The sequence below is a fragment of the Hermetia illucens genome, chromosome 4, assembly GCF_905115235.1.
Source record: "Hermetia illucens chromosome 4, iHerIll2.2.curated.20191125, whole genome shotgun sequence".
Classification (NCBI taxonomy): Eukaryota; Metazoa; Arthropoda; class Insecta; order Diptera; family Stratiomyidae; genus Hermetia; species Hermetia illucens.
In genome coordinates this window covers 122,407,848-122,479,936 of record NC_051852.1, presented here as the reverse complement: position 1 = coordinate 122,479,936, position 72,089 = coordinate 122,407,848, and the positions used below count along the sequence as shown (strand labels likewise).

The 72,089-nt window shown below is 43.4% G+C and overlaps 1 protein-coding gene and 1 long non-coding RNA gene across 2 annotated transcripts; one reads left to right on the top strand and one right to left on the bottom strand.

Annotated features, from left to right (window-relative positions):
- The first annotated feature begins 54,539 nt into the window (after positions 1 to 54,539).
- On the top strand, positions 54,540 to 59,740 carry LOC119654053 (sentrin-specific protease 1-like). Its single transcript, XM_038059219.1, has 2 exons — positions 54,540 to 54,714; positions 59,295 to 59,740. The coding sequence occupies exons 1-2, from the start codon at positions 54,540 to 54,542 to the stop codon at positions 59,738 to 59,740; spliced, it is 621 nt and encodes a 206-aa protein (XP_037915147.1).
- Positions 59,741 to 61,162: 1,422 nt separating this feature from the next.
- Positions 61,163 to 61,548, bottom strand: LOC119654981. Its single transcript, XR_005249868.1, has 3 exons — positions 61,390 to 61,548; positions 61,269 to 61,294; positions 61,163 to 61,190 (listed from the first exon to the last, which is right to left on the bottom strand). It is a non-coding gene; the product is annotated as an uncharacterized LOC119654981 (long non-coding RNA).
- Positions 61,549 to 72,089: the final 10,541 nt, after the last annotated feature.

Here is a 72,089-nt window from a genome sequence, read left to right as displayed (position 1 = left end):
AACACCAAGCAAGTATTGAAGTATTGATGGGTGACCGCAAAATGAAAGTGCGCGAGATAGCTAAGATGGTGAACATATCAACTGGTAGTGCATTTACTATTTTGCACCAAAAATTGGCTATGAAAAAGGTTTTTTCCAAATGAGTGCCGCATTTGCTCACAATGGAACAAAAGGAACAACGTATCAATGATTCGGAGAGCTGTTTGGCACTGTTTACTCGCAATAAACAGGATTTTTTGCGTCGATATGTGACAGTGGACGAAACATGGATTCACCATTTCACTCCGGAGTCAAGTCGGCAGTCTGCTGAATGGCGTACGACCGGTGAAAGCTGCCCGAAGCGTCCAAAAACACAACAGTCGGCCGGCAAAGTGATGGCATCCGTATTCTGGGATGTGAATGGTATAATTTTCATTGACTACCTCGAAAAAGGAAAAACCATCAATAGCGAATACTACATGGTGTTATTGGATCGTTTGAAGGCCGAAATAGCGCAAAAACGCCCACACATGAAGACAACCCACCGTGCTACAAGTCAATCAAAACGATGACCAAATTCAACGAATTAGGCTTCCACCTGCTTCCTCATCCTCCGTACTCGCCGGATCTGGCCCCCAGCGACTACTGGCTCTTTGCGAATCTCAAAAAGATGCTCCAGGGAAAAAGATTTGCCTCAAATGAGGAGGTGATCGCTGCTACTGAGGCTCATTTTGAGTCAAAAGACAAATCGTTCTACAAACATGGCATTGAAAAGTTAGAGAAGCGTTGGAATGATTGTATTACACTTGAAGGAGATTATGTTGGTAATTAATAAAGAATTTTGCCGATAAAATGTTGTTTTCATAGTTAGTCCCTGGACTTATTGAACGATGTGTTATATTTAGATTTTAATAGCTTGTGAAAACATTCCGAGCCTTGTCTATCTCGATACTGCTATCATACTCTGCGTAAACAACGCATGTGACGTTTTTCTTTAGAGCGTCTTTGAATCGCCCCTCGATCCTAATCGTGCCCTGGTTGAGTAGACTTCCACATTTTGAATTGTAGGTATTGTCCGGAGTGAGGAAAAGTCAAACTCTAGAGGTTGGTTCGGTACTTGTACTCCATTGACTGATAAATTGAACCTTGTCAGATTATTGTGTTTAAAGTTGTATGAATTTTTCGACCGTTTTCCTGTAGATGGATTGACAGTTACATGATTCACGTACATTGTCGTCTCTATAATTTTGATTAGTGATGGCTGAACGCCGTCTTTACAATGCAAGTACAATTCGGGTTTTTCTAGCGAAAAAATGACACGCAAATCTACCCCGTTGATTAACAACTTATCTTGATTTAAGATATCCCCAGAAACTTTTCCCATAAACTCCACCACATTGCTGTGTGCAAGCAATTTGGATCTTTTACTATATCCTTGGTTTGAATCAGATGGCTTTCCACTTTGAACTATGTCCATCTCATTCTCATCGAGATACCATCTGACAGACTTCAAGTGGGTTTCGGCGGTATTCTTGCCATAATTTAGCAAATTTGCAATATACGCTCTGTGTTAGTAATTGTGGTCAGTTTGCGCTATTGGCCTACCATTTAACTGTATTGTACATTGTCTGAACAGTGAATGCAGAACATTATTGACAACGCCAATTGGTGGATCAGCCTTATCGTACAATTCCTCTTTCCCATCTTTTGCTTTAATAAGTTGTACTTTTAGTCGAAGATATATGCTAGACAGATCGCGGTATGTATCGCCATGACCTAACGACACAAATTCTAAAACGGTAGAGTTATCTAATGAAGCTATGGGCTTGTATGCTACTTCCTCTGTTTTTAAAATACTACTTTGAATTGGCGAACTTGAGAAAAGATCTAGTTCAGATTTCATGCACTCTTTGTACGTCATTTCTACTTATCAAAAATGTCTATCACACGTTTACGTATCGGCTTTCTGCGTGGTTTGCCTTGCTTTGTAGACGGAGATTTTTTAACAGCTTTTCTTCCTTTAGAATATCTCCTGCGTTTAAACTTCGAAATCGAACTTGATTTTTTCGTCTCAAAGGGATTGGCTCTTTTTCGAGATGAATGATTATTGATAACAACATTATGTAAACCTCTGAAGAGTTTGTTTATACCTTTCTGGGTTAGCTCCCGGGCAGCGGTTTTAGCCTGCCTCTTTAGAATGGTCTTGATCGGCTTACTACCTACTTCTGATAGTATTGCCTTACCAGTTTTTACTGCTTGTTGTTTTAAGGTTGTAGCTCCTGCCGAGACCAGGGGGCTTGCGTGTCGCACTAAACCTCTAAAGAAACTCCTTAAGTCTTCCAATCAGAGTATAGCTGGTTGACATTCAGACGGCGTTTGAAATGCAGCATGAGGTATAATGGAGCCTCGCTTGCACGGAATTCAATAAATTCGCCTCGCTGTTTAGTTACTTCCACAGAAATACTTTCAATAAAAGTTTTTTCGATCGGATGAGATTCTCTATATTCAAATCTTAACAATTTCCCACACTCTTCCAGTGGTATTGCACGTAGGCATCGTATGAATCTATCACCCACCATTGTCGATCTTACAATATCACTGGAGATAAAAGCCATTCCTCCATTGCCGTATTTGCTAGATACAGTAGGCGACCTTTCTGAAGTACTCTCGGTATTTCCCCAACTTTTTTATCCAAATATCGAATTGCATCTAGTATCATTGAAAGTTCTTTGCTAAAGCCTCTACCAGAATCAGAGGTTTTCTTGTCAAGCTTTCCACTAACTTCACCAATTAATTCATTAAGACTGCTAATTTTATTCATTATTGAGGTGTATTCTTCATGAATCTTTTCAGATGATGCGGTTTTTTCATCCGGGAGCCTTTCCATTATACGATGAATATCGCTTTCCATTGTTTTAACCTTCTCTAATAATATTGCACTGTCAGTAGTTGGAATCTTGCTAAGAGATTCAGTGGATGGTGGCGGCAAAGTTGCACCTAAAACAATAATGGATTCTAAACTGTCATACATTCTTCGTTTCCTCGGGATTTGACTTACAATCACATTAATGATGTGTTCAATAGAGGGATATGTATAACTTTTCAAAATAACTTTCTCTGCAGCAGTCTCGGATTGTTTTATGTTCAGTGTAAATTCAGTCGGAAGAGCCTCGTTAGAAACTTTATCTGCTAAATCAGCCTCTACACGTTTCCACATTTTCTCTTTTACTGTGGTGATCCCCCGATTACTTGGATCAGGAGGATCTATTCTGGTTAGAAAAGAATAAAGCAATGCTGTAAAATCGATTGACCCAAGCTTATCTATTTGAGCTGCTTTTGCGTCCAGTTAAGTGAACATGAAAGTCATCAAAGTCCAGCACAATTCTCAAAGCTATGGGATCAGCTTTAGTTATTTCTGGTAAATCACGTTTTGTTCTCTTCTCATCACTTTCCTCATTTGACTCGCCGGGAAATCGTTTTGTGCTCACCTTTTGCACTGGCAATGCTACTTCTGTGATTCCCACACACCAGGTATCGTTTAGTTTACACAATCTTGCTAATATATTTCGAAAACGTGCGCGTGTGTTATCAGACTGAAAGAGCAACGAACTATTACTTAGGAGGGAAATATAAAAGTCATTGCTTTCTATATCGACGGACATCTTTATTACTTTATATCCTTTCCCAATCAAAATCCGGTACACTAGCGGCTCGCTCCTTTCTACCTTTCAAACGTTCACTTTGCCTTGCAGTTTTTTTCACTGGAAAAGATATTTCATATTGACCAGGATCTAGGCGTGAAGGTTTTAATGTAGTCTTTTTGACAGCACCTGTTTGCTTCCTTTTATACCCTTCCTCTTCTCTCTCTCTAACTTCTCCATAGCTCTGGCAACTTCACCGGGACTCATGTCTATAGGAACTGTGTATTGAGATAAACCATCATCAGCTGTTATTATCCTATAATCATCCGTGCCTGATCTACTTGTACTAGTTTTCTGCATTTTCGGTTGCTGAAGATTTTTGGCAATACTACTTGCTGATAAACGTCGTTTAGCTGCAGGTGAAAGAGATTTTCTGGGTGGCGTTATTTCTTCAGCCTCTGCCTCAAAGTATTTCTCTCCCGTCAAGAACGGTTCCCTTTCTGGTGATGTCTAGGTTGATAAATCTTCTTTAAAAATCAATCTTGTCTGCGTCTGATTATCTCTCCTTTTTGCTCAAACCTCTACTAGCTACTGGAAAATCGCCTTTTAGCTCTAGAACATGTCTACCTCGTCGTTTGGTGTTTAAAAATTTTATTAGCTCATTTCTATAGCTATACCACTTATTCATATCAGGAAGGTTTTTATTCTTCAGTATTTTACTCATCGCCTTATCAAACAAAGTCTGGTTGTTCGATTCTTCAATAACGTCTTTGAGGTTTCCGTATACCTCGGGTGATAATAGTAGCATTTTGTTAAGAACATTGTTTCTCTGCATATTTGCTTTTGAATAACTGCTCCTACAGGACTTGAAAGTAGACTATCTAATAATATGAGAACAAAGCCACCCCGCTGTATAAGCACTTTCCGTTGTTTTCGAACAGAGCGTTTTGCTTCAGCCAACTTTCGCATATTCTTTTTATACTTGCAAAGTTGGTTAAATACTTTTCTGCTTGGAAGGTGGTTACCATTGAGGGTGTTTAGTGTTATTTCACATATCGCTTTTATCACTTCTGGATCAGCCGTCTTGATTATTGCATTTCTTAAACAGGATTTAGCATTCTTGAGAACGCACAATATATGCTTGTTGTCCTTTGATCGTCTCACTTTCGACACCATGATTATTCCTTATACCGTCTGGTGAACAATAGCATGTAAGGAAACTTTTTTTGAAAATGTCGGTCCGAAATCTAAGGATTTCGTTTATACCTTGGGTTAAATCCACCAGTAAATAACTATACGGCCTCTGTGTGATATTTTTATATATTTTCACTAGCTCTCAACTATTCTCTGGATAAATCTGTTTAGCAAGATGGAGAAACTGACTTTTTTCCAACATCATGTCGTCTAGTACAATTAGTGTCGGCTCATTTTGGATGTTGGTAAATTCATCTGGAATAGAATCCACGTATTCAATGTTTGCAAATGATAAGTTTGAAGGTAGGGCATGTTTCTCCGCATTACACCAAATAATTTTCTTAATTTGAGGTTGTATTAGAGATGTGTTGTTTAGAAGATTTTCTATAAATGTTGTCTTCCCACATCCTGAAGGACCGGCAAGCATCATTGTAAATGGATGAATAAACTTTAACATAGTTCTTATCTCGTGTACAAAGCCACTGGTACGTACAATCAATATAAAAATAAAATCCGAGCCGATATTTATACGCATTTATTATGAAAATGAGTAGGAGACAGGTTATCAACGAGTTACATAAACCGGCTCGCAGAAATTTTAGACGTCGAGGTGTCGTTATCAAAGGTATAGATGACTTATGGCAGGCAGATTTGGTTGATATGAGTGCATTTTTGAGTGACAACCAAGGATTCAAATTTCTCCTTATAGTCATCGACACATTTTCGAAATTTGCCTGGGCAGCGCCAACCAAAAATAAAAGCGGGGGCGAAGTGGCAAGAGCGATGGAGACAATTCTAAACCAAAAACGTGTACCAAGAAATTTGCAGACAGATGATGGCAAATCAATTGTTACATGGGTCACTACATTCAGACAAACTGCAAGTGCGACAAAAGGAAGAACTGGAGTCCCTCGGCCCGTTAGATCACCTGAGAACGTTGAAGCAGTGAGAGCGTCAATGTTGCCATCGCCACGGCGTTCTGCGCGCAAACACGCATCTGCCCTTGGACTATCCGATCGTTCTGTGAGAAGAATTCTTCGTGATGATCTTCATTTTCATCCCTATAAGATTGCGATAGTGCAGGAACTTTCAGAACGTGACTTCAATTCTCGGATGAACGCATGTGAGCTTCTTCTTGATGTCGTTCCCGAGGGTGCTATTGTTTTTCTTAGCGATGAAGCCCATTTTCATTTGTGTGGGTCGGTTAACAAACAAAACGTGCTCTACTAGGCTGACACCAACCCTCGAGAATTGCATCAAAAGCCTTTGCATTCATCCAAAGTCACAGTGTGGTGTGCAATTTCGTCAGCTGGAATTATTGGTCCCCTGGTTTTTTGAGGAGGTTACAGTGACAGTGAATTCGGACCGGTATGTAAACATGCCACAGAATTTTTTTTTCCCACGGCTAGAAAATTTGGATTTGGGGGACACTTGGTTCCAAGAAGACGGTGCAACAGCACACACTTCAAGAGCATCGATGGCTGTTTTGACGGAACACTTTCCAGAGCGCCTTATCTCAATTAGAGGCGATTTAGAATGGCCGGCACGCTCTCCCGATCTGTCCCCTTGTGACTTTTTTCTATGGGGTTTTTTGAAATCCCGTGTTTATGTGAACCGTCCAAGAACCCTACAAGATTTCAAGACCAACATCCAAGAAGAAATTGCCAACATAACACCTGCTATGCTAACAAGAGTCATGACAAACACCAGAAATCGGTTTACGCAATGTATGGAGAATGGGGGACGTCACCTAACAGATTTGATCTTCAAAAGAATGTAAATAAAAACTTTAGACGTGTACCTACTTTATAAAAAAAAAAATATTTTACGATGCATACAATAGTTTTTATTGAGTTTTGAAAAAAGGAAGTTATGCTGCCGTACCCTGTATTTCTAAATTTGCCTCGCAAGCGCAGAGAGCATAGCCAAGCGCTTATGTTTTCAAAGCCGATAACAGCAGATTTCATTTTTTCGCTGACTAAGAATCCTACTCCGAGCACATGGTTTACTGGATGACCACTATAATAAATGGTGTAGCGACTCTTCTCCAGGAAACCGGTCCCTGTCCAACGCATCTCCTGTAACGCTCTTACATCAGCCCTATATTGGGACAGGGTATCGGCTAGCTGCTTTTCAGCTTCATCTCTGTACAGGGAACGCACGTTCCAAGAGAAAATGCGCAAATCGTTATTCCTTTGTCGTTGCCGGGTTCGTCGTTGTGTTATCCATCCAGTCCGAGGCTCCTGTTGTGGTTTCGTAACTTCGGTTTTCCGTGTAGGGTGGTCAGCCCTACCCAACCCCCAACCCGGAGGACCAGTTGTACAATTTTTCCCGTTTTTAGGCGCGGGAGACTCGCCTTCATCCTTCCCCGTCTGCAGCTTTTCGTTAAAAAAGAGCTCCCAGAGGTCACCACGTGGAGGTGAAAATAGGGTTTGGTAGTAGATTTATTTGTGTTGGTTCAGCAGACATTTCCCAGATTTTATGGTCCATCGTGGGTACCAATCGCCCATTTCGCCCTGGGACCTATACTACCCTTTCACCAATTCCGTAAACCCCTCGTATGATCGAAATGCCATCCCAACCTCAGCACTTGTGTTATACATATGTGCACAGAAGCCTCCGTGCACAGTCCACATTAAGGAAGAAACAACAATCGAGTTGCTCCCCGTTGCAGAAAACTAGATAATAAAATAAGCAAAAGGGATCACGAGAATTCAATCTTCTTCGTTTGCAATCAGAGAGCAAAGTAAGGATGAATCATTGTGGACGGAGCAGCACAGCTTGACGCCGACTACCTGCGTAATCCAACAAAGATTTATCTCACCCATCACTTCATCCCTACGAAGAAGGAAGAATATTTAGTTTATCAAATTCTGAAACGAAGATATAGCCGTTTCACATAAAGGTAGGGAAGAACACTGCTTAGAAGCTCAGACGACAATACCCTTCAGCATATAGCCGGAAAAGTCCGTGGATCCAGATACTACCGAAAGGCAATCACCTGCGAGACGTTAAGTCTCAAAGCCAAACAAAACAAACTACTAGATCTTGTGGTATTCTACCAAGGATAGGGCAGGAAAGTCTACGTTACAAGGTGGGAAAGGAAATTGAGGCTTAGGAACACTAGCTTCCGGGGGAAAAGGCGTGAAACCTAAAACTAGAAATGTGAAGTATACGTGGAGCCTAGCCGGGAAAATGTCCTCCATCCGACATCACCAAACGAAGTTGTGAGCCGGAATAGGCTATCTTCCACTGATTCAGAAAACCTGCAAATAAGAAATATTGGGTCTGAATCTAGGAAATATCGTGCCCCACATTGGGCGCCATTTATAATGAAACTAAGAGACGAAATATCATGATCAAATGACGATCCTGAGTGGCCGAAGACGACCTAGAAATCCCCGAACCTAAAAGACATTGGCTAAGTGACCGTGGAAGCCAGCCCGCAAATACTGAAGCTCCATCAAAGTGCTCGATTGACACGTTCTTGCACGCCTCTATGTTAGTCAGGCTCGGGAATGTGGGGTGGGAGGTCCTTTGAGCGCTTTAATCCCTTCACGTGTCATTTGTACAAAATCAACGTGTCTATACCGATGCGAGGGTCCGCGGCGGATCTAAAAATGGCAAAATGGACAAGGGAATTCACGACGGCCTAACGAAATATGCCAGAATGCGAGCTAAACCTGAAAAATAAAACAAAGGCTCGACCGCGCGCGTAGAGCCGTATGGGAGGAAGCCTTCGAGTAACAGCTGGGGCGATTTTTCATGTGCTGCTCTCATATTATAGCGCTTTCTGTGCGTTGTAATATGACTCCTTGGCAAGCCAGGGAAGGTGTATTTAGTGCTTTTTAAGGTTTTGTGTGAAACAAAACCTTATTAGAATGGTGACGGTGTCTGTCTGTCCGTCTGTCCGTCTGTCTGTCTGTCTGTCTGTCTGTCTGTCTGTCGGTCTGTCACACCCGATTTATTCGGAAACGGCTAGACCGATTGTCACGAAAATTGGTGAGAGTATGTAATCTGGTGATCCCTTTACATGCAGTAAGTGGCGCCATCTTGCGTTAAGTTTAAGGGGGGGCTCTCCGTACATGTGAATGGAGGGTGCAAATTTTTTTTTCACAGAATGTAGCCATGTGGGGCATCAAATGAAAGGTCTCAATTAGTACTTTCCGAATCAATATTTGATATTAGATGAAACATAGGGGAGTAAGGGTTGAAAATATGACCCACAAAAAGTGTAACAGGTCTCGTTCTCAGAACCTATCCAACCGAAAAATCTGGAAAAAATCACAGTGGTGCATCTCTACGAAATCTAGGCCTCAAAATATATCCGGTTCCGATATCTGCACAAATAAAGTTAATAATAGTATATTTCCACATTTTAGAAATTTACCCGGCACCCCCCTTTATATTCATCCCAGAAATACAAAATTTAGCATGAGTGTAACGAAGAATATAATGCACAGTTTGGTCAAGTTTGAAGAAAATCCAACTATTATTAACAAAGTTATTGGGGCTGAAACTTTACAATTTTTTGTGAATTTCGTGCACTCTACAACCCGCATGACGTCATCATCACATATCAATTCGTCAATACCACAACGAAATGAATTCTTATGAATTGGGTCGCAGACAATTATTTTGTTTTAGTTTTTTAGTTATTTGTCAACCAGACATGTGTGTATGTAGGTATATAATATATGCGTGCTAATGAACTTTGCGGGTAGTGCCTAATTCAGATAGATATAAGACGTAAATCGGAATTATGGGTACGATAAATTTAGATACGTGCATGTATGTGTACAGCAGGTAATAGGCAGTTTGTTTGTTTAGGGTGAGCGTGATATCTATGGCTCTAATATGTACGTATGTCTCGTAGTTTGGAAAAATATGAAGGATTATGTTGGATTTGTAGCTATATACGGACAGAGAAATGTGCGTCTCTTACATAAGATGAACACAAAACCTTTATACCCGAAGCGCGAGCTTCCGGTATTCCGACTTGTTATGGATTGTGATATCGAGTTCGGTGCCAAGGTAGACGAATTGGTCGAAGGATTTGATCTTCTGTCCATTAATGTAAATAGAATGTGATAATCTGGCAAACTGAGAACCCTCATTTCGGTGTTTATCTTCAGTTAGACTCTGCTTACCTCCTTTTCGAAATAAAGAGCCATTATCGAATCCCATCATGTCGTTTAACTAAGGGCGACACTAAGCTAATATCACCGGAATTCTCGGTCATGTTGGAGAAAGCGAACATTATAGGAGCCCTCGATGCGCACATTCCAGAAATGAATGCCGCGATAGCTAAAGGTCAGGTGAATCCCTATCCGAAGCGCTGTTGGCGTTTCGTTAGAAAGGTACTTTCGTAACTTGTAGGTTTCTAACCCACAAACTCCATCACAGCCGGTTCAGAGACAGTGCGGTACGCAGACGCCACCCGTAAAGCTCCCCGTCTCTGTACTTGCGCGAGGCGTTTACGATATACCTCCTTGTTAAGAGCGCCAGCCCATACCTCTGCGCCGTAGAGCAGAACAGACTGCGTTAAGCTCATCAGGAGACGTCGCCTACTAGACGTAGGACCCCCAATGTTTGCCATTAGCCTACTTAACGCCGAAACTCCAGCCGCAGCCTTGTTCGCTGCTGCTTGGATTTGCTCAGAAAAGCTCATCTTTGAGTCAAGAGTCAACCCGAGGTACTTTACCGCTGATTTTGACTCGATTATCCACTCGCCGAACGATATGGGACGCAGGGTTTTTCCAGAGCAAGGTTGGAACCGTGAGTAGTCATCCATCCGCTTATCCGTCGCATCAATATGCCGAGTCTGCTGTGCGCCTGTTCGACATTGCGTCCAGCAACAAGCGCTGCGACATCATCTGCGTAGCCGACCAGGCGCGACTCTTCTGGCATGTCGAGTTTAAGCAGACTGTCATAGGTAGCGTTCCAGAGGTCAGGCCCTAGGATGGATCCCTGTGCTACCCCCGACGTGACCTCCATACACCTTTGACCCTCTAGTGTTTCATAGAGCATGGAGCGGTTCCTCAGATAGTCCCTCAAAATCCGTAAAAGATAGTTTGGCACGTTGAAGGTATTATCTAGTGTGCCTAGAATGTCTTTCCATCTTACGGAATTGAAGGCGTTTCTGACGTCAAGTGTTACGAGGAGCACCACCCGTCGAGTTCGGCGGCTATGTGCCTCTGCTCGTCGAACGGCGTCCACGACCTGCATGACAGCATCAACTGTCGATCTCCCTGCCCTAAAACCAAACTACCGGGGAGATAAATCTCCGGCAGCGCGTATCACTTCAGCGAGTCTACTTCTGATGAGCTTTTCGAGCACTTTCCCAGCAGTATGAAGCATACATAGAGGGCGGTATGAAGACGGCAATTCGGGATCACATTTCCCTTTAGGGATCAGCGCAAGCCTCGCAACTTTCCAACGAGCAGAGAAAATGCCCTCTTTCAGGCAAGCGTTGAATGCGCCGAGCAGTAGGTCTGGCCGGTGTTGGAATACAGAGGTAAACAAACTGACCTCTACTACATCGGGTCCTGGCGCCTTCTTGTTTTTCATAGAGAGGACTGCCTGTTCCAACTCTTTTATAGAGCAGTCCTCTGCGCTCTCCGCGCCGACGTCATCATTCCATACGGGGTGTGCAGGGAAGAGTGCCCTCACAATGCGGCCCATCTGCTCCGCCTTAAGTGAACAGGGTTTCCGCAGAGCCCCCATTTTTCGGGTTACAAGTTTGAAACAGAGTCCCCACCGATCCCCATTCACCCATTCACCTCGTCGATCAGATCTTGCCAGCAGCGAGCTTTGCTCTTGTTTATTGCGCTGCGGAGTCTCCTTTTGGCTGATTTGTACTCCATCATTATGGTACATGATTCCCCCCGGTCGCCTAGACGTTGTGTTAAGCGGCGGAGCCTGTGACACTCTTTCCGGAGCTCTGCGATTCCCACTGTCCACCAATACATGGAAGGTTTGCCGCGCCTCGATGTCTTCCTGGGCATGGAGGCTCCGCAGGCCGTCGTTATCAGGTTCATAACTGAATTTACGACAGTGTCAGCCGCGGCGCCACCGCCCCCAGGAGTACCCTTCAGCGTGGCCCCAGCTGTTCCCAGAGTTTCGACAAATTTCCCGGTGTTCACTTTCGCGACGTTCCATACACAGAAAGATCGCTGGGGTGGCGCACACCGAGAGTTTGTGTCCACCACTTCGAGAGCAATGTATTGGTGGTCACTTGCCGAAAAGTCTTCCAGACCTCGCCACCCGTCCACCAGCGACACCAGTGATTCCGACGCGAAGGTTACGTCTGGAATGCTTCCTTCGCAGCCCGGGCGCCGGAACGTTGGGGTGGATCCGGTGTTTAGAACTACCAGTCCTGTTCTCGCCGCCATTTCCAGAATTCGTTTCCCTCTGCAATCTGTGTGAGGCATGTCCCATACAAGTGCCCTAGCATTTAAGTCACCCCGACCAGGATCCGCCCATCCGTGCTTAAGATAGCGTCCTCCAAAGGATCAAGCCTCCGACGAAAGTCCGGCATCGTCTCATTCAGCGTAAGATAAACACTAAAAAAAGACCAGGCATTCGCGTTTGATGGCCTCTTCTACCTCGTTCTTTTCCGTGAGACAGTCAAGGTCTCAGATTTCTAAAGCACACGTGGGTTCCAGGCTAAAAACCAAAGTTTTTTCTCCTAGAAGCCCCTTGACTGCTTCACAAAACGTGACTTTATTTATAGTCTTCGGGCCTAGTTCGACTAAGACTCCACCACCTTTCGTTTTACGTATGGAAGAAACTTCCGCTCCGTTGTCTTCGGGTTTGATTTTCTAACAGATTTCGCTGAGGACTTCCGCAAAAGTCTTGCCTTCCGTCGGCTTAATAAGCAAAGCTGGCGGTCTAGTCCTCCTTCGTCTCCCCACCTTTTCTTTTGGCACTCCGTCCTTCGTGCCCGCCTTAGTTTTAGGCAGAGGTTTTTCTGATGGCGCGACGTGTTGTTATCTTTTGATCCACTTCGCCTTCTTCTTTTCAGCCCTGGAGAGTACCTGAGTGAAGTCTCCTTCAGATGTCCCTTCCTCCTTTCGTTTTTTACCAAGTTCGCTCTGCAATGGGCTGTCAGCGATCCATTTGGTACTCGTGGTGTTCTCCTCGGGAAGCGCGGTTGTTTCTGCTTCCTGCGGATTTTGTCTTACTTTCCATGTTTGCCTATAGTATGAAAGCCTGTCCAGGAGCTCTTCCAGTTCCATTAGCCCGTTTTTCACCCCCTTACCGACGTTTTTCTGGAGGAACGTCGAAGATCGCATGTGCTTCACAACTGTCGTGCATTTTTTAATAAGTCTTTCCTCTTCAGCTTGCGCCAGAGTAATCGACATTCATCCCACTCGGCTTATATTCGAAACCATTTTATTAGTTTCGGCAGTTTCCACTGTGCCTCTTTCCCCAATTACAGCACTGTGCGGTATGGTCTGGGTTCCTATCTGTGTTGCAGGTGCTGCATCACTTTCCAAGTCTTTCTCTCCGTCTGCGCATCCCGATGTCTCGTCGGGTATTTCAGCCCTTGTTGCGTCCTTCGCTGGGCGTTGGGGCGAACGGCGCATTTTCGTGCTGCGAATAAACGCAGCCAGCTCACTCTCCATTTCCACTATCTCCTTGTTTCGTTCGTTTTTATTCTCCATTTGAGTTGTTTACCAGCGCATCGTACAGTATGTTTGTTATAAATCATCCACTGTTAGTATGATGCCGAACGTGGGAGGGCGACGGTATACCTCTAGGTTGCTTATAGCCAGGGTGGTGACCTCAATCATGCTCTATGCGAACCCAGTTTGGAGCGTCAGTTAACACTAGCAAACTGAATGCAGTCTACAGGACAGCCCTGAGGATATGCTCTGCCTTCAGGACTGTCTCAGATGATGCAGCGTTCGTCATCTCTGGAATGATGCCGATTGACATCTTGGCAGATGAGATGGCGAATACCATCGAAGCCAATCTCTCCCTTATTGCAGACGAAGAACGCTGTGAGGGAGTATGCTAGCACATCAAGAGAATTGGAATGCGGTCAACTCCATGATCGCATCTATTCAAGATAAATTGCGAAAAGTAAAGGAAAGGAGAAAAGCGCAGTCACGTACGCCGCGTATAGAAGAAATGGGATTAAGCTAGAGTGAGCTGTCCCCGCCCCGTGATGTAATACCTTATGGTGGTTCTGCGGGGCAGGGAGGGAGTCGGGGGTGGTTTTAGCGGGTAAAAATCCCACACGCTGGTGTGTCCAGACCAGTGTCTTTTGAAGATTTGCACCTCCTCAAACAAAAAAAAAAACAAGACTGACAGAGACAGACAGACATTGAACCGATTTTAATAAGGTTTTTTTTGCAAACAAAACCTTAAAAAAGGCTCGATCGCGCGTGAACAGCCGTAAGTCTCCGGACCCGAGTGCCGGATCGAGAAGGAAGATCCACGACGGATCACAGTCTCGATCTTTGCTTCTCCTGCCTCAGATCTCAATAACCATCCCTAACAGTAGGGACGTCCTCCAAATAATGGCCTGAAGCTGTCAAGGATGGGAGGAAGCCTTCGAGAAACGTTGCCAAGGTAGACGAATTGGTCGAAGGATTTGATATTCTGTCCATTAATGTAAAAAGAATGTGATAATCTATCAGACTGAGAACCCTCATTTCGGTGTTTATCTTCAGTTACATTGTGCTTACCTCCTTTTTCGAAATAAAGAGTCATTATCGAATCCCATCACTTCGTTTAAATAAGGGTGACACCAAGCTAACATCACAGGAATTCTTGGCCATGTTGGAGAAAGCGAACATTATAGGAGCCCTCGATGCCGTTGCCGAAAAGCGTGCGCACATTCCAGAAATGAATGTCGCGATAGCTAAAGGTCAGGTGAATCCCCATCTGAAACGCTGTTCACGTTTCGTTAGCAAGGTACTTCCGAAACTTGTAGGTTTCTAACCCACAAACTTCTAATCCTATCTTGATTCCCACTGAGACGGTAAAGGCGTCTTTATCTTGAAGCTAACCTGAAAATAGTGTTTTGAAGTGCGTTTCCCAATAGCTCAGATGCTGGGCTTATTAAGTAGGTATTGGACGAGAAACGTTGGGCTTGACGTGGATCTGGTTTCGCCCATTCAAATTTGGCGTTCTGAGAATATGACAATGTTTATGATTTATATGGAATTTGCCAATCCGAAAGTGACTCTTACGATGAAGTTTTACTTATCTGGTGTCATAGGAACATAGATAGTGTTCTGAAAGTTTATTGTCTGAGGGATTTGCTTTCAGACCTGTTATTTGCAGGTTCGGAAACCACCACCAATTGGCGCTGTTGGTGTCGGATAATGAAGTACAAATACTCCAACATTTAATTAAGGAGTCATTTCAGTTTTGACCATCGTTGCGATAACAGTGAATAAAAAGGAAACAAGTCGGGAAACTGGAAGCTGGACGCTTCAGGTACGAAAGGTTGTGTGTATTTCTTAGTACTTAGCAATGTATCCATATATTATGTGAGAGTATCCACTACTATCGGGTGATATTGACATTGATAGTCTTCAATTTTCAAAGAAGCAACAACTTTGACGTATTATAAATTTGTTAGTAATAGTGCGATTTCCATTAAACTTGGTATGATCATGCTCTACATCATAGCCTACATCAGTACAGAATCTCGTGCCGCTAGGATAAATTTAAGGGGGGTTTCCAGCTAATTACAAAAATTTATAGTAATATACTATTATTAACTTTCTTTGAACAGATATCGGTATGAAAGGTATTTCGGAGCCAAGGCACCATACAGTGGCAGCCTCCTGATTTTTTTCAGATTTTTCGGTTTGGTAGGTTCTGAGAATAGCCCCCTCAAAGAAATGATCACTTTCAACTCCCTTCCGCACTCCCCACGTTTCCAAGAAATGTCAAAACTAAGACCGGCTTCGAAAAGCACTAATCGAGACCTTTAATTTGATACCCCACATGACTATATTTGATGAAAAAAAATTGCACGCCCCCCCTTTTGCATATATGGGGACCCCCGCTTAAATTCAACGTAAAAGGATGTAACTCACTGTATGTGTGAGCGTTAATAGTTCCCACCTTTCTAACAAATTTGGTGTCAATCGCTATAACCGTCCCCGAGAAAAATGCGTGTGACCGACAGACAGATAGACAGACAAACGGTAAACCGATTTTAATTTTACACAAAACCTTAAAAAGGTTGGAAAAGAGCCAATAACATATACTTTTTCCTGTATAAGTTCGAACTCGGTCATAAAGCAGCGGAGGTGACCAGGAACATTAACAGCTCATTTGTAGGTGATACGGTACCGAACGAAACACACGGCGGTGGTTCGAAAAATTCCGTTAAGACGACGTAAACCTTCGCAGTGAACCACGTGGACATCCAGGACCATCGGTTGATAACGACGAGCTGCGTTTGCTAGTCGAATCCGACACACGTCAGTCTGTGAAAGTCATTGCAGAGAAAGGGCGCGTATACTCTTCTACAGTTTCCCGGTACTTGCGACAACTTGGAAAGGTGAAAAAGCTCGACAAATGGGTTCCGAATGCCCTTACGGAGCAAAACATGCCGCTTCGAATGGAAATTTGCAATTCATTACTCTCCCGCAACAGAAGCGATCCCTTTTTGCACAGAATAGTGACGCCGATCAGCACAATAGCTAGATGCTTATGAGCCACCGAAGCATATGCCGAAACCGAGTCCCCATCCGAATTAGGTAATGGTGACTGTTTGGTAGTCTACAGCTGGAGTTATCCACTATTCTTTCTTAGCACCTGAAGAAACGATAAATCCACAGAAATACTGTGCAAAACTCGAGGAAATGCACCAAAAATTGAGTATTCAACGCCCGCCTCATCCACCATATTCACCGGACCTTTCACCAACCGACTACCACTTTTTTAAGCATTTGGATCATTTTTGGGCGGAATAACAATTGAGAATGAAGAGGTCATCAAAATTGCCTTCCACGAGTTTATCAACACCTGAAACATGGACTTTTACGAAACTGGCATACATACTCTTGTATCTCGCTAGGAGAAGTGTTTTGAATCGATTGACATTTTGATTAATTAAATAAATTCTTGTAAGCTCTACAGTCGTTTCAAATTTTAGTACCAAATCGGCCATTTTATGTGCAACAACCTAATACTAATGGTTTATGATCTTATGCTCTACGTATTACAGCGAACCAATCCCTGATGACTCTTAAAAAAGGCAGGTACCAACCATGAGATATTCTATAGACCGCACTTGCTTGACCGAATAGTCCCTTGCCAAAGCGGCTTCACTCCAGGAAATCAGCACCTGATCATATTGATGGTCCGATGATCCGGAAAGTGATGGAAAAACTGTTGGAATATGACCATGCCAGTTGCACCATTTTTTCATTGACTTTAAAGCCGCCTATAATAATAAAGTCAGGGTAAATCTGAACACGGCCATGAGAGAATTCGGTATCCCAACGAAATTAATAAGGCCAATAGGTTGGCCCTGACCAGTGGGTGAGGCCAGATAAAAGCCGCAGGATTACCCTCGAGACCACTGAACATCAACAACGTTTTTCAAGGTAACGGGATGCCCTATCATGCGTCAGTAGTAAGGGATGTACCCTCAGCATAGGCTCTGTGTGTTAGAGGGAGATAGCATGATAGAGCTTTTAAGCTTTCATGCTTTCTCGCTCGCTCCGTCTCTTTCGCACTATGAGCTTTTTGGGTGCGCGCCTTGGGTAAGGGGTGTGCTTTTAGTGGGGGCTCTGGGTGTGTGCCTGTGCTGTGGGCTTTGAGCTGTGTGCTTTTAGTGGGGGCTCTGGGTGTGTCCCTGTGCTGTGGGCTTTGGGCTGTGTACTTTTAGTGGGGGGCTCTGGGTGTGTGCCTGTGCTGTGGGCTTTGGGCTGTGTGCTTTTAGTGGGGGGCTCTGGGTGTGTGCCTTGAATGAGTGTGCCTTTGGAACCTTTGGGTTTGCGACTTGGGAACGAGATAGCGATGTTTTCCGAGTGCTTTCTGAGGAGTGTCAAGTTGTTTGTGTGTCTCTTTGTAGGGGGTATCGATCTTTTTGGTGTGCTTTTTGATTTATTAAGCTGTTTTGATGCATTTGTCTGGGTATCGGTCTTTGCCGTGAGTGGCTTGGTTGAAGTGGGGTCTGTGGGGTTCACGGCGGGCGGCTATGGTGTGGGCTTTAGGTGGTAGGCTTCGCCGCGGGCTTGAGGCGGTTGGCTGGCCGATGCAGATTTTGCGGTTATCATTGCTGACTTGGGACTTGGGATTAAGTTTAAATGAAAAAGTTCGTTAAAGTTTAAATATTTATTTTATTATACTTATTTACACATACATCATTCAATATTCTTTAGAATTAACAATATGTGTACACTTATTTATATATATTTTCTACTGTGCATCTAAAATGTGTGCAATTCGCAATGTTTGATGAAGCCATTACAATTTTGGTGTATATAATAGGCAATACCTAGGCTATAACTACTGCCGCTATAGGCTTCATTAGGTTGAAAATATGGTTGTGACTCTTCGAAGACGATGATTTAACACCCGGTCGATTAAATGGTCCGCACACATCTTCTCCGTTAACATAAACACATGTTGGTGAAAGACGCAGATGTTCAGCTTCAATGTCTGAGGGAGTGTTGAATGCGTTGACTTCTAACGCACAGAAATAGCACTTAACATAGTCTTTTAAATTTGTGTAAAAAAAATCCACTTTTTGCAAATTTTTGCGCCTTTCTATCCTCAATGTTCAAATTGCTGAAAGTTTTCAGACGATCGTATTCACGTTTTAAGTTTAACATTTTGACTGTGAATTTCCACTTTAAACGACGTCTTTTATCATATATTAATCCAGGAGTTGTGATCGGATGTGAAACCAAGCCACTTGACAAGAACACGATCCCCCCTCCTTTTTAAGATCTTTTCCACGAGATATACATCTGGTTGCTTTGTTTGTAGTAATTCCAGTTCATAGAACCCTCCTTTTATTAAAAAGATCCAAATTGCTTGCACACAGCAATGTGGTGGAGTTTATGGGAAAAGTTCATGGAGATATCTTAAATCAAGATAAGTTGCTAATCAACGGGGTAGATTTGCGTGTCATTTTTTCGCTAGAAAAACCCGAATTTTACTTGCATTGTAAAGACGACGTTCAGCAATCACTAATCAAAATTATAGAGGCGACAATGTACATGAACCATGCAACTGTCAATCCGAACATCTTACTTGCGCATGAAAGTGTTCTCCAAAGATCTAATGCAATATATCCATATAAACGTGTAGAAGTGAAGACATATACTCTACCTGCAAACACATTTTCACTTTCACTCGATAATGTGGTCATTGGACAATTACCTAACTTGCTAGTGTTTGGTATGGTAGACAATGAGGCATATACAGGAAAACGGTCGAAAAATTCATACAACTTTAAACACAATAATCTGACAAGGTTCAATTTATCAGTCAATGGAGTACAAGTACCGAACCAACCTCTAGAGTTTGACTTTTCAAATGAAACTCCCATTAGTACGCGAGGATATCTGAGCTTGTTCAAGGGTACTGGAATACATTATTCCGACAAGGATCATCAAATATCAAAAAAATTCTTCGATAATGGAGCGTTCTTGAGGGCGTTTGATCTCACTCTGGACAATTCCTACAATTCAACATGTGGAAGTCTACTCAACCAGGGCACGATTAAGATCGAGGGGCGATTCAAAGACGCTCTAAAGAAAAGCGTCACCTGCGTTGTTTACGCAGAGTATGATAGCAGTATCGAGATAGACAAGGCTCGGAATGTTTTCACAAGCTATTAAAATCTATATATAGTGCCGACATTCCGACATTCTTCCACATTTATTAAAAAGTCGAAATGAGCTGTTTAGTGAATGTTGACTATCTCCCTGGAGGTGATTTAGCTTTCTTTAAAAAGGTGTCGTTCGCTGGTATTACTGCGGCTAATAAATTGTTCACCAGAGAGATCACATGTAGATATCCTACTACAACAAGCAATCTAGCAGGTGTGGAACAATTGGGAAGATGCGGCAACTTGGAGCTGAGACGGTTGGATGAAGACGTTATAAAAACATTGGCGAAATTTACTACGGTATTTGTTCAAGATGATGGTGCAAAGGAATTTATAAAGCACTATGTAACATCGCACTCGAAAATTATTAATATTGAAGCTTGTAACTTTTCTGAACAGGAATGAACACGATTGAACTAAACAGAACACTCAGAACGAACAAAATTCAAAGGCGTTTTTCCATGTAATTATTTACCGAAGCTGTTGAAATATTATCATTTACATTTCAACAAAAACTAATTCTTTTCTACTTTTATTACTGTACCCTAATAAACCTTTTCTTAGAAAAGAGATAAAGTCCGGAACTCATTCTTTTACTGTTTATACAAGTGTGCATGTAAAATGAGTTAGATAAATGCTTGTGATACATATAGTTACATATCTGCTAGTTTTGTTCAATAAGTTCAGTCTTCGATAGACCTTTCTGAAGTAAGTAAGTCACTCCTTGCTTAGTAGTGAAGATTAATAAAATTAATAATAGACAGAAAGAACAATTGTGATTTCATTAAATAGATTCTGTGCCAATATTTCAATAGGTTATGGGCCCAGTACACGTTGTGAATTAGTTTCGGTTTTGAAAAGTAATTTTGAACAATACAAAGACAGTGAAGAATAGTGGATTCTGCGAAAATTGAAAAACAATAAAATATAGGTAGTTATGGACCGTGTTAGTGCGAAAAGAAACATTAAACCCTTTGACGGTGAAAAATATAGTGTCTGGAAATTTCGAATTCGCGCCTTATTAACCGAATTAAATGTTGTGCAAGTCGTAGACAGTGAAGTTCCAGATGAAATAACCGAAGAGTGGAAAATAGCAGAAAGGACTGCAAAAAGTGTAATAGTAGAATATTTAAGTGATTCCTTTTTGAGTTTTGCAAAGGAAGAAAATACGGCAAAAGAAATAATAAGTGACTTGGATGCAATATACGAACGAAAAAGTGTCGCAACCCAATTGGCTTTAAGAAAGAAGTTACTCTCTTTAAAGTTGCAAGGTGATACAAAACTGATAAAACATTTCACTAATTTCGACGACATAATTCGCGACATGTTGGCGGCTGGCGCAAAATTAGATGAAACTGATAAAGTTGCAATAGAGCTTAATATCCCCAAGACACGACCCCAGACAAAGCACAGGCCCCCACACACAGCAACACCCCGTTCCCAAGTCGCAAACCCAAAGGTTCCAAAGGCACCCTCATCGAAGGCACACACCCAGAGCCCCCACTAAAAGCACACAGCCCAAAGCCCACAGCACAGGCACACACCCAGAGCCCCCACTAAAAGCACACAGCCCAAAGCCCACAGCACAGGCACACACCCAGAGCCCCACTAAAAGCACACAGCTCAAAGCCCACAGCACAGGCACACACCCAGGGCCCCACTAAAAGCACACCCCTTACCCAAGGCGCACACCCAAAAACTCATAGTGCGAAAGAGACGGAGCGAGCGAGATAGCATGAAAGCTTAAAAGCTCTATCATGCTATCTCCCTCTAACACACAGAGCCTATGCTGAGGGTACATCCCTTACTACTTCCGTCCTCTTTAACTTGGTCCTAGAGAGAATGTTTCGCGATGCAGCTGTTAATGTGAGAGGCAGCATCCTCTTCAAGTCCACCCAACTACTGGCCTACGCTGCCAATATTGATATTATCGGAAGAACAACCCGAGATGTTCAGTCTACCTTCATTCAGATCTTCGGCTGAACATTAATGATGGCAAGACGAAGTATATGGTGGCAACATCAGCACCAAAGAACGAACAACAGGGAATTGCACTGATCAAATGAAAACAATAAAGATAGGAGACTATAACTTTGAGAACGTTGAAAATTTCACCTGTGTAGGGTCGAAAATCACAACCGATAACTGCTATGAAGATGAAATCCGCGCATGGTTGTTTGCTGCCACAGGACCTTTTTCAACTTAGAAACACTGTTTCGCTCGAAACGTCTCATCAAAGTGCCAAAGCTCTTACTGTATAAAACTATGATCTTGCAAATCCTAATGTATTCTCCGGAGAGGTTCTTAGCAAAGAAAAACTGCGAACTCTCGGCCGCGTTCGGCAGCACAATCCTTCACATAATTTTTTGCCCCCTACATTAGGATGGACGATTCCGTAGCCTGCATAACGACGAAATCTATAACCGATACCATGACCATCTGGTTGTGGATAAACCCCGGCTCAACGGGTTGCGGTGGGCGGGTTATCTAATCCGTATGGATGAGGATGATCCAGCCCGAAAAGTTGATAAGGGCAATATATATGGTAGAAAAAGAAGGCAGGTCTAGACGGATACCGGTTGTTGGGCCGTTGATGATAATGATCTAAAGAAAATTAACGGCCAACATCTGAACCACGCTTTTTCTCTTGTGAATGAAATGGCCAGTCACTGTAACATGCAGATGGGCGCTGTTTCTCTAAATAGAAGAGAAATAATTTCGGTCATCAAGGCACTCAAAGATAATTGGATTGTATCTGTGCGCTATCTGCCATCACATAGATAATACCTGGGATAACTCTGAAGTGCATCAAAGAACATATCGACAGCCTAATCGACAAAGAGCGGGCTGGTCTCCGCTCCTGATCCTCCTGCGTTGACCACACCAACGCTCAATGGATATTCTTGATCGATTTCGAGAAAGCTTTCGGTAGTGTGAAAAAGGAATACATCTGGAGTGCTCTACAGAGGAGGGGCACGGCGTTGAAACTAGCTAGCTATCATCAGAGTGATGTGTGATGGCGGCAAATCTCACGTGCTGTACCGAGGTCCGCATGGAGTTGCATGTTGTCATCGATATTATTTCTTCCTGGTATCGATAACATTCTTCATACTGCCTTGTCCGGAGGAGGAGGAGGAGTCCAGTTCAGTTCTCAAACGCCTCAACCACGCTGATGAAATCTGTTTGCTCCCTCGTGGGTCATGAACCTAGGCCTCAACCACGCTGATGATATCGATTTGCTCCCTCCCGGTTAATGAACCTAGGCCTAATGGCCCTGGATTGGAAAACCATTTTTTTCAGTCTGACGGCTCATGGTACCCTCCCTATCTGTATTAATGAGAGAGCATCTTCATCGATCAATTTATATGTCCAGAAGGCGTTGTTTTCTGCTGACGGTGCGCGTTGTTTTCTTTTGACGGTGCCACCGAACTGGATATTGCCCGAGGCATTAACAGCGTTAGATCTACTTTCGCTGCCCTGTCTAAAATCTGGAAATGCAGTTATATCAACACCAGAATCAAGTTGAGACTGCTATGCTAATGTTCTTTCTGCGTTGCTGTATGAACATGCACATGTATGTATGCACATGGAAAGTGAACCCACAGCTCCAAACCTTCGTCAACACCTGTTTGCGTTATTCAATCGGGGTACGCTGGGCTCATGCTTTTACAAACGAGGAACTCAGATGCACATGCTCGGCACCCGTACACGTTGTAATCGGAAAGCAGACGTGGCAGGAGGGAGGTCACAAGTTATAGAGGGGTGACTATTGTATTGTGGGCTAGCCGTGTAATGTAACCCGCTCTTCCAAGGTGACTGATGAGACTGTTCCCCCAAGAACTTTTAATGCAGAGCAGTAGGAAGGAGTGCTAGCGTATCGGGAAATCGTGGAGGATTTGAAGCGCATTTCAGGTTACTGCGAACGATGATACATAGGTTTGGTTGACGCGCTCTACCAAGGATTGAATGGCAACCATATATATATTATACCGCAACTAACGTACTCTTCGAGTATTCCAGGGACACCACCGTCTATATTCATGAACACCAACGAAGGCAGGTGATAGGGAACCTGGGACCTCTCGATCGGGGAACTTGCATCTTGAGTTTTGTGGCTACATGTCCACGGTTGAGCCGGTATTTTTGGTAGTTTTTAGTTTCGCCACCGTAGGTTTTTGTAATATAGTTCCGTTTTCCAAAGGAACGTCGCCCAAAATGGAAATCATCAAATCAGAATCTCGAATGTTATCTACTTTATTTCAAAAAATTTGGATTTTGTCCCATAACGTTTCAAATAAAATTCAGTACAAAAATCATTTTGCTTAAATCTTCTTCCTATATTCACTACGCTCACTGGGTTCATTAAGGAACTCTTTCGGAGGTTTAGGGTAAACGTAACAGTTGATATCGAAAAACCAAAACTTTTTGCAGTAACATTGGTTCAAAGGGCATCTGCAATCGGGTCGAAGTCTACAATAACTTTTTGTCACCTCCGTTCGTGTCCTACAACGCTCACCACTAGGCTTGAGTAGGCAGTAAGTGTGATTAACTTTACGACACCTTTGGTCAATTGCAAAGAATCTCCTGCAATAAGAGAGGGTGGGCTTGCATGCAGTTTGATTAGGAAGAAGTCTGCAACCACTGTGAGTAGGAGGATACCTAACTTGGCACTTTTCATGTTCAGGATATTTCGCGGCTGACAAGAATGCCAGTCACCGGAAGCCAGCGAAGAAGCGAGTCCTGGCAGTAACAGAAGGTCATACACATTCTGAACAAGATTGCAAAGGATAAATAGGCGAATATTGTCACTAAGATCAGAGACATCTGGGAAAATGTGAAACTCAAATTAATCCCTTCCGACAAAATCCCCTGGAGACCGGTCGCTTGCATCTTGTTGCCGAAGATTCGCATGGAAAAAGCCAAGCTCGTCCAATTCCTCTACCCAAATCTAAACCCCAGACTTCCCGTGAAGGAGGAGGGAACTTAGACGGAAAGACAACCTTTCCTGCTTCTTGTAAATGGAGCAGATTACAAAGTGGGATTTAAAGGCACACAGAGGTGAAACTGTTTCACTCCGCGAAACCGGACGACGACCTTAATCCAGTCGATACCGCTAACGAACTATTGGAGGAGATGAAGATCGACGGTCTGATGGGGAGTGAAGTATACTCTACGCAAGTAGATCATGCTGAGGGTAGCGCAGGTAAACCCACGCCACTCAACCTGCTCCAAAGTGGCATTCCGGATAGCTCCGTTGTTAGAGCACAAAGCTGTCGTACGGGAGGTTGCGGTTCAATTCTCACTTCGGCAGTGGGAATTATATAGTGATTTGACATCGGATACCAGTCGACTCAGCTATGAATGAGTACCTGAGACAAAGCAGCGCAATGCTGACCACATTGCTTCCTACGGGATACTGTAATCCTATAGTGTACCATTACGCTCCTGATAGCGCACTTTAAGGCCTTGATACAATTGGATTGTTGCGCTAACGATTATTATTATTATTACTGAAAGTGCATCTCAGCTAATCTGCTGGTCTTTTTCCTAGAAGGAGACATCGATGCTGCACTAATATACGAGCCCAGGATCGGGGGCTCCAAAAGAAAAATTATAATTTATTTCACTACATATGAGTCTGTACGCTTTTCTTTGACCGGACCTGAGTTTCAGTGACCTAGCAGTGGTCAAACTGGAGCAGGCAGGAATCTTATGTTGACACCCTAGGGTTGTTAATTGAGGTGCACTTCCCCTAGCGAAAAGAATTGCGAGTTGGAGCCTTTCTTGGGGGGTATGCAACCCCACTCGTATGAGACTATCTAGCTAGAGCCAAGCTACGGACACTAAGTAAAGCAACCTTTGAGACATCTCCGACAGATCTTTAACTGCAGAGTAGGAAAGCTGTTATCATCCGTGAATGGAAAGGGCTAACTCCGAAGATCGGAGTCAGCAGTCATGGTCTAAAGAAGTTTGTGACAGCAAGATGGCCCTCCACAAATTGGTTGGTGGGCTCGCCACTGACACCTACCTACCTATCAAACATGAAGGGATCGAATCTTTGGCGGTACGGTGCAAGAGAAACGTGGTTACACGTGTGACATTCGCTGCTAGATGTCTTTTATTACATACTATACTGAGCTTATATCGAAAAACATAAAGGTTGGTCAAATTTACCAGAAACATGCCAAAACCTACCGCTGGCAGTGAGGGTGAGAAAGCTGCAGGGCGTCCGTGATATTTTTCCGGTACAAGAGCCAATGGACCCGGCTGGGATCTTTTTCGATTCCATAAGGCTTACGTGCTGATGTCAAAGCGCTGAAAGGGAACTATGCTGAGATAGATCTATGCAGATCGAGCAGGTGGCGCGAGATCTTGGGCTGCATATCAATGAAGGCAAGGCAAAATAATGATTGCAACGTGAGTACCAAGGACCAACCAACCAACAACATCAAACCGCACTGGTCAAACGGGAAGAATAAAGATAGGAGAATACAACTTTGAGACCGTTGATAATTTCTCCTGTCTAGGGTCGAAAATCACAACTGATAGCAGCTGCGATGATGAAATCCGCGCACGGTTGTTGTCAGTCAACGGAGCCTATTTCAGCTTACAAAAACTGTTTCGCTCGAAACGTGTCACCATAGGATCAAAGCTCTTACTGTACAAGACAATGATCTTGCCAGCCCTCATGTCTTCCTCGGAAACTTGGGTTCTTAGCAAGAAAAATTCCGAACTCTTGGCCGCGTTCGAGAGAAGAATCTTCCGAAGAATTTTTGGCCCCATACATGAGGATGGACGATTCCGTAGCCTCATTTTACAATACAAGATTATTATTGTTAGATTTTTTGTGACCCCCGCCAATAAAAGTACTAAGGGATCTGGTAGTATACGCAAGCGTTCAAGTGGTTTTGAACTGTTATAAGGTTGTCTAGAACGACGTCTAACACGCTTCATGGCCCTGAGGCAATTGGAGCGGAACATCGGGTGTGCCCCTACTTTCTTGGGGCCAAGAACAAGTGAAATAATAGACCACTTCAAAGTTAGTGTTGATTACAGGTTGTTAGATCACCAATACTTACCATTTAATCTGACTATTGCAGGATAACAATCTTTAAAACAAAAATGAAATCCTATGAAAATCGATTGGATAAAGTTCGCTGAACCACTTGGCAATAAACTAGAGTTCCCTATGCGACTAGGGACCCGTTGGGGAATCGCGTACTTTAAAAGTGCTATAAGGGAAATGCAAAACCGAAAACTGTTTACAAAAGCAGTAAAAATCAAGACTGGTTAAACTTCCGGAACTTGCAACGTGATTATAAGAGACTCAAAACGAGACTCCTTTAGAGCATACTGAGGGGAACTGTAAGGCGAAAGAGAGATTTCAAAGCTATGTAGTGTCCTTACAAGTCCCTCTTAGAAAACCGGATGGTACTTTCACCAGCTCCAGAAGGGAATTAGTGTAGACTCTCTTGGAAATAAACGCGTTTAGGTAATATTGTAATCGCGATGGGTGACCTGATGAGATCTGACAATACCTTGCTCGGACATGTGATGAGCACAGTCTTGGCGATCGGAACGATAATTGTGGAAGGTTTGGAGACTTCTGTAGCTCCACCGCACCATCATTCGTGGCATTTTGTTCGAGCACAGAGCTTGCCATAAGGTCGGCTAGGTTTCAACTGGCTGACACCATTCGTGTAATCAGATTTCATAACATCCGCAGTAGGTTTTAGAGTTGTCTTCTGGATGTACTTAACAAGAGAGGTGAAGACATCGACTTCGAAAGGGAAGCATCTGCTAGTTGAGTACGTTCGCTTGTCCCCCAAGTTCAAGTGAATAACCCGCCTGAGAATATCGGTGAGCATACTTTCAGAATACGGACTCTTCTTCCAAGCAGAAAAGGAATCACCAATGTACTCAAACTCACTAAGGTCGCTGGACTCGACGGTCTCTCTGCAGAGTTACTCATCGGAAGTAGCAGATCTGCAGAAACTGCAAATTTGCTACTTTCGCTTCGGTAGAAATATTTGAGAGTGGAAGAAGGGGTGATCGTTAAGATTCCAAAGGAGAGCACCCATTTCGCATCTGCGCGCTCAATGCTGTCGCAATGATAATAACTAAAATAATCCTGAAATGCACCAGCAGAGCATCCAAAGTGTCGATCAATTTGTATATTTACGGTAATACTGAACTAGAAGTCGCCCGAAACATTAACAGCGCTTCCTCTAAAATCTAGAAATACAGTTACCTCAAGTACTGATACTCAGAAGCTCCATACCATGGTGCACTGGCCTGATACTGTTTCGAAAAAGAACTTGGTGTCAATCGCTATAGCCGTCTCCGAGAAAAATGCGTGTGACGGACAGACAGACAGACAGACAGACAGACAAAAAAAATCGAAGTGGCACTAGGTGAGGCTGCAGCAATCAAAATGAGCAGAGATTCAGTGGTGATAGAATGTAAAGACTTGGATGAAATCGCCACGAAGTCGGAGATCTGTGAAGCCTTGCAATCTCAATTAGGAATACAGTCAGTGAGCGAGGCCAACGTGCTACGACTTAGGAAGGCGTACGGGGATACACAGATAGCGTCGATAAGTCTTCCTGTCGAAGCAGCAAAAAAGGCTATAGCAGCAGGTAAAGTTCGTATTGGATGGGGGGTTTGCCGGATACGAGAGCAAAGTCGGGTGCATAAATGTTTTAAGTGCTGGCAGTTCGGCCACATTGCGAAAGCCTGTACCAGCTCACAAGACAGATCTAGTCTGTGTCGTAAGTGCGGAGAGCAAGGCCATTTTGCGAAGGATTGCAACGGAAAGCCCAAATGCGTGTTCTGTGTCGAAATGAAAAATAGCGACAGCGCCCACATTGCAGGAAGCAGTAATTGCCCAGTATTCAGAAAGGCGTTCATAAATAAGCACAAATGAAGTTTATGCAACTAAATCTGAACCACTGTCGAGCGGCCCAAGACCTGCTCTCCCAGAGCGTGTTTGAAAATAATGTCGACGTAGCTATTGTATGCGAACAATATGAAAATCTTCATAGCGGAGTATGGGTAGCTGACAAAAACAGCAAAGCCGCGATATGGAGCTGCGGAAGTCGTGCTATAGAAGATGTAAAAAAACATCCAGAGAACGGATTTACACGTGCCAAAATAGGAGGTATATACATCTATAGTTGTTACGCAGCCCCGAGCCTCACGCTGGAGGAATTCACTTTGTTGCTTGAGAAACTATCTTTTGATGCCAGGCGCTATAATCCCAAAATAATTGCCGGTGATTTCAACTCATGGGCAGAAGAATGGGGAAGCAGAAAAACAAATGCAAGGGGGCAAATACTGCTAGAGGCATTCTCGCGTCTAAATGTCGTACTTGCGAACTCTGGGGGAGCCAACACATACCGGAGGGGAGAATTACAATCGGTAGTAGACCTCACTTTCGTCAGTGACACCCTTATCAAAGACTTGCAGTGGCATGTTAGCGAAGAGTACACACACAGCGATCATCAGGCTATTGTCTTCCAAACCTCGCGTAGGAATTACATGAAGCCACAAAAAAGAATAACGATGAGCTGGGTAACTAACAAATTCGATGAAGAAATGTTCAAGGAGGTACTTCTAGATGACACATTAGTATCGGGAAGCGCACAAGAAAAAGCTTTACAGGCCGCGGAAAAATTGCAGCGGGCATGCGATGCCTCTATGCCACGGCGTAGCGCTTTCCGAAGACGAAATCCCAATTTCTGGTGGAATTCAGAAATTGAGGAATGTCGGAAAAACTGCCTCAGAGCTAGGAGATGCTCCCAGCGGAGAAGAAATCAACCTGAATTCGTTGAGCTGCACATGCAATACAAGAACGCGAGGAAAAAATTGCAAGTAGCTATCACGAAGAGCAAATCCGAACATTTCAAGCGGATGTGTACCGAAGCTGATTCTGATCCATGGGGTGGCGCCTACAGGTCCGTAATGTCATCACTGAAAGGCAAGCGCTCCCCACCGATTACCTGTCCAAAATTACTACAAAACATAGTGGACACTCTCTTCCCAGAGGACGTGAACTACACAAATCTGCCTAAAGTGCATGTAAACCCCGACGAAATCCCTGAAGTGGTAGAAGAGGAAATTTTTGATGCAGCAAGTAAATTCGCTGAAAATAAGACCCCAGGGCCAGATGGAATCCCGAATATCGCCCTGAAAGTGGCAGCCAGGTCAGCACCAGGTATGTTTGCTAAAGTTTTTACGGCATGCCTCAGAGAAGGAGAATTCCCCGAGCAATGGAAGCTGCAAAAGTTGATACTTATTCCGAAGCCAGGTAAACCATTGGGAGACCCCTCCTCATATCGACCGATATGTTTGGTCAATACCATTGGTAAACTATTTGAACGAGTATTATACAACAGACTGCTCGCTGTTGCGGAAAAGGAAGGAGGCCTATCCGACAAGCAATTCGGGTTTCGTAAGGGGAGATCAACCATCGATGCAATCAGCATGGTGACTGGCCTGGCTCGCGCTGCAATACAAGATGATAAATGCTGCGCAGTGGTGACCCTCGATGTAAAAAATGCTTTCAACACTGCAAAGTGGACGAAAATCGTAGAGGCTCTAACCAAACTAAAGGTTCCAAAGTACATTGTACGCATCGTTGTTGCATTTCTTCTTGGAAGAAGATTATATTGCGACTCGGACGATGGAGAGAAATTATTCCCAATGACGTGCGGCGTACCACAGGGGTCTGTCTTAGGTCCCTTACTGTGGTTAATTATGTACAACGGAGTGCTGACGCTACGCCTTCCTAATGGCGTGACAACTATTGGTTTTGCGGACGATATCGGGGTAACAATAGTGGCAAAACGCTTAGACGAGATCGAAATCTATGCAAATGAAGCGATATGGGAGATCAATTCCTGGTTGAAAAAGTCCGGTCTATCACTTGCTGAACATAAAACGGAACTAGTGGTAATCAGCAAAAGGAGGAAAGACACGACCGTAAAAATTAAAGTTGGTGGAAAAACAATTTACTCCCAAGAGTCGCTTAAATATTTGGGAGTAATGATTGACAAAAGACTCAACTTTAAAAAACACATTGAGTGCGCTGCAACTAAAGCATCTTCCATCGCTGTAACGATCTCGAGGATACTACCGAACATTGGTGGACCAAGACAAAGTCGACGTCGTCTTATTTCAAGGGTAGTTAGTTCCGTGCTACTCTACGCAGCTCCAGTTTGGGCAACCGTTCTGGAAAACAAATCAAACTGCGGAAAACTAGGAATGGCGTATCGACTAAGTGCACTCCGGGTATGCAGTGCTTATCGAACGACATCAGGAGAAGCAGCATATGTACTGGCAGGGACAATCCCCATAGACATCTTGGCGGATGAAGGTCGGCGTCTCTACGACAATATGTATGCAATCGGTGAGTCTATTGTACTTCGACGGCAACTAGCACGGCGAGAATCCATCGCAAAATGGCAAAAGAGGTGGAACGAGGCACAAACTGGCCGTTGGACCTACCGTATCATTCCACACATTCGAATATGGATGGAAAGGAATCACGGGGAACTAAGCTACGAGCTAACACAGTTTTTAAGTGGACATGGAGGTTATCGGGCTTATCTTTATCGATTTGGACACGACGAGTCACCATGGTGCCCAAGATGTGGTAACGTCGCTGAGAATGCGGAGCATGTTGTGTTTGAGTGCCCAAGGTTCACAGCACAGCGAACTAGGCTGGAGGCGATCGCAGACAGGCGCTTAACACCTGGAAATATAGTGGAGTTTATGTTGGAATCAACGGAGGCTTGGAATCAAGTGGTAATTGAGCTGAAAATGATTCATGAACAGCTAAGGCATGAAGAACTGCGAAGGAAGCAAGAAAGGGAGCGAACAATAATGCGCCGCAGTTAAGAACTGATCCAGCCCCATGATGCAATGCTTATAGCAGTCCCGTGGGGAGAGTGGAAGAGGAAGGAGGTGGTTTTAGTGAGTAGAAGTCTCACATAACTGTTTGGCAGGAGCCAGCAGTAGGTTTTGAACCTTTCCACCTTCCAACGATGAAAAAAAAAAAAAAAAAAAAAAAAAAAACGACAGACAGACGGTAAACCGATTTCAATAAGGTTTTGTGTTTACACAAAACCTTAAAAATCAACATTCTTCATAAACGCAGGGGCAGCTGCAAGAGTGAAGCTTGTCAAATAATTTTCAAACTGCCCGGTATTAAAATCTGCATAAGCCGCACGTGTGCGATAAATACTTGGAAAATTGTGTTCATCTTCTTACCATAAAATAATTTCTAAGTCTAAAATGGAGAAAAATTAAAAACTATTCAACGGAATATTCTGTCCACCCTTATCCGTCGTAAAAACCCATGGCAAACTAAACCGCACGTTCTCAGGTCTCAACAAGTGATTTGATAAAACCTAAACAGAATATATTTTTTTTTAGTAAAACTTCCGTTGGAATTTTTATATAATAATAAATAATATCAGGGTGCCGAAACGGCTATCCTAGTTGGCTATTGACAAGGACTGATCTGTATCTTTCCTTGAGCAAATTGACGGCAATCGGGGTTTACGTCAGCCGATATCTATTTGCAGCTCCTACGGAAGGCACATTCTACAAAAAATCACGAGTCTTACGCCAGTCACCTGAGCCTATGCTAAAATCCAGGTCTCACCCGCCCAATATATGTACCTGCAGGTGGCACCTTTCAACGGCCTGGAAAAATGCCCTCTCTCAGGCAAGCATTGCTTACGCTGAGCAGCAAGTCCACCAGCCGCTGGTGGAAGACCTGCTTATGTACTTCTGTCAGGATACCAGCTGGCATCTTCTTATTTTTCAGAGTGAGAACTGCCTCTTCGAACCCCTTTCATGGCGAAAAATGGGCCATCAACGCCTTCAGTGCTGTTGCCATCAACGCGTTCCGAATGTCTGGGGAATCTCGCTCGTACAATACGATCCATTTAGTCGGTACGAAGTATGTGGGGTTGCCGCATTACCCCGATTCTGCGGGACAAGCAAGTAGATTCTGGCAATTACGACGTATGCTTTCGTTTGTCGGACAGCAGAGTCTCTTTGCAGCTGATCTGTATTTTGTCATTGTGGCGCATGCATCCCGGGGCTGTAAAAGTTCCGCCAAACGATGGAGCTTATGACATATCTTTCGTAAATCCTTCATTTCCGCCGGAAATTGCTTATCCCGAGTCAGGCTTCTTAGAGACATCGAAGCTTCTCAAGCGGTCGTTATCAAATTCATCACTATATTTACGACAGTATCATTTGCAATGCCCCCTCGAAGTTCCCTCCAGCGTCACTCTGCTTGTTCCAAGAGCTTTGGCGAACCTCTCGATGTTGGCCCTCGTGACGTTCTACGCGCTGGGGAGGGCGGGTTAGCGCATGTCAGCGAATAGCGTTAACCACTTCGAATGCAATGTATTTGCGGTCACTTCCCAAGAATTCTTCCAAAAGTCGCCACCCGTCAATCAACAACGCCACAGATTCTGATCTAAGTTGGCGTGGATTCGGTGTTTAAAACTACCAAGCCGGTTCTCCCCGCCATTTCCAGCATCCGTTTTCTTCTGTAGTCTCCCCCATTCAAGGCCCTAGTATTGAAGTCACTCCCTAGAAAAATACATTCCTCCGCGCCCCCGATCGTCTCATTTAGTAAACTCTAAACAACGTTAGCCCTGCACCGAATCCAGACAAAGCCACCGTTTTGGTTTCGGCCTTGGGAAAAAACTCGATATTGAATGCGTCCCAGCTGGCAGCGATACCCAATAAGTTGGGTTCGTGTTCCGGTATCACTCGCTGATTAGCACTAGATTAGCTTTTTCCTTCGCAGCGAACTACGCTATAAACTCTTCATTGATTGCATTTCGCCCATGTTAATTTGCAGAATGTGCATCATGCTGAGAACGCAATTCTAGTTTTCGTTGCAGGTCTTCGCTTAGCGATCTAGCTGACCGCATTTACAATGTGGTGTCCTCCTGCCGGATTCGCAGCAACTTATAAACGTATGTCCATAGTCCTGTAACACTTGACAAAGGTTTTTCATACTCTTGCTCTGCAAACTACTCACCCAATTTTGATTTTCCGACTGTTAAGGAGCTATAGCTCGGCCACTTCCACCACAGCTAGTTTTTGTTCCTTCGAGAATTCTGACAAGTGTTAGCTATTTGGACGTTGGATACTTCCACTTGATGTCTTCCTGTATTTCGGCCTCTTCTGTGAAATGGCCAATATTTTGAAAAGCCCATAGGTCCAGGCTAGTAGCCAGAGCCTTCTCCCGGTAGCCCCTTGAATATACTATTGTCAGTTGTCTTGAGGCCTAATTCAACGAGGATTCTACTTCTCTTCGCTTTCTGTCAGGAAGACAATTTTACGTGACTGTCCTCGGGCTTCATTTTCTAGCGGATTTTACAGAGAACTTCTGCAAATGTCTTGCTTTTCGTCGGATTAATGAGCGTAGCCGACCGTCTAGTTCTTTTTTCGCGTCTTTTTCGTTGGTGATTTACCATTCATAACTGCTTGGCTTTGGATAGACGGTTTTTTGACGTGTTGTTTCTTTTTGTCGTTTTTCGCCTTCTTTTTTTTAGCCTTAGAAACTACTTAGATGAAATGTCCTTCAGACGGGTCTTCCTTTCTCTGCTTTTCCCCACTTCGCTTTGCAGTGGGCTGTATTCGATCCGTACAGTGTTCTCCGTGGGAAGCGGGATTGTTTCTGCTTTTTCTACATCTCCCATTGCTGTCTATATTTGCCTGTAGAAAGAAATGCGATCCTGGAGTTCTCCCAGTTCCATCAGCCTGCTTTTCAGGCCTTTGTGGACGTTCTTCTGGAAAAATGCTGACCAACGCATCTACCTGATTACTGCCGTGCATTTGCTGATAATTCTTTCATCTTCCGTTCTAACAGGAACTGCCTCCCACTTAGTTTGTGTCCGAATCGACTTACTCAGATCTAGCGATTTTGTTTCGGTTTTTTTCAGGAACAGAAGCATTTCATAATGCTAATGTTGTCGTCCCTGCACCGGCAGCCACGTCACGTTGCACGGCTTCCTCTTCACTTAGGTGTTTAAGGCGTTGTTGCCTCGTTGTAAGTGACACATTTTCGTACTGCAGTCAAACGTAATCAACTCTTAATCCTTTCCTGCTCATTCGTAGGTTTTCTGAAGCTTAATGCAAGTTACGTCTCCGTCTGCATCTAACCCAATAGAATATGAAACCGCAATGTGCAACATTAGACGATTTCTGGAAAACGTGGGAAATGCAAAATGCACATCAGCAAATAGTTCATTCCAAAGTCCAGACGCGAAATCAGCAAATTATTTATAATAAATATAGGTGCAACGTAACCTCTGGTGACCAGTCTCTAAAATCCATTTGGATAAGTTACGTGTAGTTGAATTTTGTGTGTTATTCTCCTCGACATAAAGAAGGCTTTCGACTCCGTATGGCAATACGGTCTCGCATACAAGCTTTCTGAAGTCCTCCAGTTCCATCCGCACCTCTGTAAGCTAATTCTTAGCTTTCTTGATGGGCGGAAATCCCAAGTTCAACTCCGAGAACACCTCTCCTCCCCATATTCTAGCCCGGCTGGCATCCCTCAGGGGTCAGTCCTTTCCGCCACCCTCTTTTCCCTGTTTACCGCAGACCTCCCCAAACCAACTCCACACCCAAATCCAATCCGAATCCTTCAATACGCGGATGATCTCATCCTCTACACCTCCACCAGAAACATCCCTGCCGGTGAAGCCCGCCTGAATTCCTATTTGGACGAGCTCTACCGGTACTTCACCCGATGGAAACTATCCCTGAACCCGCAAAAATGCGAAACCATCGTATTCCATGGTACCGCTAAGATGACGCCGAAAATGAGGAACGACATTTCAACCCTATCCCTGAAGATCCACAACGACACCATCCCAACCGTCAAGGAAGTCACCTACCTTGGGGTGACAATTAACTCCCGCCTATCCCACATCCCACATATCACGAAGGCACTGAACCGTGCAACAGGTGCCTTCAAATCCCTCTACCCAATCCTAAAATACACCAGTCCAACTCCTCAGAAAGTCAAGCTGTTTTGCTATAAACAGCTTATCCGTCCCCTCCTCGTTTTCGGCTTCATCTTCTGGTCCGACACTTCCCCTCACCAAATGGAACGAATCCGCCTCAAAGAGCGCAGAATCCTCCGCCATTGTACCAACATCTACAAGAACGAAGACCGCTCCAAATACATCTCCAACCAGATCCTCTACGACTCCTCTCAAACGCCCCGCATCGACGCAGTCCTAGCCCGTCATTCCTGGAAAAATCCAGATCCCACCCAAATCCACTCATCTCCCAGGCCATGCAGATCGAGATCGTCGAAGAGAATCTTCTACGAACTCATCTGTTCCCACAAATCCTCACATCTCTCCAAGCCCGTAACCTTCTCTTCGACCCCGGCGGTAGAGTAATCCTCTACAACGGTAGATACTCCTCATCCCAGTTTACAAAACCTACCCATCCTTCGCCCCACTCCTAGCTCCCTTTCCCAAACCCCTCCCGCATGCCCCCCATCCCATCCCACATCCTAGTTCCCTCCCCGCCCGCCCGCTTTTATAAAAAATTTAGCTAATGGAGGTTTTTTTCGACTTTTCCTCCAGATATCATTTCATATATTTTTTTCAATTATTCTTTAGCGATAAGTTAGTTTAAGCTATAGTTTGTACCTTAGATTAAGCTAGGCTGTTAAGGTAGTACTTAAGTTAGGTTAATTTAGCATTATATTTTTATAGGTTTAATAAAAATTGTTGTTTTTCGAAAAAAAAAAAAAATTGTTGTTTTTTTTGTGTGTTATTCTTGAGAGTTCAGCCGAACGCAGCAGACGTCTTTGGACAGCAGCAGAGTGGTAAAAGTTTTTTGAGAATTTCTAATTACAAATTTATTTTGTTTTTACAGGAGTGGTTATCTTTTAGGTACCCTTTAGTGATAAGCGTGGATAGTGTTAAGTTTTTGTGGGTAGAAAATAGTTTTTGTTTTTGAAGAGTTTTTTTCAGCAGAAATCGTTATGGAGACGAGGGCCCAGAAAGCCCCAGAGGTCCGATTACTATCGGACCAATCCCAAGAAAAGCTAATCGCCAGTCTGCAACGCAGTCTGGATGAAATTAACAAGCAGCTAGCCGCTGCGAAAATTGAGATAGAGGAGCAGCGGAAGCAGAACGAGGGTCTGACAGCCCTCATCAAAAGCTTGCAGGAGTCAATAGATCTGCAAAACAGGGAGAAGAAAGAAAACGACAATCGTTTGCGTATCGAGAGTCCACAAGTGTCGGACTCTGAAAGTAACTCCTCATCGGAAGAGGAGATGTCCACCGACAACACGGACAACACCGCCACCGAGGAGGAGGAAGATGTGGACTTTCCACCTCTGCCGCCACCGAAACCAGCGCCAACTTTTCCGCCCATTTTTAAAAAAAAACCGTAGTGAAGTCACCGGAAAAGCCAAAGCCTTCAGGACAGGAAAGTCCTAAGGCTAAAGAGGCCGAAAAGAGCACGGTACCCGTGATTTTAAGGCAGCCATCAAAATGGCCAGCCATTGAGAAAGAGTTGAGAAAAAGGAAAATTAATATCCTTCACGCGAGGAGGATACACCTGGGAGTGAGAATAACTCCAGAGCAGCCGAGCGACCACCGGAAGATCACCAAATTCTTTAGAGAAGGTGGAATTCAATTCCACACATGTCTTCTCCCAGAAGAGAAGAACATCAACATTATAATCCGGGTGCTCGAGGGAACAGCGCCCGAAGATGTGAAGGAAGACCTTGAGGATCAGGGCTTCCATCCTATAGAGTGTTTCTTCATAAAAATGAAGAACGGGCCCTCCAGACTATTAAAGGTGTTAATGCCGAAAAACGAAACCGGCATATACAATGTCAAATCGATCTGCCACCTGATCATGAAAATCGAGTCCCAAAAACCGAGCATTTCCCAATCGCAGTGCCATAACTGTCAGCAGTTTGGACACTCTGCGAACAACTGTTTCGCCGACGCACATTGCGTTAAATGCGAGGGATCGCATCACTTTTCAAAATGCGAGAGGAAGCAGGAGCAGAAGGCAACCTGTACCAACTGCAAAGGGGATCATCCAGCCAGCTACGGCGGATGTCCAAAAAATCCTAAAAATATTAAGAAAACCTTCGCCCAGATGGCGAAATCTAACTTTTCTCCACAGGTATCACAGGTAACACAACCACTCAACAAATCGACAGGAAAAACTCCAACAGCACCAAAAACTCCCTCTTCCTCAGCGAACCCGAAGCCTGTGCAAATGGATCAAGTGCTGAGCAGCATGCAAGCACAGATACAAAACAGGCAGCAGGCAACCCAACTAAGAACCACCATGGTAAACATTAAGCTTAACATTATCCCATGGAACGCAAATTCAGTAAAAGGAAAAATGGGAGAATTGAAAGAATTCCTTTACGAGGCAGAAGTAGATATACTACTCATCCAGGAAACGTTCCTCAAACCAACAGATCCACTTAAAGTACCCAACTACGAAATATATAGAAACGACCGACTTACTGGCCGTGGAGGAGGAACCGCAGTCCTCATTAAGAGAAGCATCGAGCATCACCGCCTGGAAACAACACCTCATCACTGGAATGGAAGCTACAGTCATCGAGGCAAGGACAGGACCAACTGATGTAAAAATTATATCAGCCTACCGTCCACCATCAGCAGAGAATTTTTCAGAGGACCTTCAACTGCTACTCAACGAGGACAAACCGACTTTTCTCGCCGGGGATCTGAACGCGCGTCATCGAGACTGGGGAGCAACCCGAAACACCAAAGCGGGGAGAGAACTGCTCACTTTCCTAAACGGAAACGGAGCAACTATTCACGCACCAGAGGAACCAACACATTATGGACGCAGCACGATGTGGCTCTTACAAAGAATTACAACAACCACATCACAATTCAACGTGTTGGACGACCTCTCGTCGGACCACAAACCGGTGCTATTTTCAATATACAACATATATATTGAAAATCCGCCGAAAATGATAAAAAGCACCAACTGGGACACCTACCGCCACATTCTAAGACGATACACCACAACCTCAAAACTAGAAACATCGGAGCAGGTAGAGACAGAGATTCAAAACCTAACCGCCCAACTAACTTCAGCCAAGCAGGAGAGCTCAACGGAGACAGAAGTAAACGACCAACAATACTTCCGGCTCCCAAGAAATATTAAAGAAAGAATAAGGGAGAGAAATCGCATCAGAAAAAGAGGAAGAATGACAGGAGATCCCAATCTGAAAAGAGAAGCGAATCGGCTCACTAACGTCATCAGAGATGACATTGACCGATTCAGGAACGAACAGTGGGAATTCTTCCTCCAAAACTTAGAGCCGGGAAGCAACAACTTCTGGCGGCTCAGCAAATATTTTAAAAGAGGCTCGAATTGAATTCTTTAAAGAGGGAAAGGCCGAAGCGTTTGCGGACTCACTCGAACTCCAGTTCAGGGAGAACACCGCATCGGACGATGAATCTGAAGAAGAGTACGAGTCAGAAACAGAGACACAAGATGACTCAACATAAAGAGAAGACTGGGAACTGCAAACAGATCAGGTGGAAGTCCAAAACCATCATCCATGGACTAAGCAGCAAAAAAAGCCCCAGGATGGGATATGCTTACAAACGAGTGCATCAAGAACGCACCGAATAACATCGCCGAATCAATCACCGCAGTAATAAATGCAGTACTCCGTCTCAGAACATATCCAAAAGCATGGAAAAAGTCCACCATCATCCTTCTGCCGAAGCCGGGAAAGAACCCAACCTTCCCACAGAACTGGAGACCCATCAGCCTACTTCCAACCATTGGAAAAATTGCAGAAAGGGTAATACGGAGCAGACTGCAGGATCAACTCAACGAGCTCATCATCATCCCAGAAGAACAATACGGATTCCAACGAGATCATTCATGCGAGCTTCAACTGGCCAGAGTAGTCCAGCACATTCGCAGTGGTTTGAACGTGGTTTGAGCGGAAATCGACCGGACTAATAATGTTCGATATATCGAAAGCTTTCGATAAAGTCTGGCACGCAGGGCTCGTAGCCAAACTAAAGAAATTTAAAATATCTGATTCAATGATAAGACTAATCCAATCCTTTATTGCAGATCGAAGTTTTAGGGTGGCACTGGAGGGGCACCAATCAACGGAAAAAAGAATAGAGGCAGAAGTACCCCAAGGATCGCCGCTTTCCCCGCTGTTATACACAGTATTCACGGCGGACATTCCAAGACAATTTAACCGCTTCAGAGGGATCTCCTTATTCGCGGACGACACATGCCTCTTCCACACATCGAAACAGGCACGCCTCATCACAAGCAATCTTCAGAAGGCAACCAACACAATGTTGGAATACTTCAAAAAGTGGAAGATAAAAATAAACCCGGAGAAGACCCAGGCAATCTTCATCACAAGAAAGAGAGAACAGAAACCGGGGAAAATCTAAATCGAAAATCAACCCATCGATTGGAAACCAACAGCGAAATATTTAGGACTGACTTTCGACAGCAGACTAAATTGGAGAAAACACATCAAGTTGAAAAGAGATACATGCACAGGTACGTTGAATTCCCTTTACCCTTTAATTAGATCTAAGAAACTAAACATTAAGAATAGACTTATAAGCAATTAATTCGCCCATCTCTGCTATACGGGAGCAGTATTTTTTACCAAACTTGTAAGACATATAAAAAACAACTGCAAATATGTCAGAATATAGCTATATAAGAATATATTATAAGGTAATTAGTATTATAAAGTAATATTATTAGTTAAGATAAGATAATTATTATTATTATAAGTATTGTAAGTAATTTATAAGTAGTATAAGATATAAGTATTATAACGTTTGGAAAAAAAAAGAGGAACGATAACAAACCCGAGTAAAGATGGACAACAATGTCCACAGAGAAAAGGGGAGCAAAGGTGTCGAACACCAGCTCTAGATTCATCACAGTTCCAAGTTTTGTGTGTCAAATAAAGTTTTATAGTGTATAATAAATCTTGTGTTTTTTAAAAACCTTCCCGCTTGGTCCGAACACGTAATTGGCGCAGTGGGTTTAACTTGTGATAAATGCAAACGAAAACTCTGGAAGAAAGCCGCAAAGGAAAATTCCGAGTTCATTTGCATAACTAATTAATTAAATAAAGTTTTTCTGGGGAACAAGTTAAGCCTTAAGGTTTCTTAAATTAGTGGCTGAGGCTGGCCCTAACCCAGACTAACAAATTAAACTTAACAAAAAACTAAGCCGATATTACCGCGAAGGTATTCGGTCAATTTAAAAATAAAGTAGCAAGAGCAGAAAACTGAGGCCAAAATAGTTGCTTGAAACACGGGTGAGGCTGCCCGAGATCTTGTCCATTTAAAACAACAAATTTTCAAAGGCGGTATTGTCGAGAAGACTAGCCGTTCTACATACCAATATAATAATATTACCAATCAGTAGAAACCGCGAAGGATATACTGATTTAATAAAACCAAATAAAATATATAAGTGTATATATTGTATATAAAGTGTATAAAGTGCCAAAAAGAAGCACAAAATAAAAAAATAAACAAGTCGGAATACCGGAAGCTCGCGCTTCGGGTATAAAGGTTTTGTGTTCACCTTATGTAAGAAATTTCAGCGCACATTTTTCTATCCGTATATAGCTACAAATCCAACATAATCCTTCATATTTTTCCAAACTACGAGACATACGTACATATTACAGCCATAGATATTACGCTCACCCTAAACAAACAAACTGCCTATTTCCGAACACTGTACACATATATGCAAGTATATAAATTTATCGTACCCATATTTCCGATTTACTTCTTATATCTATCTGAATTAGGCACTAGCCCCAAAGTTCATTAGCACGCATATATTATATACCTACATACACACATGTCTGGTTGACAAATAACTAAAAAACTAAAACAAAATAATTCTCTGCCACCCAATTCATAAGAACTCATTTCGTAGTGGTATTGACGAATTGATACGTGATGACGTCATGCAGGTTGTAGAGTGCACAAAATTCACAAAAAAATGTGAAGTTTCACCCCCTATAACTTTGTTAATAATAGTTGGATTTTTTTCAAACTTGACCAACTTGTGCCTTATGTTCTTCCTTATACGCGTGCCATTTTGTAATTCTGGGACGAATATAAGGGGGGTGCCGGGTGAATTTCTAAAATGTGGAAATATACTATTATTAACTTTATTTGTGCAGATATCGGAACCGGATATATTTTGAGGCCTAGATTTCATAGGGATGCATCACTGTGATTTTTTTCAGATTTTTCGGTTGGATAAGTTCTGAGAACGAGACCTGTTACACTTTTTGGGGGTCATATTTTGAGCCCTCACTCCCCTATGTTTCACTCAACATCAAATATTGAACCAATTTCGAAAAGTACTAATTGAGACCTTTCATTTGATACCCCACATGGCTACATTACGTAAAAAAAAATTTACACCCTCCATTCACATGTATGGGGAGCCCTCCTTAAACTTAACACAAGATGGCGCCACTTACTGCATGTAAAGGGAACACCAGATTACATACTCTCACCAATTTTCGTGACAATCGGTCTAACCGTTTCCGAATAAATCGGGTGTGACAGACAGACAGACAGACAAACGGACAGACGGACAGACAGACACCGTCTCGATTCTAATAAGGTTTTGTTTCACACAAAACCTTAAAAACAGGAACAGTGCATAAAATTGCAATTAAGTGCATCGAATGAACGACCGAAAACTCCAGCGAGGTAAGTATTTTTCCTTGAATAGAAAGTTTGCATTTCCAGAAAACATGGAACAGCAACTGGCACAACGACCACAAGAAAGAGAAGTCGAATTAGCTCAATTAGCAGCTGCGGTTCAGGAACTAACCGCGAATCAAAATACAAATTTACAATTTGGTCAGCTGGCAACGGTACTCCAACAAATAACCATGCAGCAAACTTCTAGAGATCCGCGAGACAAAATTCCAAAGGAAATTAGGTATATGACAGGCTTTACAGGGACAAACGAAGTTTCGTTGAATACCTTCATCAGTAGCACCGAATATTGTCTCAACTCTATAAACGACGAGGAGATCAGAAAAGCAGCAACCAGACAGATATATTTTGAAAAAATACAAGGAGCAGCAAAGGATGCTATTGTTAATATTCCCGCACCAGATGATTGGGAGCTGATCAAGTCTAATTTAAAACTTCACTTCAAACCAGACATGGAACCAGCGGATATCTACAGGAAAATTAACAGAAGGATTAACACAGTAAGGGATTTAGTTATAGACATTCAAAAAATTAAAAATAAAGCCGATGAGCTTATTTTATTTTATAACAAGTCGGGAAACCGGAAGCTGGACGCTTCAGGTACGAAAGGTTTTGTGTATTTCTTAGTACGTAGCACGTATTATAAGCATATGTCCACTTTCGGGTGATATTGACATTGATAGTCTTCAATTTTCAAAGAAGCAACAACTTCGATGTATTATAAATTTGTTAGTAATAATGCGATTTCCATCAAACTTGGTATGATCATGCTCTACATTATAGCCTACATCACTGTCGTATTTCGCGCCGCTAGGATGAATTTAAGGGGGGTTTCCAGCCAATTACAAAAAATTATAATAATATGCTATTATTAACTTTCTTTGAACAGATATCGGTATGAAAGGTATTTCGGAGCCAAGGCACCATATAGTGGCAGCCTCCTGATTTTTTTCAGATTTTTCGGTTTGGTAGTTTCTGAGAATGGCCCCCTTAAAGAAATGATCACTTTCAACCCCCCGCACTCCCCACATTTCCAAGAAATGTCAAAACTAAGACCGGCTTCGAAAAGTACTAATCGAGACCTTTAATTTGATACCCCACATGACTATATTTGATGAAAAAAAATGTTACACCACCCTTTTGCATGTATGGGGACCCCCCCTTAAATTCAACGTAAAATGATGTAACTCACGATATGCGTGAGCGTTCACAGTTCCCACCTTTCTACCAAATTTGGTGTCAATCGCTGTAACCGTCTTCGAGAAAAATGCGTGTGACGGACAGACAGACAGACAGACAGACAGACAGACGGACAGACAGACAGACAGACAGATAACTAAGCTAGGGGCAATGATAAAAAACCTCATGGAGTATGTAAACGCTCGGCATAATGTCCATCACGCGATTAAAGACCAAGTGCGTGCTATTAGAGCTGCGTATCTTGAAGTACGAGAAGAACTAAAACAAAGTAGTGAAGGGAAGAAACAGGGAGAAACTGCAGCACTGCAGTCAACGCCTAGAGTGCTGCTTCCATCTAGGGGCAGCCCCTTCACTATTAAGGAAACTCCGGAGCTCCGTAAAAGACCGAGAGAGTCTAATGGGGAACCAGAATCTCCTCGACGTAGCCAAAAACGCAAAATGGAGAAAACGCCTCCACGGCAACTTCGCGAAAGACTACCAGAGCCTACGGCGAAAGACGGTAACTCCAATCAAGGTTCCACTTGGACTAAGGTGGAAAAGAAGAAAAAGCTGCAGAAGAGAAGCAGGCCCGATGCGCTAATAATAACAAAAACAAGTGAGCTTACGTACGCTGATATTCTGCGCAAGGTCAAAGCAGACACCTCGTTAATGGAGCTAGGTGAAAGTGTGAACCGCATAAGGCGAACACAGAAGGGCGACCTATTGCTGGAATTCAAACCAGGCGAAAACAAGTCAGAAGACTTGCAGAAAAAAATCGAGTCGTCACTGGGTGAGGCAGCAGAAGTGAAGCTCAGTCAAAATCGTGTGGTCATTGAGTGTAAAGACTTGGACGAGATCACAACGAAGGACGAAATTTGTCAAGCGCTACGATCCCAGTTGGGAATACAGTCGGTCCAGGAGCGAGATATTCTACGGCTGAGGAAGGCATATGGCGGCACACAAACTGCGTCCATAAGCCTAACACTTGAAGCGGCCAAAAAGGCTATCACAGCCAGTAAAGTTCGGATTGGCTGGGTCGTCTGCCGACTACGAGAGCAGATAACTCTAAAAAGATGCTTCAGGTGTTTGGAATTTGGGCACGTGGCGAAGAAATGTGCTAGCGTTCACGATAGGTCCGACCTGTGTCGTAAATGCGGAAATAAAGGCCACATTGCAAAAGCCTGCGAAGAAAAACCCAATTGTCTGTTCTGCAGGCAAATAAACGACATTGACAGCGCCCATGTCACAGGCAGCAGCACATGTCCGGTGTATAGGAAGGCGATCAACACTATGCGCAAATGAAGTTCCTACAGCTAAACCTGAACCATTGCCAAGCGGCTCAGGACCTGCTCTCCCAGACGATATTCGAAAACAAAATCGACGTTGCTATTATCTGCGAGCAGTACAAAAACCTAGACAGTGGAGTATGGGTCGCGGATAAGAGCGGAAAGGCAGCGATATGGACATGCGGAAATCGGGCCATAGAAGGAACCACCAAGATCCTCGAGAATGGCTTCACTAGAGCAAAAATAGGCGGAATATCTATTTACAGCTGTTATGCGGCTCCAAGCCTTACGACAGAGGAGTTCCATTCTTTGGTGGAGAGGCTAGTAACAGACGCACAAAACCATAGTCCTAAGATAGTGGCTGGAGATTTCAACGCATGGGCTGACGAATGGGGCAGCCGAGAAACGAACGCAAGAGGACGAATATTACTCGAAGCTCTTTCTCGTCTGAATCTTGTAGTGGCTAACACTGGAAGCGTGAACACTTTTCGTAAGAGAGAAATGGGGTCCGTGATAGATGTCACTTTTGTTAGCGATGTTTTAGCTAAGGATCTGCAGTGGTATGTCAGTGACGAATATACACATAGCGACCACCAGGCCATCATTTTTGAAATCAGACATGGAAAACGATTGAAACGGTCTCGGACGAGAGCTGAAAGGTGGGCAGCTAATATGTTTGACGAGGAGATTTTCGTAGAGGTTCTGCAGCAAAATACAGCGCTTGAAGGAAGCGCAGAAAATAAAGCTCTGCAGATTGGCGAGAAGTTGCGACGAGCATGTGACGCATCCATGCCAAGGTATGTTGTATCACAGAAGCGAGCTCCGAACTTTTGGTGGAATTCTGAAATCGGAGAATGCCGCAAGGCCTGCCTCAAGGCCAGAAGGCGCAGTCAGCGAAATAGAAACCGATCTGGATACGAGCAATTACATGAAGAATATAAAAACGCTCGGAAGAAACTACATGTGGCCATCATGAAAAGTAAAAGCGAACACTTTAAGCGACTGTGTAATGAAGCTGATACGAACCCCTGGGGTGGCGCCTATAAAACCGTAATATCGAAAGTTAAAGGCAAACGCTCCCCACCGATCTCTTCCCCTACTCTGCTTGATGAGATAGTAACGGATCTTTTCCCGCAGAATGTGAGTACCGCTGACCTTCCCACTGTCGAGATAGACACCGCCGAAGTTCCAATGGTAAGCGAAAAGGAGGTCCTCGAAGCTGCGGATAAAATTGTTGGAAACAAAGCACCTGGCTTGGATAGCGTCCCCAATAAAGCTCTGAAGGCAGCAGTAAAAATAGCTCCAAATATGTTTGCCGAGGCGTTCACCACATGCCTTAAAGAAGGAGTATTTCCTACACAATGGAAGAAGCAGAAATTAATTCTAGTCCCCAAGCCAAACAAACCTTTGGGTGAAGCTTCGTCCTACAGGCCGATATGCCTTCTTAATAATACTGGTAAACTATTCGAACGAGTAATCTATAACAGATTAATTCGAATTGCCGAAATGGATGGCGGTCTCTCCGAAAATCAGTTCGGTTTTCGAAAGGGGAGGTCTACAACCGATGCACTTGTCCTAGTAGCTAACACAGCTAAGACCGCACTTGACGAGGGCAAATGTTGTGCAGTGATTACACTTGATGTGAAGAATGCCTTCAATTCCGCTAGATGGAGCAAGATACTTGAATCCCTAATGAACTTAGGCGTGGCGAAGTACCTGGTGCGTATTGTTGCCGACTTCCTAATCGATAGGACTCTGTGCTGCGAGTCAGATGAAGGAATGAAATCCTACCAAACGACATGCGGAGTTCCACAAGGGTCTGTCCTAGGGCCACTCTTGTGGATTATTATGTATAACGGGGTACTGACCCTAGACCTTCCTACTGGTGTGGCTTCCATTGGTTTCGCGGACGATATTGGTGTGACGGTTGTTGCACGCCTTCTCGAGGAAGCCGAGCTCTATGCAAATGAAGCAGTCTATGAGATTAAATCCTGGTTAAAGAATGCTGGTCTACAGCTCGCAGAGCATAAGACGGAAGTAGTACTTATTACCAAGCGGAGAAAGTGCACTTCCATGAAGATCAAAGTTGGAACGCAAACAATTTATTCCAAGCCTGCACTTAAGTACTTAGGTGTAATGATTGACCAGAGGTTGAATTTCAGATTGCATGTGGAGGGTGCAGCAACCAAGGCATATAACATCGGAGCGCTGGTTGCGAGAATGCTACCAAATATAGGTGGCCCAAGGCCGAGCCGTCGACTCCTTATTTCAAGGGTGGTCAGTTCGATCCTACTGTATGCAGCCCCAGTATGGGCAGATGCACTGGAAAATACAATAAATAAGAAAAAGATTGGAGCTGCGTATCGCATAAGTGTACTCCGAACATGTTGCGCTTACAGAACAATTTCTACTGAAGCAGCTTGCGTGATAGCAGGAATGATCCCGATTGAGATTTTGGTGAAAGAAACACAACGACTTTACGATCGAACGTACCTCACCGGAGAATCTCCTGCCCGTCGGCGACAGTTCGCACGAGGTGAAACTGTCGCGGAATGGCAAGAGAAGTGGGACGAGTCAGAAAAAGGCCGTTGGACTCACAAAATCATATGGGATATCCGGAAATGGATCGAACGACCTCACGGCGAAGTAGGTTTCGACCTAACTCAATTCTTGAGCGGACACGGAGGCTATCGAGCATATCTGTATCGATTTGGGCGTGATGATTCGCCATATTGCCCACAGTGTGCAAACATTCCAGAGGACGCAGAACACGTCTTTTTTCACTGCCCCAGATTCGAAACCCAAAGGGCTACATTAGAAGCTACAACCGGGGAGCACTTTACACCTGAAAATATCATGGAGCTTATGGTGAAAGCCAAGGGGATATGGACCGAAGTTGAAAAAGTTACTACAGCCATCGGAAAGAAGCTTAGGCAGGAGGAAGTCATCCGAAAGAATGAACGCGAGAGGAACACGAATGTTGACATGAGCGCAGAATAAATTCTGATCCAGCCCCGCGACGTAATACCAAATGGGAGTCCCGCGGGGAGAGTGGAAGGAGAAGGAGGTGGTTTTAGTGGGTAAGAGTCCCACATAACCGTGTGGCAGGAGCCTGCGGTAGCTTTTGAAGCTTTCCACCTTCCATCGGGAAAAAAAAAAAAAAAAAAAAAAAGACAGACAGACAGACAGACAGACAGACGGTAAACCGATTTTAATAAGGTTTTGTGTTTACACAAAACCTTAAAAATGATTTGTACATAGACTTAAGTAATGTTAATTCCCTATTGGTCAACATATGTAAAGAAATGACACAGGGCGTCCTATTAGACAAAATTTATGAATTGTCCGATATATCAGAAATAATAAAAATCATGTAACTGAGAAGATACATTAGGCCAGAGTTTCGAAAAATTAAAAATATTGACTCAGCGAGAAACGTGGATGCCATAAAAGATAAAAATAGACAGTCCCCATCTGACTCGAAAGGTTTCTCTTCTAAACGTTATCATTCATTTCAAAATCAAGGTGATTCCCAACAAACAAGACAACAGACACAATACACTACGACAAATTACAATAGACGCAACTACTCTAACGACTATACCCAGGACAGAAGAAATAATCCTCAATTGGAAACTCAAAACAACTCCGCCGAAGCCGATCCCAAGCCCGGTTGTGAAAGGAGGAGGGATGGATAGCTTCAGTCTGAATGGCTGTACGCCACCGCAGTGTCTCAGGGGGTAGGTGAGGAAAGTGCAGGAACTTTGCAGTCTTGCAGATTACTCACTAAGGAAGCTATCTACACACCTGGCAGCTAGGGATAAAATGCACCACCAAAAAATGAGAAGAAGGAGAAATTTAAGGTCCGGTACGGATAACCGGCGGGAGTCGTCTGACTTGGTGACTGGGTCGGGCTCTCGTAATGGACAGCACGGCGTCGAAACCGCTAGTCAGCAGGTTCGCGTAGGAAGCGGATGAAATGGACTGAAGAAATGAACCTCTTCATCATCCGCTCCTACTACGAAATAACGGCGGGGGCGGGTACAACATCTTACCGCCCCTTGTTGCACCAGAGATTCGTCGAGCGTTTCCCGCAATTCGCGCACGTGACTGTGCAGCGAATCGCAGACCAGTACCGCTTCATCACTCGCAGTGACACAATCCCGGCCACCATCAGGGAACGTGTTCGACTTGAAGTCATCGGGGAAACTGGTGACCGAGAGTCGATGGGGGCAAAGGCGGCGGCATCAACAACACCACGCCGCACTGCAGGCAACAGGTTCAGTACTCGCCGAAGCACTCTTCTCCACCGTCCAGCTGAGGTTTCCGCTGAAGTTCGGGACGAATTCCAAAGAGCGTGTATAGAATTCTCGGATATGGATCCTTTGCATAGACCAGGTATTCCCAGGCTCTATGCATCTCCAGCAACTCCGGGAATTCTATCTCAAATCAATGATGAGATTGCATCTCGACTGTGTGCTGATATGTCGCTGCTGCAACTACAATCACTTGTGTATTGTGGTGCAGTTGCGGCTATCAGATTGCACGGTCAGAAGATTCGCTTTCGCGTTATTGGTTTGAGTGACAAAAGAGATCCACCATGGAAAATTCGTCTGGAACGTCGTCGGGACTCACTAAGGCAGGACATTGCTAGACTGATTCAGATCAGCACTGGCAATGCCAGCCGACGGGTGAGAAATAAAGTGCAGAGGGTTTACCGGAACTATGCCATCCCCTGTGAGACACCCGTAGTTGAAATTCTGGGCACACTAAAACAGAAACTTTCTGTCATATGCAGTCGGTTACGACGGTATGGCGAAAGTTATTCCAGACGTGTCCAGAATGCAACATACGCGAGGAACCAGTGGAGCTTTTTCAGATCTCTCAACGAATCCCATCAGAGCGCCCAGACAATACAGTTCTCGGTGACGGAAGCGAAAAAGTATTGGGGTGGACTTTGGGGGTTACCTGCCCAGCATGCTGAGCATGCTGAGTGGATCACCGCCGAAGGCACCCGCCATGCCAATACACCTGGCATGAATTTCGCGGATGTTACCGAAGAGGAAGTTCGACGAGCCATAAACATCTCGAAGAACTGGAGGGGCCCAGGTCTGGATCGGGTGCAGAATTTCTGGTATAAGAAATTTACCAGCGTACACAGTCGGTTGGCACGCAGTATAAATGAGGTCATGAGTCGGCCGGAGGAATTTCCACCTTTCCTCACTGCGGGAATTACCTACCTTATCGCTAAGAAGGACACGGTGCAGGACCCCGCAAGACCGATCACTTGCTTACCAACCCTCTACAAATTCATCACGTCCATTATTAGTGGAAGGATCAATGTGCACCTCGAGGCCAACAACATTCTGTCCGAGGAGCAGAAGGGCTGCCGAGTTGGGTCAAGGGGTTGCAAAGAGCAACTCATTATCGACTCGGTAGTTGTAGGACAAGCAACTCGAGGCCAAAGAAACCTCTTCAGTTGCTATATCGATTATGCCAAGGCTTTTGATAGCGTTCCGCATACCTGGCTAATCGACATCTTACATCTGTATCGCATTGATCCGAAACTAATAAAGTTTTTGGCGACAGTCATGGAAGGGTGGCATACCACCTTGTCAGTCCGTACATCTGAGGGTGCTAATACCTCAGAGCCCATCCGTATTCGGAGGGGCATCTTCCAGGGGGATTTATTGAGTCCTCTTTGGTTTTGTATGGCACTGAACCCCCCTTTCATGGCTACTGAATGATGCTAGAGGGCATGGTTTTGCAATAAAATATGGCCTACGTGCTAAGTGCGAACTGACACACTTGATGTACCTAGATGACATCAAGCTGTATGCTGGTACTGATAACCATCTTAGAAGTCTGTTGCGAATAATAGACATGTTCAGCCGTGATATTCGGATGGAGTTTGGATTAGACAAATGTCGAATCCAAGCCATTCGCAAAGGTCATCACGAGCCGCATGCCGGACATAGCATTGGTGACCTCCACATCGAAGCTATGACCGAGACAGACTTCTACAAGTACCTAGGAATTCTGCAAGGAACCCATGCTCGAGTTGGTGATATGAAGGAAGCTCTACTGTCCGAATTCCTGCGACGTGTAAAGCTGGTGCTGAAATCGCATCTCTCGGGGAAGAATAAAATAAGCACGTTGAATGTATTCGCTATCCCTTCACTGGCTTATGCATTCGGAATATTGCCGTGGACGAAGACCGACCTGGAAAACGTCCAGCGGTGGATACGGACAACTATGTCCAAATTCCGAATGCATCACCCAAAGTCTGCCGTGGAGCGGATGAACCTGCCTCGTGACATCGGAGGTAGGGGCGTGGTTGACGTGGCGGCACAACATCATCGCCAAGTCGACTCGCTGCGCGCTTATTTTTACAGTAAAGAGCAGGCGAGCCCCTTGCATGCGGCTGTCTGTAAGGCAGACTGTGGACTGACTCCACTTAACTTGAAGGATCGATCTTTCAATCCTCTGAGTGGGGTGAAGTCGGACCAGGAGCGGATCGAGGAATGGAAGTCGATGGCAATGCACGGTAAACACGTGAATTGTCTTTGGCAGCCATTTATCGATTTGCATCTGTCGAACAGGTGGCTGTGTGCTGGGGAGCTCTTTGCTGAGACGGAGGGGTTCATGTGTGCCATTCAGGATGACGTGGTCGCCACCCGAGCTCATAAAAAAGCTCATCATGAAAGAACGGGTGGAGAACGACCAGTGCAGAATGTGTGGTTCGGCGTTAGAGACGTTGGACCATCTCATTTCTGGCTGTACTGTTATGGCACCGGTGCAATACATCACCAGGCATAATGCTGTATGTAAGGTTATCCATCAAAACCTTGCATATAAGCATGGGCTGATCACGGGAACATGTCCGGTTTACCGATATGAGCCGCAATCAGTACTTGATAGTTCTGCTTACAGCATGTATTGGGACCGGCAAGTTCTGACTGATCGCCATACCGCACACAACAAGCCTGACGTACTGCTAGTTGACAAGACGGGTCGCTCCGCGTATATTATTGATGTTGCTATCCCCCATAATAGCAACATTGAACGGAAATACGTGGAGAAGAAGGTGAACTATGAGCCATTGGCTCGGGAAATCAAAGAAATTTGGCGTCTCGAGCGGGTGGTTGTAGTTCCCATAATATTGTCAGCTACAGGTATTGTACCTAAATCCCTCACGGCTTCCCTTGATGTCCTGGGACTTTCGCACAGTCTGGTTCAAACCATGCAGAAGTACACCATTCTGCATACGTGCTCGATGTTGCGGGGGGTACTCGACGGATTCTCCCACTGACCTACCACCGGCCACCACCACCAGTGCCCCTTTAGTTTTTAAGTAGGTAGGATCGTCCGAGCCTAAATGCTTGGCACTTAGTGCTAGTATTAGGTAAAATCCGGCATCTGCCGAGATTGTGATAACTCGGAAATAATAGTAATCGAAATGATAACAATCATAATCGTGAAGAGTACCTACCTAGTATCTATTAAGATCAAGACAATTCAGACGGAGTTCAGGTAATTCTAGGATGAATTCAGGCCGTAGTAGGCAACAGCATGAGGTAACTCCTATGGAAATCGACAATGTCGAATCCACTAGTCAAAACAACGAAAATAAAAATTCCCATAGAAGTGAACATGGACCCAGAGAACAACCTGAGTCAAACCTAGTTAGTTCAAAGGAAGAGGAAAATTTTTTTTACACCTAGCCTCGGATGGACTACCTATGATTCAAATCACAATAAAAAACACGAAATATTTAGCTCTTATAGATACTGGATCCTCGTTCATTATAGTAGATGAACGAATAAATAGTTTCCAGAAAATCAAAATCAAACCTATTCATTTCACTACCATTACCGGTAAAGACACAATCAATTTCGAAATTCACACTCCACCTCCAGAAGAGTTTGAATCCTCCCCACAGGCACGGATTAAATGGAAAGTTCGTGACCTTTCAAATAGAAAGTATCAGTTCATAATAGGCATTGATCTGCTAGATAATCTGAATACTCTGATAGATATAGAGCGAAAAAGAGTAACACTCAACGGCAAGATAATTCCTTTTATCAATAACCCAAACCAAATCAAACAAGTTTGCGTATTAGAACAAACCCAAGATGATTACATAAAACATCTGAAATTAGATCACTTGAATAATGAAGGAAGAAGGGAAGTAATGAAACTGGTCAAACGATTTGAACAAGTTTTTTATAAATAAATTGACCAACAAATTAATTCCAAGTTGTATTGTTTCCCACCTTGCCATGAGCAGGAAGTGAGAAAACAAATAGCTCAAATGGAAGAACAAGGAATCATTCAAAACAGCAATTCGAAATATTCGAGTCCACTGATTGTCGTACCGAAAAAGGCTGACAATTCAGGACAAAAAAAGTTCCGAATAGTAATCGACTACAGGAAACTCAATCATGTAACGGTGGACGATAAGTACCCCTTACCAAATATAGATTCTATTCTAGATAAACTTGGAAGGTCCCAATATTTTTCCACTATTGACCTTGCTAAAGGATATCATCAAATCCTCGTTAAGAAAGAGGATAGGCCAAAAACAGCCTTTGTAACCCCGCATGGTCTTTATGAGTTTATAAGGATGCCGTTCGGTCTTAAAAATGCCCCAGCGACATTCCAAAGACTGATGAATGACATTCTTAGAGCCTACATTAATAAGACATGCGTTGTTTACCTTGATGACATCCTTATTTTCAGTACTTCATTGCAAGAGCACATGAAATCTCTATCTGATATATTCAAAGTTTTGAATGCACACCAATTAAAAGTACAAATCGATAAGTGCAATTTCATGCAAAAAGAGACAACTTTTTTAGGACATGTAATCACTAAGGAAGGATTAAAACCTAATCCAGAAAAAATAAGCGTAATCGAAAACTTAAAAATCCCTAAGAATGAAAAACAAATAAAACAATTTTTGGGTTTAACGGGCTATTATCGAAAGTTTATAAAAGACTATGCGAAAGTAGCCCAACCAATGACGAAATATCTGCAAAAAGGCGTAAAAGTCAATCCCAATGATCCACACTTCATAGACGCATTTGAAAAACTTAAGATCCTTATTAGTTCTCATCCCATCTTGCGATTTGCAGACTTTACTAAGCCTTTTCAACTCACTATCGATGCATCTAATTATGCGATAGATGCTGTTTTATCCCAAAACGGCCATCCAATTTCATTTGCCTCAAGGAGATTAAATGCTCACGAGAGAAATTATTCCGCGACCGATAAGGAATTTTTCGCCATTATGTGGTCCGTAAATTATTTCCGACCATACCTCTACGGAAATAAATTCAAAATTTACACTGACCACCAGCCAATCAAATATCTGAATGCTAAGTATAAAGGCAAAGACCTCTCACCTCGGCATCAACGCTGGTTATTAAAGTTAGATGAATATCAATATGAAATTGAATATATGAAGGGAAAGGAAAATCACGTAGCAGATTTTTGAAGTAGAATTAATCAAACAGAGGAGGAACGTGAAAATGCTTCACACGGCGACAATCGCACTAATTCCTATTCAGATTTACAAGTTCTTGTTAATGAAGAAGAAGACGTTACAATGGCTACAATACATTCTGCGGAGGAAGAGCTTCTCGATCATATTCCTATTAAGGAAGAGATCGTGGATAAATATAAAACACAACTAATTTTAACCAACAACAAAACACAGGAAATAGAAATTATTCATAAAAGGCGAATTATTTATATAGCTGAACACGATTTCGAAAACCTAGGTGAATTTTTCAGACGATATATTAAACAAGTCGGGAAACCGGAAGCTTGACGCTTCAGGTATAAAAGGTTTTGTGTTTCGCTATGTGAGGAGCATAACGTACTTCTCCATTGGCTTATAGCATTGACCCGAGATATTGAAGTCGCTTAGTTCTGGGCAGGTTACTGCCATTGGCAGAACTGAGCAATTTAAATATCTGGAAGGGCAGGTTATTGCCATTGCCAAAACTCAGCGATTTAAATATCTCGAGTCAATGCTATCAGCCAATGGAGAACTGCGTAATGAAATTGTTTCACGCATTAATGCAACCTGGGTGAAGTTCCCCAACTGGTGTTCTTTGCGATCGACGTATCAACGCACGTCCCAAATCTAAAATTTACTGCAATGTCGTCCGTTTGCCGCTCTCTATAGTTCTGAGTGTTGGCCGACTATAAAGGCCAATGAACGCCGTCTTGGTGGCGTGACACGTTTGGATTACGTCTGAAATGAGAATATCCGCGATCGATATGGGTTTGCACCTATCGTGGAAAAACGGCAAGAGAGGCATTTTATATGGTATGGTCACGTAATTCACGGTAACGAGAATTCAATAACCAGTATTGGTCAGAACATCGAAGTCAATGGTAAGCAACCAAAAAGCCGACCAAAACAATAGTGGCTTGATACGCTGGATGAGGATTTAAAGGTCTCGAGATTACATCCTGATCAGACATTTGATAAAATAAAATGACGAAACAGATCACCACGGGCTGACCCCGCTTGTGAACTGAAGGCTGAAGAAAAAGAAAAAGATGTGAGGAGCGACGAGTGCACGACAGCTCCGCGTAATATAGCTAAAAATCCCATTGCCCTCTATTTTCTAGGAAGCGATTTAAATAACATTTGATGGAAAGCCCTGTGTTGATAATGGTCAACCTCATACGCTTGACACTCTTGACACACAAATATAAACAAGTCGGGAAACCGGAAGCTGGACGCTTCAGGTACGAAAGGTTTTGTGTATTTCTTAGTACGTAGCACGTAATATATTCATATATTATGTGAGAGTATCCACTTTCGGGTGATATTGACATTCATAGCCTTCAATTTTCGAAGAAGCAGCAAATTGGAGGTATTATAACTTTGTTAGTAATAGTGCGATTTCCACCAAACTTGGTAAGATCATGCTCTATATTATAGCCTATATCACTGCAGAATTTCATGATACTAGGATGAACTTAACGGGGGTTTCTAACCAATTACAAATAATTGTAGTAATATACTATTATTAACTTTATTTAAACAGATATCGGCATGGAAGGTATTTCGGAGCCCAGGCACCATATAGTGGCAGCCTCCTGATTTTTTTCAGATTTTTCGGTTTGGTAGTTTCTGAGAATGGCCCCCTTAAAGAAGTGATCACTTTCAACCCCCCGCGCTCCCCACCCTTCCAACGAATGTCAAAACTAAGATCGGCTTTAAAAAGTACTAATCGAGACCTTTAATTTGATACCCCACATGACTATATTTGATGAAAAAAAATTTTACACCCCCCTTTTGCATGTATGGGAACCCCCCCTTAAATTCGACGTAAAAGGATGTAATTCACTGTATGTGTGAGCGTTCACAGTTCCCACCTTTCTACCAAATTTGGTGTTAATCGCTATAACCGTCTCCGAGAAAAATGCGTGTGACGGACAGACAGACAGACAGACAGACAGACAGACAGACGGACAGACAGACAGACAGACAGACAGACATGTATGCAATCGGTGAGTCTATTGTACTTCGACGGCAACTAGCACGGCGAGAATCCATCGCAAAATGGCAAAAGAGGTGGAACGAGGCACAAACTGGCCGTTGGACCTACCGTATCATTCCACACATTCGAATATGGATGGAAAGGAATCACGGGGAACTAAGCTACGAGCTAACACAGTTTTTAAGTGGACATGGAGGCTATCGGGCTTATCTTTATCGATTTGGACACGATGAGTCACCATGGTGCCCAAGATGTGGTAACGTCGCTGAGAATGCGGAGCATGTTGTGTTTGAGTGCCCAAGGTTCACAGCACAGCGAACTAGGCTGGAGGCGATCGCAGACAGGCGCTTAACACCTGGAAATATAGTGGAGTTTATGTTGGAATCAACGGAGGCTTGGAATCAAGTGGTAATTGAGCTGAAAATGATTCATGAACAGCTAAGGCATGAAGAACTGCGAAGAAAGCAAGAAAGGGAGCGAACAATAATGCGCCGCAGTTAAGAACTGATCCAGCCCCACGATGCAATGCTTATAGCAGTCCCGTGGGGAGAGTGGAAGAGGAAGGAGGTGGTTTTAGTGAGTAGAAGTCTCACATAACTGTTTGGCAGGAGCCAGCAGTAGGTTTTGAACCTTTCCACCTTCCAACGATGAAAAAAAAAAAAAAAAAAAAAAAAAAAGACAGACAGACAGTAAACCGATTTTAATAAGGTTTTGTGTTTACACAAAACCTTAAAAAAGGCTAGGGAGAATTGGATTCTACTTGAATGGAATTTTAATATTTCACTCGAATTTCAATTATTCTCGTTAATTATGACGTCAGCATCTTATTTGAATGGCTTAGGATGCTGTTAATTAGCACGAAATTGATAAGTTTGAACTTCTATAACTTTGACACTAATAGTTGGATTTGAAACTTGGCATGTGTATGCACGAGACTGTCCTCTATGCCGGTGCAAAATTTGGTACACCTAGGATGAACTAAAGGGGAGTTTTTTAGTCAATTTCTATAAGTTGATAATATGCTATTAGTAAATTTATTTGAGCAGATACCGGAATGGAACATCTCTCGAAGATTAGATTTCACATAAGTGTTTTACACAAAACCTTAAAAAGGGCTGCAGATAAATAGATTCTTCATAAATGCGACTTTAATATTCCACGCGAATGTCAATTATTCCGGGTAATTATGACGTCAGCATCTGATTTGCATGGCTTTGGAAGCAATAAACTCGTGCGAAATTGCTAAGTTTGAACTGCTATAACTTTGGCGTTAATTGCCTGATTTCCATGAAATTTAGCACATATATACGAAATATTGTCCCCTATGCTGGCATGAATTTAAGGGGGGGTTTTCAGTAAATTTCTAAAAAGTAGTAATATACTATTAGTAAGTTTATTTGAGCAGATATCGGAATGGGACATATTTTGAGGCCTAGATTTCATCTAGGCGCACTACCCTGATTTTTTTCGGATTTTTAGGTTGGGTAGTTTCCGAAAATGAGTCCTGTCTCACTTCAAGTGCGTACATTTTGACTCCTTACTCACGCACTTTGCAATTTATGCCAAAACTAATATCAGTTTCGGAAAGTAGAAATCGAGACCTTTCATTTGATACCCTACACAACATGTATGGGGAGCCCCCCTTTAAACTCCACCTAAATTTATGCCACTCGCTGTATGCGTGGGATTTCATAGTTCCCATCTGTCCACCAAATTTCGTTCGGATCGGTTTAGCCGTTTTGGAGAAAAATGCGTGTGACAGACAGACAGACAGACAGACAGACATTGAATCGATTTTAATAAGGTTTTGTTTCACACAAAACCTTAAAAAGGAATTACAGCAATCTTTTCAGAACTTCCAGACACGAAATACAATATAGTACAAGAGAAACTTAGGGAAATGTACTCTAACGATCCTCAAATTACATTCATCCGGTGTTCATATCGAGCACAAGATATAAAAACTGAAGTAGAAGCAGTGAAACAAATTTCTTTGTATCACATTCGAGAAAGTGCACATTCAGGTATTCAAGAAACTTTTAACAGTTTGAAAAATTAAATTTTTTATCCAAAGTTAGCCGAATAGGTTCAAATTGTCATAAATCAATGCGATGTATGTCAGGATGTCAAATATGACCGCAATCCTATCAAACCTAAATTTTGCTTTACCGAAACACCCACAGAAATCAACCAAATTATTCACGTGGATCTTTACTTTATAATGAAATGCTGTTTTCTTACTGCCATAGACATATTTTCCAAGTTTGCTTCAGCCTATTACTTGCCCGACCGAAACCATACAACCATTATTGAAGTTTTAGAAGAACATTTTGCTAAAATAGGCAAGCCAGAAAAAATCATCGCAGGAAATGAATTTAATGCTATCCAGGTAAAGGAATTTCTACAGACGGAAGGTGTAAAACTACATCTTACGAAAGCTCATAGCCACACGGGCATAGCTGACGTAGAAAGGTTGCATAACACTATTGCGGAAAAATTCAGAATTATTACTCTGTCGAAGAGAAAACTCTCACCTAGATAAGTATTGCAGAAGGCAATTGGAAATTATAACCATAGGTTCCATTCTACTATAAAGTGTATTCCCCGACAAGTTCAAAGTGGAAAAGTAGACGTTGAAAAGATAAAAGAAAATATAAACAGGTGTAAAAAGAAATACATAAATAAGCTTAACAAAAATAGAGAAAATTATAATGAAACCAGGACTGAAGGATTCATAAAGAACTATAAAGCAGTCCGACAGAAACACCTACCTATGTACAGAAAAGCGAACTTAGAGAATGTCCATCCAACTAATATTAAACGAAAACCCAAATTTGCAGACTACTCCAAGGATGAACATTTTATTATCACTGATACCCAAAAGGAAATAATCGAAAAAATATTAAACGAAGGTCCTCTAGACGAAATTATTAAATCCAAATTTAAAATAGACATAAGTCGACGAGATTTTAGGACACTTATAGATCAGTCATGGCTTAATGACAATATAATTAACATGTATCTAAAATTAATAGCAGAACGCAACGAACAAAAAAGTTTCAAAAATCTCCCAAAAATCTATGTGATGGACACATTTTTTGCTCCACGCCTTTTAAATTCCGGCTATAATGCAGTTCGTAGATGGACTCGAAATGTTGATATCTTCGCATATGATATCATATTAGTACCTGTTCATGTAAATAACGTTCATTGGTGCATGGCGATCATAAACTTAAATAACAAAACAATTAAGTATCCTTGGGATCACCAAATTCTCACCTGTTAGATTCCTTGGAAGAATATATGAAAGAAGAATCCCTAGAAAAAAGAAAACTACCATTACATTCACCTCCATTTATTAAAGAAAATGTAGTAGATTGTCCTCGCCAATCAAATAGCAGTGATTGTGGGGTATTCAGCTGCATGATTGCAGGGTACATCGCAAGGAATAGCGAAATAACCTTTTCACAAAATAACATTCCAGACCTAAGAAAAAGAATGATCTTAGAGGTCACCGAAGGAAAACTATTATTATAAGTTTTTATCTTCTCCGAAAAATTAGTCTTAAGTAGTCCCAATAATCATTATACTAATAATACCACAAACCTGCAGATTATCATGGCATTACTGATACTATTCAGTTCGATTAATCCAGCGAAAGGATTATTGAATATTCACGAAATTAAAGAGCAGACAGGGTTTGCAGAAATTCAACTAGACAAAACTGACATCGTTTCCAAAACAAGCATAATACTTCACGTTATCAACACCACCGAAATTTTGAACCTGATAACTGACTTTAGGACGAACGCAGAAAATTTAGACAGACAACATAAGGACTTAATACTCACAGAACTCAGACATTTGACAAACAAAGTTAGAACCCTTATACCTCAGGAAACGAGACATAAACGTGGACTTATTAATTTAGTAGGACATACCCAAAAATGGCTATTTGGAACAATGGACGCACAAGGCAGACAAGACATCGACGATCACCTAAAGACACTTGAATACCCATAACTTAATCAGTAGAATTAATCAGCAAGTTGAAATTAATAAAAACTATAGTGAAACGTTTAAACAGCTCAAAGAAATAGTTAAAAGAGACCGGGAAATTATTTTGAATAGAATTAATAATCTCTCAATGGCAAATAACCATTTTTATGATCAAATGTTTAAAATTCAAATAATCAAAAGTAGATTCGAACATATTCAAGATAACATTGCCTCCACTAGGTATGGTCTATTGCATCCAGGTATCCTCACTGACGAAGAAATCCAAAAATATGAAATTAATTTAAACAAATTAGCTTATGTTAAAGTTGGAGTAGCCAAATCAGAAAACAATTTGTTATTATTTGCAATTAAAATACCAAAAGAATATATGACAGTCCAATTGAAAATGGTTATACCTGTTCCAAATGGTCAAAATAAGGAAATAGACTACCCAAACGAAATTGTATTTAGTCTTAACAATTCTGTATACAAATATGAAAAACTTAAATACTTGCACGAACTTAGTATAAGTAAACATTGTATGTACAAGCAAAATTGTAATCTTATAAAAAATTTAAATACAGAAATATTAGAATTAGATACAGAAACGATTCTAATTAAGAATGCCAAACAAGTGGAAATAATTCAAAATTGTGATTCAAGAAAATTAATTTTGTCCGGAAATCAATTATTACATTTCAGTAATTGTCAAGTTAAAATTATCGATCACTATTTTTCTAACATAAAAAGAAAAGTCAAGATCGTTTTTTCTACCCAACCAATCAAATAAATCAAAATTTCACAGATAAACTTACTTTGGATGATATTATATTATATAATGCTGAAAACATACATAAAATTGAAGAACTCGAAGTTCATAGAAAAATCACATATGGTATTAATATTGGTTTTGTTTTTGTAATTGTATTTGCTTACCTTACTTGCTTACCTTAAACCAAATAGTAAAGTTTGTAAAGTTCAAGTAGAAAATCGAATTCAGGAGAATTCAATGAGAAAGGAGGGGGAAGTTACGTATCCGTCTGCATCTGACCCAATAGAATATGAAACCGCAATGTGCAACATTAGACAATTTCTGGAAAACGTGGGAAATGCAAAATGCACATCAGCAAATAGTTCATTCCAAAGTCCAGACGCGAGATCTATAATAAATATAGGTACAACGTAACCTCTGGTGACCAGTCTCTAAAATCCATTTGGATAAGTTACGTGTAGTTGAATTTTGTGTGTCAAATAAAGCTTTATATAGTGTATAATAAATCTTGTGTTTTTTAAAAACCTTCCCGCTTGGTCCGAACACGTAATTTGCACGTCATGATACTAATACCGGTTCAATGCACATCACAACTACCACCTTTACAGCGCTAGGCGCACATCACTCCATCGACGTCGACAAAGTCCTGTCTCGACTATGAGGACTCCTAGTGTGTCGCGACGTGAACCAATCATTTGCAGTTCGCTCATCACCGAGGGGCTTTCTCAAGTCTACTACCTAGGATGCAGGTGTATTGCCAGCTAAAGGGTCAGAACTACTTATTCGGTCTCTTTGGGAACATCATTCTCCGTATCGTGACCGACTCGTTTAACATCGCAGGCGGACACTGATCCTGCATGGGTTTAGAGTGAACAGTATAGCACTTGCGAAAAAGTTTGCGGTTCTTCACTTGTTTCTGTCTAAAGTCAGAACATCGCGGCATAGACACGAGTTTAAGGAAGCTTGGAACTTTTGAGTAACAGTGGTGGTTACTTTCTATGTGCTCACCGTATATAATAGCAGGAGGATAAGATGATGTCGGTGTTGAGGCTTCTGCTTTTCCATATATTAGATAAAGCAGCGCAGATGGGTCTAGCGCTACATCGAATATCAGCATAAGCGATGCTTTGAAAAAAGATGTCATGGTTCCTTGAAGTCCTCAGTAGTAAGTGGGATGCTCTCCCAATAGGTTCTGTGTGTTAGAGTGAGATAGCACGAGAGAGCTTTTAAGCTTTCATGCTATCTCGCTCGCTCCGTCTCTTTCGCACTGCGGGCTTTCACGTGCGCGCCTTGGGTAAGGGGTGTGTCTTTAATGGGGGCTTTGCGCTGCGTGCCTTGGGGGGGGGGGCTTTGGGTGTGTGCCTTGGGTGAGGTTTTGTTGGTTTGCGACTTGGGTGCGGGGTGTTGCTCTGTGTGGGGGGCCTGCACTTTTGTCGGGGGTCGTGTCTTGTGTTGATGGTTTTTGTCTTGGGGATATTAAGCTCTATTGCTGTTTTTCTAGGATAAGTAGTTTTGCTGTGTGGCTTGGATAATACCGAGTTACGTTTTGGTGTGTTTCTGGGATATCAAGCTTCAATGGGCGTCTTGGGAGATGTCTAGCTATTTTTGGTGTATTTCTGAGATAGCGATGTTTTCCGAGTGCTTTTTGGGGAGTGTCAAGTTGTTTCGTGTCTTTATACGGGGTATCGATCTTTTTGGTGTACTTTTTGGGGTTTATTAAGCTGTTTTGATGTATTTGGCTGGGTATCGGTCTTTGCGGTGAGTGTGTTGGTTGAAGTGGGGTTTGTGGGGATCACGGCGGGCGGCCATGGTGCGGGCTTTAGGTGGTAGGCTTCGTCGCGGGCTTGAGACGGTTTGCTTGGCCGATGCAGATTTTGCGGCTATCATTGCTGATGGGTGGTCAAAGGGTAGTATAGGTCCCGGGGCGAAACGTGGATTGGTACGCACGATGGAGCATAAAACCTGGGAAATGCCTGCTGAACCAACACCAACAGCTCTACTACCAAACCCTATCTCCACCTCCACGTGGTGACCGCTGGGAGCTCTTTCTTGACGAAAAGCTGCAGACGGAGAAGGATGAAGGCGAGTCTCCCGCGCCTAAAAACGGGACAAATTGTACCAACTGGTCCTCCAGGTTGGGGGTTGGGTAGGGCTGACAACCCTACACGGAAAACAACCTGTTACGAAGCCACAACAGGAGCCTCGGATAGGACGGATGTTAAAACGACGGACCCGGCAACGACAAAGGAACAACGATTTGCGCATTTTCTCATGGAACGTGTGCTCCCTTTACAGAGATGAAGCTGATAAGCAGCTAGCCGATACCCTGTCCCAATATAGGGCTGATGTAACAGCGTTGCAAGAGATGCGATGGACAGCGACCGGTTTCCTGGAGAAGAGCCACTGCACCATATATTATAGCGGCCATCCAGTAAACCATGTGCTCGGAGTAGGTTTCTTAGTCAGCCAAAAAATGAAACCTGCTGTTATCGGCTTTGAAAGTATAAGCGAACGGCTATGCACTCTGCACTTGCGAGGCAAGTTTAGAAATATAAGCCTCATAAACGTTCACGCCCCTACAGAGGAGACTGCAGAGTCGGAGAAGGATACCTTCTACGAGGCAGTAGAAAGAGCCCTCGAAGCCTGTCCCAGATATGATATGAAAATCATACTTGGGGATTTTAACAGCCAAGTAGGGAAGGAGCCCGTATTCAGGCGATACGTTGGTTCCCATAGCTTACACGAAAAAACAAATGATAACGGACTGCGGACTATTCAATTAGCAGGGTCACACGAAATGGTTGTTGGAAGTACCTGGTTTGCGCGGAAAGCGGTCCACAAACATACGTGGGCCTCTCCAGACGGGACCACTTTCAACCAAATTGACCACGTGTTGATCGAACGCCGCCACCTCTCAGCCTTGATGAATGTCAGAACATATAGGGGGGCCAATATAGACTCGGATCACTATCTCGTTGGCATGGTGCTCCGAGCTCGAATAACAATACCACCTAGAATCCCCTCTGACAATCAGGTGAGAGTGAACACTGAAGCCATCCACAACACAACCCTCCGCGACACCTATAAGAGGGAAATGGATGCCGCAATAACCGCAGTCAATAGAGGACCTGGAGATGAAGCATCAACTAATGATCTTCACAGCCACCTGAAGAACGTTATCATGGATACGGCCACAAATATACTTGGCCCCAGCCGCAAAAGGAGTCGGAACGGCTGGTTTGACGATGAATGTAACCTAGCAACGGAACGGAAGAATGCCGCATACCGAGTAATGTTGCATTCTCAAAGAACGCGGGCACGCGCAGAGACTTATCCCGAACTCCGTCGAGCGGAGAAGCGACTTCACAGACGGAAAAAGGAAGCCTGGGAGAACCAACAAGTCTGTGAACTAGAAAAGTACAGGGAGCAACCGCACCAGGCGCCGAAGTTTTACCAACAAGTCAGCAGGATGAAGCCTTATACACCTCGATGCTCATCCTGCCGAAACAAAGAGGGAAATCTGATTTCCGACAGAATGGGCATATTAGAGCGATGGGTTGAGTACTTTGGTGAGCTACTGAACAACCAGAACATCGGCGAGTTGGAGGTCCCGCCAACTGAAGACGACGGACAAATACTGCCACCACCAAGTTTAGGAGAAACAGTCCGTAAAATTCATCGGCTAAAAAATCATAAGTCGCCAGGAGCCGATGGAATTACAGCCGAATTGGTTAAATATGGAGGCGACCAGTTACACCAAGTGGTTCATCAACTTGTGCTCAAGGTATGGGACAGCGAATCAATGCCTGACGATTGGCAGCGAGGCATAATCTGTCTCATACATAAAAAGGGAGATATCACACAGTGCAGCAATTATAGAGGTATCACGTTGCTGAGTACCATCTATAAGATATTCTCCACTATCTTGCTAGGCCGGATAGCCCCATACGCCCAGAACATCATTGGCCCATACCAAAGAGGCTTCACTCCAGGCAAATCAGCAACAGATCAGATTTTCTCTCTGCGGCAGGCGATGGAAAAACTGTTGGAATATGGACAACAGTTGCACCATCTGTTCATCGACTTTAAAGCCGCCTATGATAGCATAGCCAGGGTAAAACTGTACACGGCCATGAGAGAATTCGGTATCCCGACGAAATTAATAAGACTGACTAGGCTGACCCTGACCAATGTGCGAGGCCAGATAAAAGCAGCAGGATCACTCTCAAGACCATTCGACATCAACAACGGTCTACGACAAGGGATGCGCTATCATGCGTCCTCTTTAACCTGGCCCTGGAGAAGGTGATCCGTGATGCTGAGGTAAATGCAAGAGGTACGATCCTCTTCAAGTCCACCCAACTACTGGCCTATGCTGACGATATCGACATCATGGGAAGAACCACCCGAGACGTTCAAACTGCCTTCATCCAGATCGAGCAGGCGGCGCGAGATCTTGGGCTGCACATCAATGAAGGCAAGACAAAATACATGGTGGCAACGTCAGCACCGAAGACGAATCAACCAACAACATCAAACCGCACTGGTCAAACACAAACACGAAGAAGAATAAGGATAGGAGAATACAACTTAGAGACCGTTGACAATTTCTCCTATCTAGGGTCGAAAATCACAACCGATAACAACTACGATGATGAAATCCGCGCACGGTTGTTGTCAGCCAACAGAGCCTATTTCAGCTTACAGAAACTGTTCCGCTCGAAACGTCTCACCATAGGGTCAAAGCTTTTACTGTACAAGACTATGTCTTGCCAGTCCTCATGTATTCCTCGGAAACTTGGGTTCTTAGCAAGAAAAATTGCGAACTCTTGGCCGCGTTCGAGAGAAGAATCCTCCGAAGAATTTTTGGCCCCCTACATGAGGATGGACGATTTGGTAGCCTACATAATGACGAAATCTATGAGCGATACCATGACCGTCCGGTTGTGGATAAAATCCGGCTCAATAGGTTATGGTGGGCGGGTCACTTAATCCGTATGGATGAGGATGATCCCACCCGGAAAGTCTATAAGGGCAATATCTATGGTAGGAAAAGAAGACGAGGCAGACCCTGCCTAAGATGGAGCGATGGCGTGGGCCAGGACGCCAGACAGCTTTTAGGGATATCGAATTGGTGGACCTCGGCGCAAAACCTTATTAAGGCAGGCCTAGACCGGATACCGGTTGTTGCGCCGTTGATGATGATGATGATGATTGCTGACTTAGGTAATGGGATTAAGTTTAAATGAAAAAGTTCGTTGATAAAGTTCAAATATTTGTTTTATTATACTTATTCACACATACAATGGTGAGTGGTGAGTACGCGATGGGGGTGTTCGTGGACATTGAAGAGGCTTTTGACTGTGCGCCTTTTCAAAAACTTTGTGATGCCGCCAGAGCGCATGGTGTTGATGATGCTTTAATTAAGTGGATCCATGCTATGCTAACGCAAAGATTGTTGTGCGCTGAGGTAGGGGTCGATCGCTACCTGACTACGGAAGCGACGATGGGCTGCCCCCAAGGAGGTGTGCTTTCACTGCTTCTGTGGAGTATGCTGATCGACTCACTGCTTTGCGAACTGCAAAATTTGCCAATACACGCTCAAGCTTATGCTGATGACGTGGCTGTACTTGCTGTTGATCGGGATCTTGGAACGGTGTATAGGAACATACAGCGTGCCGTTGATTTATCAGCTGGTGCCTTAGGCATGGTTTGTCAGTTAATCCAAATAAAACCACTATGGTGTCATTCACAAAAAGGAGAAAACTGGATGGACTTTGTCTCCCTGAGATGAGGGGTACTACCCTTAAACTCTCCGAAGAAGTGAAATACCTGGGAGTCACCCTAGATAAAAAAATTCTTTGGAACAATGTAACATGTAGAGGTAAAGATGAAACGAGCTCTCACAGCTTATGGGCTGTTTAGACGGACCTTTGCCTCGACATGGGGACTCAGGCCTCATGTGGTAATGTGGATATACGTTGCCATCATAAGGCGATGTTCGTATATGCATCCGTAGTGTGGTGGGTTAAGGTGAGACAAAAAGGTTTTCACCGTAAACTAGACGCACTGCAAAGTACTGTTTTCCTGGGTATCACTGGTGCCATGAGCACGACATCCGGCGCAGCTCTGAATACACTTCTCAATTTGGAGCCCCTGGATATATTTATTCAAAGCACTACAATGAGAGCAGCTCATAGGCTAATTCTATTAGATCTATAGGAAAACAACGGATGTGGGGGGCACAGAGCATTGGAAGAGTTACTGGGAGGACTAAATCCAAATCTTACAATGCCTTCCGATTCTCGTGTCCCCATACATACAGGACTGGGAAGACCCAGAGGAATGCGTGGCGGGATATACGGAAGTCTTCTACACCGATGGCTCAAAAACAGAAGAGGGTTCTGGAGCCGGAGTCTACCTCTCGAAGAAAAACGAGAAGTGGGCTTTTCCTTTGGGACAATACGCAACGGTTTTTCAAGCCGAAGTTTATGCGATCCTAAGGGTGGCAAACTGGGTGATTGACGAGCGGTTGAAGGGCAGGCGCATCGCAATCTGCAGTGACAGTCAAGCTGCATTGAGGGCATTGAGCATTCCTTTGATCCATAACCATAACGTTACATGATATGGAGGTGAAACGAGAAACAGAGGTCAAATACTTGGGAATCACGCTAGACCAAAAATTACTCTGGAAAACACATGTCGGAAACACTTGTCGGAAAGCCACGAGGGCTCTGATGACTTGCAGATCCATAGCAGGAAAAAAATGGGGTTGTAGCCCGAAGATACTACTTTGAATATATACTGCAATAGTAAGACCAATGATTACCTATGGAGCGGTAATCTGGGCAGAAAGAACCCAACTCAGCACACAAGCCAGGGAATTACATAAGCTCCAAAGGCTGGCTTGCGTGTGTATCAGTGGGGCAATGAGGACATGCCCAACGGCATCCCTGGAGGTCCTTCTGGGATTAACCCCTCTCCATCTGCACATACAGATGCAAGCAAGGAGATCAATATTCAGGATGGCCGGTAGCATGAGTGAGGCGGGGAGCTGCCTAAATCGAAGGAAGATTGATATCCTTTCTAGGCGGTATCCCGAATTACTGATACCGAGGGACAACATGACAACGAGGTTTCACTTCGATAAGAAGCTTGAAACACGTTGGAGTAACAAGACAAACTGGGAAAGCGTGGCTGCGACATACGGCTTAAACCAGCAACTGATTACTTGGTACACTGACGGATCCCTCACAGCAGAGGGAGCGGGTGCCGGTGTCATTGGTCCAAGGAAAATGTACTTTGAGCCAATGGGCAGGTACACTAGCATATTCCAGGCGGAAATTTACGCCATAGACAAATGTGCCTCCTTTAATCTGCAAAGGAACTACAGGGGGCAGAACATAGCTATTCTCACCGATAGCCAAGCAGCGATCAAGGCACTTAGGTCCAACCAGGTGAACTCTAAACTGGTATGGGAATCCCTTGAGAGACTGAATACACTCGGCTCGTCCAACAAGGTCTGGATACTTTGGGTTCCAGGCCATGCTGGGCTGGAAGGCAATGAGGCAGCGGATGAACTAGCCAAGAAGGGAGCAGGGATGCCTTTATACGGGCCAGAACCCTTCTGTGGAATCGGAAACGGTTTCATGGCTATGAATCTAAGAAACGAAGAAAAACGGTTGAGGGAACTATATTGGGCGGGCCTACCAGGGATGGAGCAGTCCAGGGTGCTTATTGGGGGATACGAACCCATGCGCACAAAGGATTGCTTAAACCTCACCAAAAATAACCTCCGAATCATAGTGGGAATTCTCACTGGTCATTGTCGGCTGAACTGCCACCTAGGGAAGCTAGGGATATCTACGGACACTGCCTGCAGGTTCTGTGAGGAGGAGGACGAAACCTCTATGCACGTCCTGGGACTGTGTCCGGCACTTGTGCAAAGTAGGTCGATACATTTGGGAGAACACTTAATACCAGATGCAAAGCTGAAACTTCTGGAAGTGGGGAACATACTAAAGTTCCTAACGGTTACTGGCCTGCTTGAGATACTATGATCAACAGGTACACTATAACCAGTAAAAGGGGCACAATAGTTCTTCAAGGACGCGGTGCGACTTTCCCTTAACAAAATAATAATAATTCCTTTGATCACCTCGAAAATCGTTCAGGAATGCAGAAACCGTTTGAACTCTATGTCTGGATTCAATACGGTGGAACTGCTCTGGGTACCTGGTCACTGTGGCATAGAGGGAAATGAAATCTCGGACGCTTTAGCGAAAGAGGGGTCAATCTCCCCTATGCCGGGACCGGAGCCAGCAATTGGAGTATCAGTAGCATTGGCTAAATCTGTTTTCAAAAGCTGGGTACAAGTTTCCCATAACGACAGGTGGCAGAGCTTAAATGCTGCTCGGCACACCAAACTTTTCCTGCCAGAACCCAACATACGTACCGCAAAGTTTATCCTGTCGAAAAGCAGGAGGACTTGCAGGTATATTGTGGGCATTCTGACAGGCCATAATTCACTAGCTGGGCATATGTTCAGAATAGGAATTTCCGAAGATGATACGTGTCCCTCCTGTAATGAGGAAGCGGAATCCACGGGGCATTTCCTATGTGAATGCCCCGCCTATGGACGCATCAGGCATCAGATCTTTGGTGCCGATGTTCTCCAATTGCGACGGGTAGCATCACATCCACTAACGGAAATCGTTAACGAATCCGGAATATTCCGTTAGACGGGGTAGGCGAGTACAATGGGCCAACACGGCCTGGGTGCTCAGAAGCTGTAGCTTCTCCCCCACCATACACACACACATACATCATTCAATATTCTTTAAAATTAACAATATGTGTACACTTATTTATATATCTTTCTCGATATCAAACAATGCCTCTAGAAATTTATTTCACAGTATAACGTAAAAATTTCATATGCAAATTATGAAATTCATTACAAATCGGGTGGTGATGTTTTTTAAAATTCTTATAAAACTATTTCACAATATTATTCGACATTTTGAATATTACTTTAAATTATAGTGCATAAGCAGAATAATTATTATTTTGAACAAATTTTATTTTGAAATAATTGTGTTCCTGCACATCCACTCCTTCGAAAACGAAATAGTGTTCCTTTCGGAGAACGGAAGGGGTAGGAAAACAAAGTTGTAATTACTTAAAAGGACTGTCAAATGTTGTCCAAATTTAGTTTTAACAAGCTTGAATTCGGTGATGAGATATTTTTTACCCCCCTCTAAACTGGATATTGATACATAGGTCTGGGGTAATGTTTCGCTGACATTGTTCAGGATTTCGATGGTATTCTAAGGAAACAAATAATACACTATTGTAAAATATTTTCTTAAGTAAATCAAGAAAATTGTACTAGCGACTCAAACTTGAAGTTGGCGCTCGGTTCTCTTGGGCGCATCGAATTATATTTTAAAACCAATTTACAATTAAAATGGAAGAAATATTAGCGACCCATACATAAAGTCGGCGCTGAGTTTTCTTGCGCTAAAAGCATGATCATGAAGATATCTATATAGCTCATAAAGAATCATCATCATCATGATACTTGCCTTGTTATTTATCCGGGACAGTTTTGTGATGGTTTTATGTTCTCTGAAATTAATTTGCACGATTTTCAAAATGAATAAAAACAAAAACAAAATACATAGGCCTAAGATATTACGATCATGAAGACAGGTTGCTCGTCAAAAAAGACAAGTCGGAATACCGGAAGCTCTCGCTTTGGGTATAAAGGTTTTGTGTTCATCTTATGTAAGAAATTTCAACGCACATTCTATCCGTATATAGCTACAAATCCAACATTTCCCTTCATATTTTTCCAAACTCGAGACATACGTACATATTACAGAACTGGTTATTTCCAAATACTCTACACATATGCAGGGTAAATTTCTAAAATATGGAAATATACTATTATTAACTTCATTTGTGCAGATATCGGAACCGGATATATTTTGAGGCCTAGATTTCGTAGAGATGCACCACTGTGATTTTTTTCAGATTTTTCGGTTGGATAGGTTCTGAGAACGAGACCTGTTACACTTTTTGTGGGACTTATTTTGAGCCCTCACTCCCTTATGTTTCACCCAATATCAAATATTGAACCAGTTTCGAAAAGTACTAATTGAGACCTTTCATTTGCTACCCCGCTGCTGTGAAAAAAAAATTTGCACCCTCCATTCACATGTATGGGGAGCCCCCCCCCCCCCTTAAACTTAACACAAGGTGGCGCCACTTACTGCATGTAAAGGGACCACCAGATTACACACTCTCACCAATTTTCGTTACAATCGGTATAGCCGTTTCCAAATAAATCGAGTGTGACAGACAGACAGACAGACACCGTCTCCTGTGAGGAGTGGCCAGATCTCCCGTCAGGCGCGACCCCAGCTGGCGGCTTGGTGCATACCTATTGATGTGTAAATATGTGTTCATGCACTTTTCTTTTCTGACTGTGCATGGGCTAGTGTTTGCACATCTCTGGTGCGCGGACCAAAATAGCTATGGGAAGGATACCCAGAACATAAAACCACCATGGAAGACGAGAGAAGGAGTAAACCTACGGTGCAGGGGCTCGGAATCCCAGTACCGGCTGATTTTGGGAATGGGCAAGCAGGCTCCCGGCCGTCGATATCCCTCGACCGCAGTGCCTCGGTGGTGGACAACTTGGCTACCTTGGCATCTAATGCTACAAGTGATTTGGATCTGGAGAAAGAAGTGTTCAAGCGAAGTAAGCAAGAACAGTAGCAGAACAACCAAGTAGCAAGAACAACCAAGGATGAACTGAAGATGGATCGTTGGACGACAAAAACTGTAACAACACCCA

Bases quoted from the DNA above. Each gene is read 5' to 3' on its own strand.
- LOC119654053 (XM_038059219.1), top strand. From the start codon at position 54,540: ATGGCTACAATACATTCTGCGGAGGAAGAGCTTCTCGATCATATTCCT. The intron at 54,715-59,294 runs GTGAATTTTTCA...CCAAATTTGCAG, and splicing joins ACACGATTTCGAAAACCTAG to ACTACTCCAAGGATGAACAT.